Source organism: Gossypium hirsutum, chromosome D08, assembly GCF_007990345.1.
Source record: "Gossypium hirsutum isolate 1008001.06 chromosome D08, Gossypium_hirsutum_v2.1, whole genome shotgun sequence".
Lineage (NCBI taxonomy): Eukaryota > Viridiplantae > Streptophyta > Magnoliopsida > Malvales > Malvaceae > Gossypium > Gossypium hirsutum.
Window position 1 is genome coordinate 60,253,334 of NC_053444.1, and position 72,089 is coordinate 60,325,422.

Sequence of the window (72,089 nt, forward strand, 5' to 3'; positions counted from 1 at the left end):
ACTAAAAATCAAGCATTAGCGGCGCTTTTATAAAAACGACGCTAAAGGTCGAGCATTAGCGGCGCTTTTGAAAAAGCGCCGCTAATGCCTGACCTTTAGCGGCGTTTTTGAAAAAATTATCTCAAGTAATGTTTCAATTATATTTTTTTATTATAAGTTGAAAAAATTGATATTTCGTTGTATTTATTATATATTGGTCAAATTTACATTTAAATGATAACAAATAATATTGTTTAATACAAAATGTTTTTATTAAAGAGAAGTCCTAACTCCTAACTATTTATTATTATTTTTCAATCACAGTTTATTTAAACTACTTTACTAGAAAAGTATATTAAATTATGAGTAAAATAAAATATCATAAAACTTAAATTGTTGTGTTGTAAAGAATAAAAAATAGAATAAATTTTTATAAGAATAATAAATTTTGATAGTTCGATTAAATAAATCAAAGAAAGTAATATAAAACACCAAAAATCGTGATAAATAATATTATATATTGATAATTTTATTACCAAAAATAATTTTATATTTAGTTAATCAAACATGAACACAACAATGACCTAATAGTACCTACTCAAGAGTAAGAGCTGAAAATGAATGAAAAGGGACAAATGAGGTTGTTACTTAGTCTAATACCCACTAGAAATTAATACTAGCTAGGTTTTTTAGGCTGAGAAAGGGTTATAGGAAAATATTATAAATATTGAATTTCGAATAAAATTTATTAAATATTGAATTTTAGAAAATAATTAAGTGAAGTTGGGATTCAATTTAGCTAGTAGATTCGGTGGGGTTAGTTGGACGATTTGCTCCCGAAAAGAAAAAACTGCTTGTTTTTTCTTGATAACAAAAAGTGTTAGCTGGGTCTCGAGTCTAGAGCCGAATGTTGCTTCAGGAGGTATAGTTGTAGTGGTGGACAGGTAGGTTTAATTTATCTGAATAGCCCAATTGCAAAAGAAAGCAAATATCTTATATTTGCAATCATTAATCGAATTACGTTGGGTACTTCGTTAGGGTGGGTGAGTGGTGAGTGGCGAATGTAAAATGGAGAAATTAAAATAGTATTATTTAAAATAATTTAAAAAATTTTTGGGTACATAATTGATTGATTTTTAATTAATATATTAAATAATTTCAAATATAATTGTAAAAGATACGATAGTAATAATTTTAAAAGATTTAATTTAATTATCATTATAGTTTAGGGTTTAATATATATGGTTTAGAGTATATATATGGTTAATTTAGGATTTAGGGTCAGTTTAAAAGTTACAATTTTAAGGTTTATAGATTATAAAATTAGGGATTAGGGATTAGGAATTCTGATTTAAGGGTTGTGATTTAAGGTTTATGTGTTAGGGGTTAGGGGTTAGAGGTTAAGATCAGTTAGGGATTTAGTGTTTATGGATTCGGTGTCAGGTTATGATTTAGATTAATTAGTGTGTTTTAATTTATACATTAAATAATATTTAAGGGTTAGGGATTTAGGGTTGTGTTAGGGTTTAGGGATTAGGGATTCGGGGTTAGGTTAGGGTTTAGGATTTAGATTAATTAGTGTTTTTTAATTTATATATTAAATAAGGTTTAGGGGTTAGGGGTTATGAGTTTGGGGTTTGGGGTTAAGAATTAGTGATTTAGGGTTTAGAGATTCAGGGTCAGGTTAGGGTTTAAAGTTTAGATTAATTAGTATTTTTTAATTTATATAGTAAATAAGTTCTTATATAATTGTAAAAGAGATAATAATAAATTGTAAAGATTATTAATTTAAAGATAATAATAATGATAAAAGTTGCCACATGATTTGCTATCTTGCTTCTATGGGATTTCAAGAAAAATATGTTGTTGAATGTACTTGCTCTTTTAGGTTCGTACTTTATTATTATGGTTATGCTTTTTATTCTAACTCTTTATGATTTAAGTACCAGTGTCAGGAACCCATGGATGTGGGAAAACTTGGAAAAAAAATTGAACATACTCATCTCAGAGATGCCTTCATACCCATATCTGACATGTCTTTATACTGGCACCTAACACTCATACCTAAGTCCGAGTAACATGGTTCTTTTCTTTTTCAAGTTCTAAATTGTTTAACAATAGGTTCTTTGTTTTCTTAAGCAGGGATGATGAAGATGATTCTGTTGCCAAGATGAAGGCAGCTGAGGAAGCCTTGGAAGCAAAACAAAAAGTAACAAATAGCTTGTCTGCTACCTGTTCTTTTTTTTTTTTTATCATGTTTTATAATTTTGTGACAAATTGTTCTTGGTACTCTAAAGATATTTATGGAAAATTATCCTATGATTCTATTGTATTTATACTGCGTGGCTGCACCATGTATTTCTTAACTAGTTTGATAAATTTTATGTGTGGTGTTTAATTTTTCGTTATTGTCTGTGTTTTAATTTTTCATATGTATTATTTATTTTAGTTTTGATACTAAATTTTTATTTTTACTTTAATATTTATGAAAACTTGAGTTCTAACTTTTGTATTTTAATTGTGTTATTAATTTATTATTTTAAATTCTAAAATTAAATTCATTAATTTTTATATTTAGTTTTAACGTTAAAATTTTCATAGAAAATTTAATTTAAATAATATTTTTTATTTATCCCTAAAAAGTATTCAAATTAAAAAATAAAACATAATATAATATTTATCATAAAAATAAATATTATTTGATTAAAATAATTTTTTTAAAGGTTATATTTTTAGCGGTGTTTTTGCGAGAAGCGCCGCTAAAGGTTTGTTCTTTAGCAGCGTTTGTGGAAAAAACGCCGCTAAAGGTTGTGGTCTATAGCGGCGTTTGCTGAAAAAGCGCCGCTAAAGGTCATGACCTTTAGTGGAGTTTGTAGGAAAAGCGCCGCTAAAGGTCTTGATCTTTAGCGGCGTTTGTGGCAAAAGCGCCGCTAAAGGTCTTGGTCTTACCGGCGTTTTTTCTGGCGCTTCTCAAAGCGCCGCTAAAGCCTGTTTTGGTGTAGTGAATGTACATAAATTTTTTACACACAAATACTACAAAAAAATTTAAATTAATAAAAAAATTACCTTGTTTTCTCTTCTCTTCTCCTTTTCTTTTTTTTTTCCTTCTTTTTCTTTCTTTTTTCTTCTTCTCCTTTCCTTTTCTTTCCTTCTTTTCCTTTCTTTCCTCTCCTTTCCTTTTCTTTCTTTTTCTTTCTTTCTTTCTTCTTCTTTCCCTCTCCTTCTCTTCCCTTCACCCACCAATCGAATGGGGACCATTAAATGGGCAGTGCCGCCCATGGGAATGGCACCATCGGTGCCGCCCATGGGAATGGCACCATCGGTGCCGCCCATGGGAATGGCACCTTTGGTGCCACCTATCAGTGGCCTGTCACATCACGCAGGCTTTTTTTTGTTTTTTTATTTTTTTGTAATATTTTCGTAAATAAAAAATATAATATTTTGGTTATTTTTTATTATTATTTTTGTAATATTTAGGTAAAAAAACCCGAAAAAATAATAAGTCCTCGTCTCTTGTACTTTTATTCATTATCTTCTTTCTCAAATTTTCTGATTGAATTTGTAGATTAGGCCAGGAGAAATCAGCAGACATGACATTTGCTCCTCCTTTTTTGGAGCTTTCAGTCATCACTTCAATAGCCTCATTTTGATAGTCATAAACCGTGAGTAGATTTTGATTAGATTGAAAGGGATTACACTTTGACAGAAGCTTGAAAGCAGAAGATTGATTGGCAGTGAGAACCATGGAGTAATTAGCTTCTGAGATATTCATGAAAGCCGTGATCCATTTCCCAATATCAGGTTGAAATTCTGACTTTTCCCCCTCACCATATAGTAGCTGAGAATCATTCAGGTTTACTGACTTGTAGAAGATATCAAAAAATAGGGGTTCTAAAGAAATAGTAGAACCTGGTGATTGAGTTTGAAGCTAAGAATAAGAGAAAAGACTACGACCAATGTAGTCAAGGCACACATGGTTGGAGAGGGAAATATGATAGTATTCTTAAGCTCAAATTAGGTCAGCTTGTTCGGTTTGGGAATAGTGAGGGTACACTTGGTTGAAACGAGCAAATTATTCCTCAACCCAAGGAAGCGATTCATGATAAGTGAAATGGAAATCGAGGTAGAGAGAATTAGCAGTGCAAACCTCGAAATTCACACCGTGATACTGCCGTAGTGCTCAGAATAATTGAAGTTAGAGCATAATTAGAGTCGGGAAGGTCGACAAAAGGGTTGGGACAACAACCAAAAGAACATGTTTTCGAGACATCTCTTAAGTATGTTGGTGTCGATTTTGTTACAAAGAGGGGAAGAGAAGAAGAGAGAAGAGAAACAAGATTTTTCTGAATAATGGAGAAGGCTTAAATTTCAGCTTAAATTTTCTTAGAACATCTAAGGCATACTTTTGTGAAATGAAGATACCAATTAATTTCCATCCCAAGAAAATAACTCATCAAGCCAAGATCCAACATATCAAATTCTTTTTGCATACTCAATTTGAATTCTGAGAAAGCTTCATCATTGCTTCTCATTACCAACAAATCATCAACATAAAGAGAAACATTAAGCAAGTCAACATTTGTTGGTGTTAGAAATAAAGAACAAACAAGTTCAGCTTATGGCTTGAGCAACAAGGCTCGATACTTGCAGAAGAAACAATCAAATTTGAAACAAAAGAAAGAAGCAAAATAAAGAAAATGGAGAGTATGTGGAAGAAAACAAACTGATTTTATTCAACTTTGAACAATGGCATAATGCCAATACATAAACCAAGCAAATTGCTTATCAAAATCAGCATATGGTCATCTAATTGCTACCTACTACCACTAATACATTGAAACTTGTAAAAACAAGCTTGCACACTTAAACAAAGCTGAGTTAACAGCTCATTCATTAATATATTACATTAATCACTAACCTAACATAGTTTAAAATGAACTAAAATATATTACATCAACTTGTTGTCTGCTTCTTTGCTACATGCTGACCAACCTTCAACACTCCTCCTTGGTTGGCATGTTGCAAACTCCTAATTTATTCCTTAAGTGCTCAAACTTTGTTACACTAAGGGCCTTGGTAAAAATGTCAGCAAGTTGATCCTTTGAATTGCAATGAACTAGTTTCACTTCCTGAGCTTGCTCCATTTCTCTAACAACATGGACTTTAATACTGAAATGTTTTGTTCTTCCATGGAACACCGGATTCTTTGCAATTGCAACAGCAGATTGATTGTCACAAAAGATCTTTTTTCCTTCCCTTTGATGCACATTCAAGTCAGCCATAATTTTTCTTAGCCAAATGGCTTGGTTGACAGCACTTGCTGATGTAACATATTCAGCTTCAACAGTAGATTGAGCCACCAGTGTTTGCTTCTTCGAGCTCTAACTAAACATGGCTGAACCAAGATTGAAAGCATACCCTGATGTGCTTTTCATGTCATCAATCGAACCAGCCCAGTCACTGTTAGTATAGCCAACTAACTTCAGGTTTTTAGCTTTGCTGTACATCAACCCATAGCTCAATGTACCTTTGACATACCTGGGCACTCTTTTTCCAGCTTGAAGGTGCTTCTCATTGCTGCAATGCAAGAACCTTGAGAGCAAACTTACAGCAAACATAATGTCAGGTCTACTGGTTGTTAAATACAGCAAACAACCAACTAAACTTCTATAGGTTGTTTCACAAACCCTTTCAAAATCACCATGGCTTGATAGCTTTTCTCCAACAGCTACTGGAGTATTTGTTGCTTTACTGTTTTGCATTGAGAACTTGGTTAGAATTTTAGAAGCAAAGGCTTTCTGACTTAGGAATATCCCATGGTGTGTTTGTGTCACTTCCATGCCAAGAAAATAACTCATCCTTCTTAGATCAGACATCTCAAACATCTGCTGCATTTTGATTTTGAAATCTGTCAGTATTATTAGGTCTCTTCTTGTCATAAGCAAGTCATCCATATACAGGGATACAATAAGCTGAGTTTGTGCCCCTTCCTTCTTGACATACAAAGTTGGTTCGCTCTTGCTTCTTTCAAATCCTAAACTGACCAGGTAGCTATCGATCCTGCTATACAAAGCCTTTGGAGCCTGTTTCAAACCATACAAGGCTTTCTTCAGTTTGTAGACCATATGTTCTTTACCAGCTACTTCAAAGCCCTGTGGTTGTTCAATATAGATTTCTTCCTCAAGAAATCCATTGAGGAAGGCTGACTTCACATCGAGTTGGTGAATATTCCACTACATTTGTGTTGCTAAGGCAATCAGCAGTCTGATAGTGTCTAGCCTGGCCACTGGTGCAAAGGTCTCCAGGTAATCCAAACCATACTTCTGGCTAAACCCCTTAACAACCAACCTTGCTTTTAGCTTATTCAAGCTCCCATCAGCATTGTGCTTGGCTCGATAAACCCATTTCACCCCAATTATCTTCCTTTTGGCTGGTCTTTCAACCAGTTCTCATGTCTGATTATTCTCAATAATGCTGATTTCATTAGCCATTGCTTGCTTCCACCCTTGTTGAGCTTCAACCTCTTCAAAGCAGTTTGGTTTTGCTATGGCTACTTGAGCTCTTTCATAAATTTCAACCAAGGGTCTAGTGCCCCTGATTGGTTCATCATCAATGTCCATTTCAGGACCATTTTGATCTGACTCAATTTGGTCTGTTACAAAGTCTTCAAAAACTATCTGTGGCTCATTCTTTTCCCAATTCCAGTATGATTTCTCATCAAACACCACATCTCTGCTTACTGATACTTTGCTTGTTGAAGGATCCAAGATCCTATAACCCTTTTTAACTGTGCTATAGCCTACCAAAATACCAAGTCGAGCTCTTTTAGCCAGCTTGTCCCTCTTAACAGCAGGCACATGTGCATTGCAGATGCAACCAAAGACCTTTAGGTGAGCTAGTGATGGCTTGAAACCAAACCAGGCCTCAAATGGTATTTTCTGAGCCAAAGCCTTGGTTGGAAGCCTGTTTTGAATGTAAGTAGCAGTGTTGATTGCCTCAGCCCACAAGGTCATGGAAAAATTCTTCTCAATCATCAAGCACCTAGCCATATCCATCAAGCTCATGTTCTTTCTCTCACTCACACCATTCTATTGAGGAGTATAGATGTTTGTGAGCTTATGTTTAATGCATTTTTCATCACAAAAGACTTGGACGTGAACTGAGGTGTACTCAGTCCCATTATCTGACCTTAGGGTCTTTAATTTGCAATTGTTTCAGTCTCAGTAGCAGCCTTAAACTTCCAAAACATAGAGGCAACCTCTAATTTTTGCTTCAAAAAGTAAATCCAGTAAAATCTTGAGAAATCGTCAATAAACAAAATGAAGTACCTACTTTCATTAAGTGATTCTGTCTTCATAGGGCTACACACATCAGTGTGCACGAGTTGCAGCTTTTCTGAGGCTCTTCAGGCCTGATTTGAAGGAAATGAGAGCCTAGCTTTCTTTCCTAGCTGGCATACCTCACAAACCTCCTGTTTTTGAACTGAGCCAATGAATTTTTTAGCCAAATCATCTCTAGATAGTTGATCCATTGATCTGTAGTTGACATGACCAAGTCTTTGATGCCAAAGCTTAGATTCATCTAATGTGGCTGTATAGGCAGTGTCTAAGCCATTTGTCTAATTAACAACAAAGCTCTTACCAGCCATAGTGACTGCCATGAACTTGGATCCACTTGGATCACTGATTTGGCACTCCTTGCCTTTGAACACTACAGAATACCCTTTCTCTAGCAGCTTAGCTATGCTAAGCAGGTTTCTATCAATTTCAGGTACCAACAACACATTCGAGATGAGCTTGTTACCTATAGGAGTGCATATCAACACATCTCATTTACCTTCTGCCTTTATAAAATGACCATTACCAATCTTAACTTTGGTTCTACAGCTTTTTTCTAAGGACTTAAAAATGGCAGCATCTGGTGTCATATGGTTTGTGCAGCCACTATTCAAGAGCCAGCCATTCGTAAGCTTCTCTTGAGGAGTTAAGCATGACACAGCAAAAACTTGCTCATCATGGTCACTATCTTCTTTTGCTACTCGAGCCTCAGCCTTTGGCTATTGGGGTTGGTTCTGTCTTGGTTTGCCTTTGTTTTTGCAGACCTTTTCAGCATGCCCCACCTTTTGGCAATATTGGCATTGCACATCTGGTCTAAACCAACAATCTACTTCTAGATAACCAGGTCTTTTGCAATGTCTACAGGGTTGGTCCCTTCTTTTTCCAGAATCAAACTTTAGCTTGTCTTTCCAAGCCTTCTTGCCTTTGTAGGTAGTATTAGTCGAGGCAGAATTGGTTTTTGCTTGAAAGGTACCTTCTTGATGCTCCTCCAGTTTGCTAGCTCTTCTCTGCTCTTGTGCATAGAGAGCATTGATCAACTCTGTCAGTAAGATGCTGGTCAGGTCCCTTGAATCTTCAAGAGATGAAATTTTTGCCTCATACCTCTCTGGTAAGGTTGAAATGACCTTCTCCACTATCCTTGCTTCATTGAACTGCTTACCAAGGAGCCTTATGCTGTTTACCATAGCCATAATCCTGTCTGAGTACTGTTTGACAGTTTCTTCTTCCTTCATTTTCAGATTCTTGAAGTCCCTTTTCAAGTTTAACAACTGTTGTTGCCTTGTCCTCTCTGTCCTTTGAAACTCCTCTTTTAATTTGTCCCAGGCTTACTTTGGTGTTTCACAGGTCATGATCCTTGTAAAGATCACATCTGACACTGAGTTCTGGATGCAAGACATGGCCTTGTGCCTCTTGGTCCTTTCATCAGCATGCTGTCTGATTTGAGCCACTGTTGGATTGGCTTGAAGTGGCTCTAGTTAATGACTAAATGAACATAGTAGCCCCTTATTTATACTAGTGGCTTTGAACAAATTTGCAAAATTAAAGGCCACTAGCCATAGAAAATCAAAGAAACAAAATGTGCCCATGATATCAAAATCCCTACATAATCTCCCACTAAGTCAAAATAAAATTTTAGCAAATTACATCTTGGAAAAATTCTGTTTTGGCCCGCCTTCTTTGCTTCTTTATTCAATCTAGCCCAATTGTTTCCTTTTTCTTCTATTTAGCCCCAAACTGCACCCCTGTATAAAATTCAATATAAACATGGAAAAATCAGTGGTTCATTCTCATAAATGGACCAATTAAATTACATAAAATATGTATTTTTAGCATTTAATCAATCCATTTAGGTACCTTTGCAGCTTCATCAAAACTTGTTGGTTAAACAAAGACAAAATTACACCTCTTATACACATTTACTATGGATTTAGTTTTGATAACCTCAGCATCAATTGTATCAGCTGCACCAAATTCATTACTAGTCACACTATGTTTAGCATCATCAGTTGTATCAGCCTTTTTAGGCATTAACAAATATCATTAATAAAAAATTTCAATACATAACACGATTATAGGCATCAGATTTTAACAGTGCCTCAATACAAACAAGGGTTCCCTACAAATACACAAAAGATTCTTACTACAAAGGGTGATAGAATAATCGTGTTGAAAGTAGCTCCCCAATCAAGCTAACCTATCCGTACAGCGATTACCCTTCTTAAATATGTGCTTGAGTGAGATCGTGATGAACTTAAGCAATAGAGACTTGCAATCATTAACAATAGTGGAAAGAGTAATATTGATAGTATTATCATTATCTATGAGTTTAATAGCAATCTCAGAATCGCTTTCAATTTCAATGCTTCCTATATTAAGCTGCCATGCAAGAGATAATCCATTCCTAACTCATGACCAACTGGATATGTCTATGAAAACCACAAACTCATTCTCCCTTATGAATCTTTGAAATAGTCCCCGCTCCACCTTTGCCCAGATTGTCGATGAAGAAACCATCAGCAACCCTCAAACTTCTCTCCCATACATCCTTAGTCTCAAAAAAATCATTGCCAAAAATCTTCTTGTTCCTTCTATTCCAAAAGCACCAACAAATTATCCCAAAGCATATATCCCCATTTTCACCGCTCCCTCGCAAAGTAAGAAGGGTTTGATTCCAATAAGAGATGCTTATTGAAATCTTGATGTACTTACATAATTAACAAATTTTGTTCACTAAATACTTTAAAGGAAATAAAATACAAATTGTTAGTTTAAATATTTTCAGCAATATTTATTATTAATATAAGTTAGTTTATTATTAGAAAAATGTGTCACCTAATCTATTTATTTTTTAAATAATATTTATTTCAACTAAAAATAAATTAATACAAGTATCTCAAAATTAATATATAATTAAATAGAAAATAAATTTTAAATATTTAATATGTTGAATTAAAAATTAATTTGTTAACTCTTGAAATAAATTTACAAACTCTTCGACAGGCCATGGAAAAGACTCGACCTCAAGTGAATGCATGCGACTAAATTCCCTTTGACATTAAATATAATACTGGGTGTTTTAAAGAAATGATGATGATACAAACAGTACCCTTCAATCTATCAAAGTGCGCCCCCAAAGTTTACAAGTATTAAAATTACATATTAATTTGATTTATTGTATTAAGTAATACGTAAATTTTAATTTATGTAGCGATGAGACGGAATTGAACTCCTAATTTGCCTTGTTCCTTCGTGCGCTTACAATTCTCAACTCGTCTAGGCCCCAATACCATAAATGCGAAGGCCGCTCTTTGCCCCAAGTCTCCGGTAATAAGCTTCCATCACCATTTTGAGTTCATTCGTAAAGAGTTCAATGTTTTTTAATTAAGATGTGGAGTTTGAATGTAAAGAAAATATTGTTGAAACAATTTTGTTTTTCCCATTCTAATTTAACTCTATTAAGCCAGTTTTAAAATTTAAAGTTTTGCTAATATGTATTTAGAATATTTTTAAGAAAATATTTGATATATTATTAGTGGAGTTTTTAGACTCTGCAAGTAGGGTTAAAGGATTGATATAGTAAAATATTAAAAAATAGATATTTTAAAAAAAATGGACATGTCAATTTTTTAAAGTTTATCGTGAAATGAAAAAAACACTCTGCCTTAAAATTTTGGCATGTGTCTTTTTATAAAATATATTTTTTAATATTTTACCATACATCTATAAGATATTTGTCGATCCCCTAACCCTAGTTGTGAAGTCTAAAAACTCCACTAGTATGTACCAAATAATTTTTCTAATTTATATATTATTTTATTTATATCTATAATATATAATTATTCTAACTAAATTTGATATTACGGGTTAATTGTGCATTAGCTCAATAAAAAATTTACAATTTTTTTTTTAATTTTGAAAAAGATAAAAGGCGAAGTGTGTAAATGTTATGTAGCATAAAATTTTAAATATATTTTATTAATATCATCTATATATCTATCTATTATTAAAAGTGAACGATGTAAATATCTATTATATTGTAGATTGAGTCTTAGTTTGACTGGTATCGATATTATTGTTATTGCAGGAGGACGTAGATTCGAGTGTGCTAAATCGCATTATCCTCCCATTTAAGGGTTGAGAGGGTTATGAATAATTCTAAGCATTGTATCAAAAAGAGCAACTATGATAAAAACCTATAATGGAATGAATATTCAGAAAAATATCCAATACTTTTAAAAATAGAGTTCCCATAATATTAATCTACTTCAAAGTTAATAAATTTAAATATAAAATTTTAATTAATTTATTTAAATGTCAACAATATTTTTTTTCTCTATTTAAGTAGGTTAATAATTAAAAATAGTTAGTTAAGTGTGAACTTCAAATCATATTATGGTAAAGTATTAAAGCAATTTAGAAAAAGTAATCTCTTAGGTGACATATCTAAAATAAAAGTGGACACTCTCAATGATTAACACATCGCTATTTTTAATACTAAAAATTAGGTGAGATCAAGGCAATTATAAATTTATAAATGAATTTGTAATAAATGATAGGTAACACAATCTAAACTCATATTAAATTGGTATCGGATAAAAGTTTTAACAACTGCTTTAATTTAATAGTGGATCCAAAAATATGACTTAGGGGATAAATTTATATTAGAATTGTCGACTACATATTTTTACTATTAGTTTTCATGTATAATTATTCAACAATTAAAGTATATATATATTTATGATTTGAAATATGAATAAAATTAAAGTTTAACATATTAACATTCATAATAGCATTGTCCTTCCAATTTCTAATAAGTAATAAATCCAGAAATTAATATAATCTTAAACTATCTGAAAAAAAAAACCAAAACTAAAATATAATTTTTAAACTTTAAAAGGGGTTGGTGGTTTTTTTTTAGATTTAGGGTAGAATTTAAACTTTTAGGAAATTTAATATAATAAAATTAATTTTAAATAAATTTCTAAAAAGTTAGGAAAGAATGCCCCCACCTATCCCTCATATCCCGCCGATGCTCTCCATACAAGTGAAAAATATTAACATGCAATTTGTATATAAATATTATAATCTTCATAATACCTAATTGAAATTATATATTTTTATTAAAAATTAGCATACAATTGTATAAAAACAACATTAATTTAATTTAATAATCATATATTTTTAAATTTATTATACTCAAATAATTAATAAAATTTTGTTGCGAAATATTATAATATTCACATTTTAAATAATTTGGAAAATGCATAAAAAATTAAAATATAGAATAATTGTTATATTATGTTTTATTTTATTATATTTATTCATTTTTTCAAATAAATTTAATATGATATAATATAATTACGATTATTTTTATTTATATTTTATATTTAAAAAATGTTAAATAAAGTATGTTATGGTTTAACAACAATGACTTAACTTTAACGCTAAATCAGTTTAGAAAAAAATCTAAATGGAAAAATTAAGATAGTGAATGATTTAAAATTTTATTTTCTTTTATTATTTTATTATTTATTATAATCCTACAGTTACATTTGACTCATATTTTTATTTTTTTCATTATTAATTTATATTTTTTGAATTTTGAATTTAACCTTAAAATTTTCTTTAAATTATTTTTTATTAATATTTGTATGTAAATTATTAAATTAATTTGTTATATTAAAATATAAGCCCCGCACATTATATTGAAACGAACTTAAAATAGGCTAAATTACCTAGTTGGTCACCCAACTTTTAGAGTATTTTTATTTTGATTACTTAAAATAAAATACTTGTAATTTTTTCATTTAACTTTTAAGGCGCTTTCATTTCAGTAACTCAATTGTTAAATCTCTAACGGCAATTAAATTATACACACCTCATCATGTTTACACTTTCATTTTATCACCTAGTTTTTTTTTCAGTATTGAAGTTTTAAATTTCAAAACATTAAAATTAATTAACTAATTTATTAAAATAATTTATCTATTGATAATATCAATCAATTTGTTACTATATTATTGAAATTAAGTAATTTAATCTCCTTCTAAATTTTAAAATTTTATTTTATATTTCGAAATTATTCTTAATGAAATCAACTCAAATAACTCATATTTAATAATTATCTATGAAAAATACTTCATATTTAATAATTAAATTAATTATTTTTTTCTTCGTTTGGGTAAAAAAGTGATGAAAAAAAAATTCTAAGTCTTGTTTGGCATGGAAAATAAAATTAATTAATTGCAAGGAATTTTCTTTTCTCTTAGTTTAGCACGGAAAATTTAAGATCATATAATCAAAAGAAATTTGGGTTTCATAGAAAAATATTAAAGATGAGTTATTTGAATTGATTTTGATTTGGAAAACATAAAATAAAATTTAAAAAGGAGATTAAATTAATCAATTTATTTAATTTCAATATTATAGTAACAAATTGGTTGACATTATCAAGGGATAAATTTTTTGAACAATTTATTTAATTGATTTTGATGTTATAAAAATTGAAATTTCAATATTGGAAAAAGAAAAAGAAACTGAGTGACCAAAATGAAAGTGACTTAAAAGTTGAGTAAACAAAATGAAAGTGTAAACTTGATCTGGCATGTACAGTCTAATATCGTTCAAAATTTAACAGATAAGTGACTAAAATGAGAGTGTTGTAAAAATTGAATGACAAAATTCCAGGTATTTTGGATGACCTTTTAAACTATAAAACCATCCTCTTCTCCTATAGCTTCTTTTTTTCCCTTCAAATTCGATTCTCGTCCACATTGTTTTATAAGCATTTTACTCATTTTTTTCTTTGAAAATTAAAAATATTACCATAAACTGGTACGTTAAACAGTATCCTTGAGACACTCGTCAACAAAATCCTAAAACTTCACAGTTCTCAAGGGATGGTGTCTCCCAAGTCATACGGAATGAAGGGGCATAGTGTTGTCTTTGTCGTTTTTGGTTACAAGCGTAGTGTTGTTTAATGACTCATCACAGTAAAATCCAAGCAGTATATATAGAGAAAGGATTGCCATGTGATTCTGAAATTAAGGATAAAAATGTTAAAATAATATTAAATTATTGAAAAGGGATACAAATGATATAATGTTTTAATTTCATATAATTATGTTAATGTATATTGGTAGTCATAAATATTATTAACCCCTTCATATGTTTCAGAGGATTCATTCATTTATAGTCATAGCATTACAGAAAAGATTTTCCCTATCTCATATGCAACTATATCAGATAATCAAGCCCTTTTCACTTGTAACTATTATTCGTCCGAGCTACCTTCACAGTATATAGCATCAATGGGGACCAAAGCAGATCAGTACTTCCATGGAGCCAAGCCTGTCATATCCTTTATTTGCAACTAAATATGAATGTGCTGGACCGTAAGCATTTAACCTATTATTTATGGTTGCTTGGTACTAGTACATCATGTTACACATGCAACAATTTGGGAACTATATATAAATCTATGTATTATGGTTTTTCGTACGCCTTACAATTAAGATGCACAAATTGAGTCAGCTGTTTTTCGTACGCCTTATACTGCAAATTTTTACTCCTGCAGACATTAATGGATACTAGATAGCCATTGAAAACGAAAATATGTCATCATACCTCTTTGAAATGAGCTACAAACATAGGGCTTTGGGAGATAATTAATTAAGTAGAATCAGTTAAAGGGCAACTCTCCTTTGGCGGGTTCTCGTTGAACTAGATCCAGATTTATCATCCACGACCATTAACCTGCCAAAGGAGAGAAGCCCTACAAGGCTACAACTAGTTCACTTAGCTGATAATTTTCATTTTCTTGTGGCACAAAAGAAAAAGGGTGTAAACTGCAGTTGTGATTTAAGCAAAAGGGTGCAGCCGGAGATTTATAGGGTCTTGTACCAGTGGGAGAAGTTGTTTAAGGCATGGCATATGCGGAGGATATCCTTTGGTGCCTGCTTTCTACGCATTTCCGTGCAAAGCAAAGGCTCCTTTTTTCTTAAAAAGACTTCCAAATATTTGACAGATTCTATACTTAGCTTGATTGATTTAGACCTATGATTGTTTCTAATATTTCTCTTTTCATTGTGTCCATATCCATCTCTAGAAGGTGAAGGGAGGAAGGAAAAGAAATAAAAGGAAGAAAGAGTCAAGGCGAGATGCTTAGCTTTTCAGATTAGTATGTAGCAGCCAAATATGGACCTAGGGGTATATCCTTTATAATATTCTTTTTTGTTTTAAACCTGCTTAAAGATATGTTTTTCCCCTGGCTTTTGATTGTAATCTTTTCATCCAATGAGAAAATTTCCCAGCAGATTGTCAAATTATTTGCGATTTCCCTTTGTTTTCCACTTCCACAGGCTTGATGTTGTGAAAAATCTCCCCTCCTCTCCTCTATTTTACAAGTTAAAAGATAGCAGAAACGTTTATATATGTATGCATCTATAACAGGTTGGTAGTGACTAAATATTCTTTGCCATCTGGGATCCCTAATTTATTTATTTATTTAATGTTTTGACATTAAAATCGCAGGTAAAACCACAGAAGTAGTCAAAGCATGACAAAGGGATCAACAAAACAGTTCAGATATTTAGAATAGTAGTCATAAGCAATGTTGCAGCTGCTTTGGACCTGGGAATTTTTCCTAATCACTGAGCTTAATTTTCTAACTAATTAAGCTGAACTTTCAAACGAGTACAAGGTTTGAATCTCAACTATTACAATCCTTTCCCTTATTATCTTTTGCGCTAAAAACTAAACTGATGTAAAGCTATAGTATTAGCAGCAGTAGTAGTGTAAACAGAATTGCAGAACAAGTATATATATACTATAAGATTTCCAATGTCAAGCATTCATAACTGCAGCTTTTCACATATGATTTAAACTTCAAATTTGCTAGTCATTTCTTAACCAAAACAAGGAAAATTAAACCAACTTCAGTGACTTGGATTCTTAATTGGCTAGTCTCTCACTCAATATCTTCACACCCATGTACCTGCATGCATCACATCAAAATAGAAAATGTCAATTAAACAAATAGTTATCAACTTCAATGAATATGCTAAATTAGTTACCTTCCAAGCATCATTACAGTGGCCTGAGGATTAGTCCCAGGTGAGTCGTTGAACGTGGATCCATCGATAACCCTTAAAGCATCCACACCAAGAACCTTATAGTCAAGATCAACAACTTTACCAACTTGGCAACCTCCATGATAGTGCCATATAGTCATCACAGTGTCCTTGCAAAACACTTCCAATGGCATTGAAGGATTGTAATGTTTAGGCAACAAATTCAATGGGGCATTTGCAGTCATATTGAGAAGAATAGGCCAAGACAAAAACTCATATCTGAATCTAAAGAAAGCCTTTGATTCGATGATTTTCTCAATGGTTTGAATTCCTTGGACACATCTTTGCAGGTCTTGTGGATCCTTGAAATAATTGAAGGTAACTGATGGGTTATCGTTTGGATTTCGGGTCCGAAGCTCCAAATGGCCTGTCGAAATCGGACCCATAACTTTTTCTAGGATAAACCCACCTCGAAAAGTTGTCTCGTCAAGATTGTTCATGTATTCAACAGCTGGAGAGGAAGAAGCACCACCTGCGAAGTTTTCACCACTGGCGGCTTCAATATAGCTTCCAAAATGAGTGATACCAACAACTTGGATAAGCGAAACCTCAACTGGAAGAGGAGATGGGATGAAGACGGCGTTCATGGGGTTATCGGACATGCCTTGGCCAACCAGGGGCTGGTCAAGCACCACCGTGATGTCGTGGGACTTGAGATGTTGTGCAGGCCCCACTCCACTCAACATCAACAGCTGCGGGCTTCCCAATGCTCCCGCTGATATAATGATCTCATTTTTTGATCCTTGTTTAAGATATGCTTTGTGCTTGGCCCCTGTTGCATCTCTGAAAACCACTCCATGAGCCTTCGGCCTTCGTTTCCCTGCCATTGAAACCAAACACTTGGTCATTTTTAAGTTCAGACATATTTGCTCTAGTTATTAGTACATGATGTACCTTTAATTGCAAACAAGATTTTGTGCACAGAAGCATGCAAAAAGACGGTGAGCCCACTGGGGTTAGCATACTCCAATAAATCAGCTGCCGTGTGTCTATTCCCTTGTTGATCGAAGATTGTTCCACCCACTTTGGTCCCATAAATATGGTCATAAGTAAACCCATTGGATGGCATCACCCCAGCTTCCAGCAGACCGTTCCTTACAGCTGACTGCCATTGCCCCAGTGATGGCTCAAATGCCACTGATTTTTCCATCCATTGATACGATTCATTCACTAATCGTCCATCCCAACCCGCTTGCCTGATAATTAAACAATAAATATATAACCTTTTATTGTCAATGATGATGTAGGAAAAAACTTTATGGTGCAAGTGGACTACTTGATATATTCATCGCTGGCGCGTGTGTAAAATCCTGCATTGATACAACTTCCGCCACCCAACACCCGTGCACGTGCATTAATTACGCCATCTTCGGAGATGAACCGCTGTGATGGGGATGACCGGGAAAGGTCAGAGAGGGCAGCACCAAAGCTTGCCATTTTAGTTATGTTGGGGTTACCATAAGGGGAGCCACCACGTTCAAGGAGCAAGACGGTGGCGTTTTGAGATAATGTGGCAGCTAATGGACATCCGGCGGTGCCACCACCGACAATGATGTAGTCGTAATATGATAATGTTGAAGCTGATGTTGCATCGTACATGAACGAGTAGTTCGGAGCTATACGGATAGAGACGACATTCATTACAGTTTATTGTGCATGAAAATGATGGTATGGTAGTAAAATAATTCAAATAAAAATATAAGCATTAAAAACAAAAATTTTTTTATCATCTGATTTCTTGGATTTATTTGAAATATATGTTTCATGGATTCATTCCCTAGAAGATCTTCTGTTCGGAAATCGTGATAAGCCTCTTTATCGAAGGTTCACGCATGCATTATAGATAGGGGTGTTCATTCGGTTAACCGACCCAAAATTATTATAATCGAATTAACCGACTTTCCAAAAATTTTAACCGTTAACCGAACCGATTTTTTTAAAAAAAAATTAACCGAACTGAATTTTTTTCGGTTAATAAGGTCGGTTAACCGAATTAACCGAAAATTATGTATTTTTTATTTTTGGTTAAAAATTACCCGAATTACCCGAATTAACCGAATTACCGAAAAATACCCGAATTACCCGAATTTTTTTATTTTTTTTATTTTTAAAATTTAAAAAATTTATAAATTATTAAAGTAAATTGGGTTTTAGACTTTAGTAAATTGGGTTGTCTTTTAGTTTTAGTTTTATTGGATTGGGTAATTGGGTAAACTTTAGTTTTAGTTTTATTGGGTTGGGTAATTGAGTTGGGTAATTGAGTTTGGGCTGGGTTGGATAATTTTATTTATTAATTTTTTCAGTTAACCGACCGGTTTCGAACCGAATTAACCGTTAACCGAAAAATCATAAAAAAATTAACCGATCCCCGACCGAAAAAATTCGGTTAACCGACCGATTAACCGAATTCGGTCAATTAACCGAATTTTTTCGATTTTACCCGAATTATGCACACCCCTAATTATAGATCCATAGAAGTGTAATAAATCCTCCTACAAAGCGGATACTTTAGTCGCACAACCATATGGGCGGCATTAATTTCCCAATAAATGAAAGGGGTCCATGACAAATACCTCTAGGCATAATCGCTATGGCACTCACATTTTATAAATAAATAAAAATTATTTGTCCTTTTTTTTATTTTTTATTTTTTATTTTTTATCAAAGCACTCCATAATAAATAAAAAAATTAATATTTATTAACTTTATTGATGTGGTATACCTACGTATATGCAATTTAAACAATTAATTAAGTTTTTAAATTTTTTGAAAAAGTATAAAAATATTTTAAAAATTAAAAATTAAAAATTATCGAAATTATTTTTTTATAATTTTTAATTTTAAAAAAAATAATTAATTGCTAATGTGACATACCATGTCAATAAAGTTAACATTTTCTATTCATTTTGGAGTGATTTGACAAAAAATACAAGTTTAATGACTAAAAGAGATGAATAATTAAATGGAAAGCTAAAATGACTTTTTTGTAAACTTGAAGGGCCAAAAAAATAATTTTACCTAATAAATACTTAGGGAAAAAAGGACTAATTGTTGAAGTTTACACTCTAAAAGTCTAATTTTGTTACTAGCCTTTGTACTTTAATTTAGTCAAATTTAATTTTCTTACTTTTTCATATTTTTAAACTTTTGATCAAATAGTAACAATTAATTAATTAGACCAAATAGATAAGTATCTTAGGGTTTTTTTTTTTCTTATTTTGAAATTTCAACCTTAACTCAAGCTATAGTTGTTGAATTCATTAATTAAAATGATGTGATTTTTTGTGAACATTATGCAAAAACAATAAAATGAATTGTTCTGAGGCATATTAAGATTCAATCTTTGATTGACATTGCACATATGAAAATATGTTTATCACATGCATAAGAGTTTAAAAATAATATAAAATTTAACTGTTATTGTTTGGGGTCACAATTAAAATTTTAAAATTCAAGAAGTATAAGAATAAAATATTCAAATTAATATACGTGAACTACATTCACAACTTAGGACGGATGAAATTATAAATGTAAAAGAAAATGTTGACTTGTACCTTAATCAAGCTGATATATGAAAATACATAGAAAATTGATGAAAATAAGTACTGCATACAAATATATATGATATATTTAAGAAACAAAGTTATCTGATGAAATTTCTAAATATATATATATATATCTGCTTCCTTTGTATTAACTGTACTGGTTGATACTTAAGTTGGCGTATGTTTATGCATTAAAAATGCATTACATTGTATGATATTAGTCCTAAAAGTAAGAATTCATCCTATATCATGTTGATTATGATTATGGATATAATGAATGTTAAATGAATTGCGATAGACATCCATGAGAGGAAAATATAAATCTTTATTCTTTAGAGCATTCATTAACAAAAGATTTTAATTTTTTCTTCAAACAGTATTTCGATTCTTCTTAACTTGTGTTTATGGATCGACCAAACTAAAAAAAAAAAAACACCCTTCTAATATGGTTATTACAATATATATGTCTATTATCTATATAAAGCAAAAGAAATATATGAAAATTTGAAGCAACACCTGTTTCAGTGGCAGCAAAGCCATGAAAGAAGAGAAATCCAGCTAAGGCACCTGCAAAAAGCCTCCACCACCACCCAAGATTCATTGTCCCTATACCACAAACTGCAATAGGCAAGGCAACACTTTATCATATATGAACTGATGAGGGTAGCGCTCCATGTATACCAACAAAACCCAAACCTGGTTTTGTCATCTGTTTATATATATACCTGAGAAAAAGAGAAGGCTAGGAAATGAAACTCAAGTGTAGGTAGGGATTCTCCTTCAAATGTAAATAAATACTGTGGCCTTGCCTACCTGCATTTTTTACTAATATATAATGCTGATTGACATTGCAAACAAACCGACAAGTGGAGGCAGAGGGGGCAGTTGAGCCTGGTTTAATGCACCTAATATTAGCTTACACCTTCATATCTCCATGTTCCAGAGGTTTTAGCCCCACAAAAAGTAGTTAAGTTTAGAAAACTAATTCCACACTTTTTCCTTGTTTACTTGTATTAGCGCTATTACTTGCTTTCTTCTTCTGCTCTTTTTAAATTACCATTTTTTTATGTTTTTAAATTATAAGTCTCCTGGGAGAGATGAGGTGCAATATGGTAAAATAATATCTTAAGTTGTATATTTAATTAATGTGATGCCACATAATGGTCCAAATTTCGGGTAATTTACCATTAAAAGCCTAATTTTTTTTAAAATTTATCGAAATGGGCCCGATATTTTATTATTTACCGGAATGACCCTTTTTCCCCCAAATCGCATTCACGTCAACACGAAGTCAGGGGACGTGTCAGCAAATCGTGTCCACGTCAGCGCGCTTTACTGATGTGGACACAAATCGCGTCCATGTAAGCGCGATTTGTTGCCACATCAGCAAAGCGCGCTGACGTGGACGCGATTTGTTGCCACGTAGAGCGCCACTAGGGAAGCGATTTCCCAGCGCATGAACAGTGCAACGGTCATTTTTTTTACCGTTGCCCCCCAACGGTCAAAAAAAAATCTATAAATACCCCTCACCCTTTATTTTTTTTTCACAAACTAATCCTCTCTCAAATTTCCTCTCAATTTGCTCTCAGATTCCTTCCAAATTTCTCTCAAATCCATATTTAATCTCAATTTTCTCTCAATTTCCTCTTAAATTTCTTTTAAATCCCTATTTTTAAATAATTTTAAAAAAAAATTATTTTTTTAAATTTTTTTAAATCGTAAAAATTTGTCTTTATTATTAAATCAATGGCCGGAGAATTGACTCGTCTTGATAATCAGCACATATCCGTCGAACAAATGAAAATGATAAGTGTTAAATTTAATTTTTAAATATTATTTAAGATTTTTTTATTTATGCATTTTTAGATAATTATTAATTTATTATTTGTTATAAAAGTCTGTAGATCGGATATTGGAATGCTATATCCGGAATATGCATGCTCCTCCATCACCGTTGGTAGAGAACTACTTGCGGGAAGCGAGTTTTTGGCACGTGGCGACGGTAGGCCGGGGATGCAAGTTGGACTCGAAACTTATCAGTGCGTTGATCGAGAGGTGGAGACCCGAGACACACACTTTCTATCTTCCATGCGGAGAGTGCACTATCACTTTGGAAGATGTCAGTTTGCAATTGGGATTGCCGGTGGACGGGTACCCAGTCATCGGGTCTGTTCAATCTGGCGATTGTGGAGCGGTGTGCTACGAGCTTTTAGGCGCTATTCAGGAGAAAATTAACGGAGGTCGGATTGAGATGGGCTAGTTACGAGGCACATTCCCAGATCTGAATGATTATTCAACCGAAGTAGAAAGAACCCGATATGCTCGGGCATACATTCTTCAAACAATTGGAGGTTATCTGATGCCGGACTTGTCACAGAGCCGCGTACATCTAAGATGGCTGCTGAAACTCGTTGATTTTAGAGCAGCTAGTGAATTGAGTTGGGGGTCTGCCGTCTTGGCAACATTATATCGGGAGATGTGCGGGGCGACGCTACCGAGTAAAGCAAAAATCAGAGGTTGCCTGTCACTACTGCAGTCATGGGCACGATTTCGCTTTCCATTTCTATGTCCTCGAGTGGACCACCCATATACATTCCCACTCATAACGAAGTAAATTTTATATTAGATTTTACAATTATTATGTAGATTTTTAAAAATAATAGTATGTTAAAAATTTATTGAATTAGGTGGAACCATCCGGCAAGTCATGCTCGATTACCTACCTCTCTTGAAGATATACGGCTTCTATTAGACCAATAGTCGGAAGCACATGTAAGTATTAAATAAAATTGATATTTCCATCATTCGCTAGTCGATTGGTATTTAGTATTTAGTATTTAGTATTATATATATAACTAATATTTCTATATTGTTCATATAGTTTCAATGGACACCATACGAGGATCCAGCAATTCGGGCAGTAATTTCGGATGAGTTCTTACAAAATCCAAACGCTTGGCACGCGAAAGTTGCGTTGATCAGCTACGCGACCGTGGAGATGCACTAGTCAGACAAAGTGTTTACGGCAATTTGGATGTAGACAACCGATTCTCGTGGAACCTGAGGTGTTTGATGATGAACACAAAATCGACCTATGGCAATTGAATATGGATTGGCCGAGATATTGGTCCGAGTACATCCAAATGTGGGAAGATCGGTGTGATTATATACCTACTCGGGAACCGATCATCATTCCGGAGTTAGCGTGCGTGTCAAAATACATGCCATGGTTTATGATCCATGGCAAGCCGTATTTACTGTTGGCAGAGGAGAGGCAGCGGAAATTACGTGTCCAGAGGGAAAGACGCGGGTCTTTAAATCCAAGACGAAAGGACGATGATGCTGGCCCATCAACGGGGCCCAGACATTCACTCGGCCCATCATTAGTGGCCATTCAATCACCAGGCCCAACGAGATCACCGACACAGTCACCCGACCCAACAGTTCAACCGACGATACCCACGGTGCAGCCTTTTCAGATGATGCCAAGTGCGTTTCCTAGCCCTTTTATGTATCTTAACCCTTCTATGTTTCCTTTTTCGAGTCCTATGGCAGGTTGGAGCCAATGGCCCAGTTCAGCTCCATTTCCTATTATGCCGAGTAAACCGTCGATGTATAGGCCAGCGGGGCACGAGGGATCGCAAAAGGGGTCGTTGGGGAGCTCTTCTTTTTACCAATCCCCACCACCATATGGGTTTCAAACACCGTCGCCGTTGGTCATGCAAACACCTCCACATTCACTATTCTATTAAGGTGGCTCATCGTCCCAACTCCGACAACTAGATGCCCTACCGGAGGAACCAAAATCCCCGCCGGAAGAACCACAACCGCCGCCGGAAGCTGGACAAAGGAGGATCCAGCGTGTAAACATCGACGGGTGCCATGTGGCACTGAATCCGGCAGACACGGAGATTGATTTGTATTCTAATATATTTGTACAAACATTTTGAATATTTTGATATTATTTGATGTAATAAAATATAAATATTTTTGAGTTATTACTTAAAAACCCTAAACTAATTTATTAAAAATTTATAAATTTATAAATTATAATTAAATGCATAATTTAATTGACAAATCTTAAACCCTAAACCCTAATCCATTGTTTGTTTACTTTTTTCTCCAAAACCTTAAAAATCCTAAAAACCTTAAACCCTAACCCTAAAACCAAAAACCTAACGTGGGATGAACGGGGAAAACACGTCCCCAGGGGCGCGCTACGTGGCAGCAAATCGCGTCCACGTCAGAGTGCTTTGCTGACGTGGCAACAAATCGTGCTTACGTGGACGCGATTTGTTGCCACGTTAGCAAAGCGCTCTGACGTGGACGCGATTTGCTGACACGTCCTCTGACTTCGTGCTGACGTGGACGCGATTTTAGGAAAAGTGGCCCATTCCGATAAATAATAAAATACCGGACCCATTTCGATAAATTTTAAAAAAAAATGGCTTTTTTTGATATTTTGCCCCCAAATTTCATTTATGTTAATAACACACTTCAGTATATTAAATGTTAGTTTGGCAATGCTTTTGAAAAATGCTTTTAAAAAATGCTGTGAAAAAATATTTTTGAAAAGCTTGGTTTAAAATTTGAGTGTTTAGCATTACTGTTAAAAAGTGCTTTTGAGAAATAAAATGTCTATTTTAGACATATTATTATCAAGTAACAAATATACATTTAAATAATATTTAAATTAGTTAATATTATTATATTTTAGTAAGAATATAAAAAATTATTATAACTTGTTAACATTTTAATATATGAAATATAAATTTTAAATATTTTTAAGTAATAAATATAAATTTAATTAGAATATATAAACTATATTTTAAATATTTAAATATAACCATTAAATATTTGTAATTAATATTTTTTAAAAAAAATATTTTTTATTTTTGATTAATGATTTTAACACATTTGTAATTAAACACAAGAAAAAAAAATTCTATATTATTGGAAGGGTAAAAAAATAATTAAACACCAAAAACGTTTTTGAAAGAAAAAAAACTAAAATTTTTAGCTTTTCTTTTTTAAAATTCTTTGGAAAAACACTTCTGAAAAGTTAAAAATTTCAACCAAAATCAGATTGGTCTGCACAATTTTTTAGCTTTTCTCCAAAAGTGCTTTTGGAGTCAGAAGTTTTTTTTAAGCTATGAAGAACTGGCCCTAAGTAATAAATAACTAGGCTTTTGCATGTTTACATGAAGATTATGTAAATCTTTAAGAAAATAATGTAAGATTCAAGCGTCTAAACTAAAGAAAATAATGAGATTAGCTGAAACAGGTTACTTAATAACACTATCACGTGTAGTTATGGAAAATACAAAACGAAATGGGGTCGAACTTTACAAGCTTTTCGTTGCTGCTTCCACTGGATCTTTTCTGTCTCATGTTAAAAAGAAAGGCAAACAAGTTCCAGTAGAAGGAGCAAAAAGAAGCTGAGGAAAGCGGCGACCCTATTCTATTAGGCTGGGAAATACACTCTTAAAAATTTTTAAAAAAGAAAAAGAAAAAAAAAAGTCAACAAAAGGATATGAAATACTGTTCAAACTACTCCTCTTGTGCTCAGTAGTCTGTAGAAATGTACAGTTTTAGGAAGGTATGGATCTTGCTATATTTACATGCACAAGTGAGGAGTTTGGTTTACAAACTACCATGTTGTAACCATTTTGACTTGTAGGATTGTGCCCTACAAGGAGCAATGATCTCGAGTGCACCGACAACACATTTCCGATATGAGAAATCTACAGTTGTCTCATCTGTTCTAACCAAAAAGAAACAACGACTGTCTGCATGATCGGGATGATGCCCTACCTGCAAAAGATATGCAAATGAAGCATTAAAACAACTTTTGTTTTCTTTTTTCATTGTCTCATTTTTTGCTTTCTTTTTCCTATTTTTCCAGTATCACGTACCTTTATTTCCTTAGCTCCAGATCCGATCTTCTCAACTCTATGAGGGTGAAAGTACAACGCCATCATCAAGGTATCCCAGTCAGCTTCACTTACACGGTGATCAATAGGATATCTGCAGTCGGCACAACCATGAGTTCAGAGAATATTAGGAATTTGGGACAGATATAAAAAGCTATTAGAATATAAGAGCACCAAAGCCCATGTACAATACCAACAATGGAGGAAAAACTTGAGCACTATAAACATAGAACATAACCAACAACTGGAGGAAAGCTTACTTGCGCAAAATATTCTTTACATTACGCTCAAGCCTCTGAACGTCATTCAAGGTTAGACGTCCTCTCAAGAGTGACCTTGTTTTCGTTTCAATCTTCTTCCACTCATCAAAGACAGAGTCACGAAGAGCTCCCTTGAACGGAGAACTATGTTTCTCAGATGTAGGGTTAAAAACTTTAGGTACTTCAAACTCTATATCCTGCTTCTTGGAATTAATAGAATCTCCTAGCAGCTTATACACATCAACCGGTTCTGCAAGCTCTTCATCCTGAAAAATAGTAATGGGATGGATGGATGGATGGATGGATATAATGACAGTTACTAGCCAAAAATCTCTTCTTCTTTTTTTTTTTAAGAAGGAAACTAAAGGAAGAACCAGTAGACTACTAAGGAATTTGGATCTAAACCTCGAGAGTATAAAATAACAATGATTAAAAATGTAAAACTTGATTAATTTGAAGCACTATTAAACTTATATACAGCTCCATCTCAAATACAGCTAAGAAAGTAGCGTAGCTCATTTTTATACCTTGACCAGATTGAGAACAAGTGAATCTGTACTACAAGCATCAAAATGTACCTCATGCACAGGATAGTCCTGCCCTTGAGATACGAAATTGAGCTCTTTGACTCAGAAATTTCCAAGTCAGTGATATGACAATAGGATCCTTCACAAGTGTTACTCTCTTAGTTGAGAAACATTTACCATCAAGATGCATTCTCTTCTATACATATTTCGCTCGAGTTTCTTTATTGCTGACTTGGTCCCTCTCAAAAACCAATTACATTCTGAAGAGAACCTATTTCCACTATCCTATTCAGCATCAGTTGGTAACAAGCCCAAATCCGTAACTCCATATCACTTCCGGAATGCATTATTCATAAAATAACTTTAATGGTATCTTACGTCTCACCCATTGTTTGCCTCTCTCTTCTTTTGAACCAAAAAATAGGGGGAGACGCTTAAATATTCAACACCCAACAATTTCCAACCAGTTAAATGCAACTATAGTGAAAATCTAATCCACAATGCTACATATTTAAAACAACAGCAAGATCTGCATAAAATACCTTCATAGAATAGACTATATCAAACTGTCCACCAGTCCCAATACGAGGAACCCTTCCCCAAGCCAATAGGTCAATGGTCCCTTGAAGATTATCCGCAACTCCAGTCTTTGCAGCTTTGACAAAGCAAGCACTAGGGTTCTACCACAAATTGTATAAAGCTAAGTTGACTATAAAAATGACAGCTACTTAAACATTTTATATTAAGAGCATCAAAGGGGAAACAATGACAAGAACTAACTGAAAAGCATGCTTGCATGAAAGGAGAAGAGACAAATGCATGTTCTCTTTGTTGTTTCAAGCCTTTTGAATTTAAACCAACAAACTCCCCGGTAGCTGACAGACAATTGGCAGCAAGGTGCAGATGTTCATTTAGTATAGACTTGCCAGTATCTGATATTGCACTCTTCATATTCTGCATAGAGAAACGCATGAGCAAGTTAATATATGCAGTTACCCTTAAGCTTTTGTGCAAGTAGAAAACAGGGAATAAAGTATAACAAGGATAACAAACATTGAGAAAGAATCTCCATCCAGCATCTATTCCGAATGCCAAGCAAAACTGATTAATGTTATCTGGATGACTCCGTGTCCAATCGATTATATCCATTAGTTGGAGGCAATCATTCATAAGCACACTCCAGAGTTTCGTTATACCAAAATCGCCAGATACAGAAACCCTCAAGTAAAGTTCACCAGGAGCAGGTTTATGAGAATTTGGGACTCTGAAATCCTCATTCCATAGAATTTCCACCTTCTTGATCTCCGGGAATCCTAAAGAAAATTTCAAAAATTTGAAGGCAGAAACAGATGAATATCACCAACTTGTAATCAACTTGTAATGCATATCTACAAAGATGCATGTCACATCTTTTAGGCCATTTGATATTTCTGGTGGTTTAAATATTGCCTTTTACATTTGACCAGACCCTACTAAAGATTCTGCTTTTCCTACCAGAAATTTGGTCATACAATGATACAAGTTCAAATATCAGAACTTCCTCCAATAAACAGACGTAATCAAAATAGGGAATTAACAGTTATAGGTAAAAGATAAGAAATGCACACTGAGGGAAGGCATAACCTTCAATATTTTCAAAAACAGAGTGATAGAAATAGTCTACCAGCAATTCACATGGCAAATTTAGATTCCAACAATATATTCTCAATCTTGGCGGTAGTTGTTCAAAGACCAATAATAAAGGTCTAAGCCATTTCACCAAATCAGCCATCAAATGGGATTCCTAACACTAGTCAATTTGCTCCTTTAAAAAAAAAATACTAGTCAATTTGGATGCAAGTACATACCTTTTACCACTGCTTCCAGAAGGGAAGGTATCACCATGTCTTGAATCACATCCAGTTCTATACGAGAAGTTTTACATTCAACAATTGTGACAGTGATACAAAACGTATCATCTTCATTTTCCATGTCAATAATAGAACAGGCCCTGTCATTCAATCAAACAAATAAGAAGCAAAATAAAGCTCTAGGAAGTAAACAATAATGCTAGCAGATTCAATTACAGCGACCATTTTCCACCCTTCAGAATTCAAATGCATTGGAACAACTACCATCTGGAAGCATATTATTGAAAATTTGAAGCCCTCAAATGAAATAATTAAATTGAATTTATGCTGATTATAGTTTTTCATGCATCTAACCATACAACTTTGAGACAGGCTGAGATTAGATTGACAAGGACCACAAAAATCAAGGCATAAACTTGGGTGCAAGCCATGAAAACAAAAGATTGAAGCTCTATTTCTGCATCAGAAAGTGATAATACATGTACAAAGATATAGGTCCTGATCTTAATATTGACAGAAAAAGCACAAATTTGGGGTCTTCAAGATTTGTTTCAACAGGGACTAGAGGGAAAAGAGCAATACATATTACGAGTGCCTCCTTTTTGCAACATCTACACATGCTAAAAAGGGGCAAACTTACTTGCTTGTAACTTGCATGTCGGGCAAATTGATTTTCCATAGTCTTTTGGCATTCGTGCAGTGCATGTGAAGAGCATCAATAATAGAATGCACTGTTAGCCTCCTCCTTTTCACAATATCCTGGAAAGTAAATAATTTTGATGTGAAACTTTGAAGTGGAAATCTTATCAACATAGATACACCACTTGCGTATCACAGTACCTTAAACACATGAAAATGGCAAACCCAAGGACTGAAACGGTTTTCACTAGACATCTGTGGAGAGAAGCTAGTGCCATATAACACATTAATAAATCTCAAATAAAAAAGCATCAAAGTAATGGGAAAAATAAATCACAAAACGAGAAAGGACAAGACAATGAGAAAGGAACTTAAACTCACATTATTGAGACAGTAGACACAATATCTTTAAAGATCAGCCTCTCCAAATGATTCTTGACTTCTAAGGCTCCATACTCCTGACCGTGCCTTCTCCTTACAAGTTTACCAGATAAAAATAGTGACATAGTCTGGTCAGCATTGCTTCTTTTAGAACCACACTCAAGGACCCTCTGAGCAATTTAATCAGAATAATATGTTAGCATCCTACCATCTGCAATAATATGTAAAGTAATTTTGGTGGACTGAATCATGGTGGTGCATGAACATAAAAAGAAATCATATGCCACTTAATCTATTAGAAGGTACATTACGAAGCAGCATGTATTGTAGTTGACCATGAACACGTAAAGATCATTTGTTTTTGTTCTCAACAGTGTCAAGGTCCTTATCAACTCTATTAGGTAGGTTTCAGCACAGTAATTTTTTATCCTTCAAATTTCCTTTAGATGAAAAGGTCACCCATTTCCTCATCAGGTTGGAGGGAAAGAAATTCTTTGACAAGTTTTTTAATTCTTCAAAACACCATCGGGGATGGGAGGGGTAGAGGGAGGAGGAGGTGGAGGTGGAGGTGAGGAGATAGAGAGAGCACCTTCAAGTTCAGCAATGGAGAAGATTCAAGTAGACTAATTGGCTGATCCAATGCACTATATGCAGCCTCAGAAATGGCACAGGCAGATAATGAACCAACAGGTTGTCCACCTATTCCATCAGGAAGACTATTGCCCTGACTTACTAATTTGTCAGGGCAACTAGTTGGACTAAATGTACCCTTATCGATATTATAACAGAACTGAACAACCTGATCTCCATATGCATTCCTCACAGTTCCATCATATGCTGTGCATAGATCACGCATGAAGAACATCAACCTTCGTGACAGCGTCCCAGGAAGGTCAGCATTGTCACTGAAAGATGTGTCTCGAGTAGTCACTGAATGAACAAAACATTCTAATGGATTCAGACCCTTCACAAACGAACTTTCGACCACAGCATAGGGGATATATTTCTTAGCAGACTCATCAGTATCATCAACCTTTTGGGTTAAGATGTGAGACTTTTGATTATTCCATGCAGCACATGAGAGCTGATGAGGAAATCTGAATGATAAAGGGACAAGTGAATGTTGCAATCCAAGACACATACTATGCTGTACTAACTTCAGCAAGTTACCCTTGCTCCCTGCTTTGAACATGGTGAATAATGAATTGTCTTTATTTGCATACTTGTAGAGTAAATTCTGAATATCACGGAAAACTTGCTTAAATGAATCAACAGAAGCTTGGCTAAGTGCAGCAGATCTTTGTTTCTCATAGCAAATCTGCTCAACATCCAAAACCATGAACCTATTAGTTTCTTCATCGTTTCCAGCAAGGAAATCTTGACAAGAATCAACCATTAACTGCTTGAAGTTACATGTCTGCTCTGCTTCTTGCAGACCATAGAAGATTTCATCCATCATGTTCTTTTGTGAATCTGTGTCAGGAGATAGATATAGGTCCAAGAGTGAAACACTCAAACCCCTCATTGACAACCACTCACAAAGAACTTCCTGAGCAGCATGCAAAAAGTCAAGGACCTTTCCTTGGAAATGCTTAATAAGACTTTGAAAAAGGTTGCCGTCAGCATCTCGTAGCCAAGAAGACCCTTCAGAAGAACATATGAGATCCCCATTGTGGATTACAACATCACTTGGTGCAAAAACATAATCAAATTCGGGAGGAAAGAGCATGCTAAATAACTGCTTTCCAGTCCAAACAGGATTACTTAGCAAAGGAGCTTTGACAATGGCTGGCAATGGTGAATGATTAGGACAGAACATTTCCAGCTGTTGCATCTGGAACAGGTTCAATAGTACCCCGTCCTCCTTGACCAAATAAGCAGCCGTTAAACTATCATGACTGAGTGAAAGCAGATTTCGACCACTTTGGCCATTAATTAGCTGCCTATCCAAAGAAACAAGCTCACTGAGCTCAACCCTTGTGTTAATGGACTGAGGAACATAACCATGAAGGCAATCACCATCAAAATCTCCACGAAAAGGGGAACATATTAGAGGGTTTATCGAAACAACTGAATTGACAGGTAGAACTTTAACAGATAGCGCAATGAGAGAGTGCTGATGTATAGAAGGAGGTCTATTTATAAGTACTGTATCCCCATCATTTAGGGGCCTATAGATAGTGTCCCCTACTTGGACCTTTTCATTATGACGAATTCTAACTAATTTACCTTCTCTCCTAATGCGAATCTCACCCTTCTCAAGAATACGCAGATTACAACAAGTTTTCAATCTCTCCTCATTCCACCTGTTCAGTTGCTCAGCGATTTGCAATTTCTCGGCAACATGACATGGGATACCAATTTCAGACAGTTTAAGATTTGGGTTTCCAGTAAGAACCATGCGGAAGCAATGGTCGTTTCTCTTCCCAAGAATAACATCTTTCATATATCTTAAACCTGACATGTTGGAAGCAGAATCTTTATTCTTTTTCAGAGCAGCAATGAGTGCAGAATCTTCAGTTGATGGCTTCTCCACATGCAGCTGCACGTTGAATGCAATCAAAGAAAGAGAGCATAAGGTTCCATGAAAGTTGGACCAAATTTTAATTAAAAAGGAAGAAAGGTATAACTTGCCTTAGAAATTTTTAGGCATTCCAATACATGAGAGCTCAATTCATTTGCTAGCCCTCTGAAGTCAACCAGTTTCTTGTAAACCCTGGTTCTTTCATCCTACAACAAAACCATATTAACCAGAAAATTCAGTAAAACTGAAAAGAAAACAAATGTAATGCATATAATAAGATAAACCATCCATATCAACCACAACCTTGGAAGCATGTAAATGAGGATGTTCAAAGTAAAGACTCTTACAAAGATCAATCGCTGCGCATTAGAAGATGTATGCATGATTTCTGTCACTCGGTGACTATTGGGTGTCACAGGAAAAAAATTGAGGAAAATAGAGTCTGCTTCTGAAATAAACTTTTTAATGAACTCTGGATCAACGTCCTTCAACAAATGTCGAACCTGAAAACCAATAAGCATTATGCACTCATCAAAGTAGTGAAGGAAGGTCTGATATATATATAAGGGGAAGGGGTAGGCCACTCCAATGCTTGATTCCGCTCTACACTTTAAAAGAATATTTGAGACTTGAATAATAGTTTCCAAAACCAAAATACTCTTCCAGTAATATAGCAACTAGGATATATTATATATTAACACATGAAACAAATTAGGAGATATTTTCCTTCATTTTTCCTTCTTCATATGCAAGTAACAACAATTTTCCTTGCCAAGAAAGCTGAATTAGAGCCATATCTATTATAATATCATAATGGTTCTATAGAAAGCAAAATCCCATATAAACCCATGATAGTTTTCAAATCACTAACAGTTTTAAGTTTTGGTTAAAACGATATTATTGTATGACAAGATTCCAAAACCAATTCGCATTTGCCAACCGGAATGTTTGCATTTTATGGAAACAACCAACTCACTCTCTTCCACCTTCCAAAAACTACCACCAGACATTGTTAAGAATCAAATAATTGAGTTTTTTTTTTCCTTCATAGTTAAAAATTCAATGTTGGTAAATATCAATGCAGACAAAATAAAGTAGGAAATGAATAAAAAATTCACTGCAAAACATATATCAACAAAAAGTTTTTAATTAGTATGTACCAGATTTAGTGGATTGCATTCCCATAAATAAATCATATGAGATGACATTAGAGACAACAAAGAAATATAATTTTTTCATGTGAATTGGAAAAGAACATGATACCTGGGCATGTGATAGGACTCTTCTACCTGGTTTCACAAAACCTTCTTCTTGTTGTTGATCTTTTGGAATAAAGTCCCAGTAATCTGCAGGTAATGCTTGCCTTCCTCTCTTCCGGACCTTCATTAAAGAATTTTCACTTACCTCTACCATGATTGCACTTTTTCTGAAAAGCTCTTTCGAGGTTATCTTGAATCGCATGGGTGGATACCACTCTATTGAATTCCCCTGTTTCCAGAAATCATTAGTACAAAAAAGGGAAAAAAAAGGATTAAGAAAACAAGAAGCCAGACAAACTTACAACACAATATTTACACCCCTTGGTTTCAAGTAATCTGGCTATAGAATTAGCACCCTGGTACATGCAAGAAAAAAAAACATCAAAATTGCCTACACCAGGACATAGTTTGCTCAAAAAAGAAAGTAAACATACTACCAGAAAATCGGATCCTAGAGGGTACTCTCACTTCTAAAATCAGCATAGTTAAAAACAGTTAAAAGTCATAACTTGCAGAAAATTAAATTGTGCCAAAAGGGATACAGGCTTTGTTTTGAACTTTAAATTCTTCAAATATTATTTTAATTTCTATTTTATCCTTTTTCCTTTCTTTAGGATCACAAGAAGGAATAACAATAATATGTTATAATGGAAGAAAAAGGAAAAATTATAACAGTATGATGATCCTCAGTTGATGAAGGTGAGAGGTACCCGACCTTCATCCATAGATCTTTCCGGATCGATTTACATCCTGGGCAAATCTTATTTAATATATGTACAACTTCTGAAAGAAAAAATGGATGGAGTATTGTGTATGGAAATTTAATAACCCCAAAATGGCCTACAAAGATGAATGGAAAGAAATCAGTATGTTACTGATAGCTACATAAAGAAACAAAAAAGTTAACAGATGCAAAATATCATTTAAGTTTTTCTAATTCGATATCCACCTTCACATTGTTTCATATCTCTGGCATCACAAGTGGTGCAATGATTAGAAAAATTCGGAAACCCCAACCTAGGATCAGACACCTCACTGGGTGCAGTAATTTCCAAGATAGACATGTTCTCCTGTGTCACAGTATCAGAAAAGAAAAATAAGTGCTCAAATTGCTACAAGGAATTGAAATATGGACATAATTAAAAGACTACATGATTGTTCGTTTCCATGTCCAAAACAATCTGAAGCATAAAGTTAAGAAGAAAAGCATACAATAACCGTGAAGCAATAATTGTCCTTGAAAACAGAAAAAGCATGAATCAGTGACTAAACTATAAAGAAAGAAGGCCAGTGGCAGGAAAAAATAGATAACATGAATGGCTTCATGGAAAGGAACATCACAAACTAAAATAGAACCAAGCCAAATTTAAGGATCTATATGGAGATAGGGGGAGATGCCCCAATGACAATATAAACATATATCACACAGATTGGACTGTGTTTTAGATTACCAGAAGGTGGGTGTGGATTGAGTGATCCAAATCACTCAACTCATTCCAGTATTATCAATTCCAGCATGGAAATAAACAAAGAGATAAAACAGTACTGAAATATACTTACATTATCAGCGTCGTTCGAGACATGAAATTTTATGCCAGTCAGAAAGGCAGTTGAATTTTCTTGCTCTTCAGATGAGTCACTTTCCATGGAGGCCATTGACTTTTGACTTCTGATGACCAACAAGCAATCAATATAGCATGCCGGCAAGAATTCAAATAAAGTTTAATATAAAATTACAAAGACAGAGATAAGATGATTAAACATTGGATCACAAGAATTACAATTAAAACTATATTTAGTTCAAAAAGCAATTTCCAAGGAATAATAACATACACCAAAGATGTCTCAACACATGAAAGCCTACGAGCACAACATCCACAGTAATATAAATAACTAATAAATCATTTATGGAAGTCCAAGAGGTATTCCAGAGAGAGAAACTGCTCGTCAAAATTTGTTAAATGCATCTTAATCTAAAGCCCGTGCAATATCTCAGGCCAGCTGCCCATGAGAACCGGATGGATGAAAAAAGTTGCTCCATAATAAAGAATCGTACGGAGGTCCAACAGCAGTATTCTGAAATAAACCTTAAACATGTTTTTGTACATAGCTTCCTAGAGTAAAGAATGAGAGCAGTAAAGACGACAAACATTTAGTTTTCATTACCACCTTCTCAGTCAAAGAATTCAATTGATTGACTCAAACGTTTAAAGATTAGTTCTCTTATTTTGCTAGCCCAAAGCAACATAATCAAAATCAACAATGGCGCAAGAAAATTTAAGTACATAGAACTTTAAATTCAGTCCCAAAATATAGGAATCATGTTTAGAAGCAAAAAAACAATAGCTATAAATAGTCTGGAGGTCAGCAACAACAAACAAGCTATCACCACATTCAAATAAACCAAGTTGACATGTCCAGCCAGAAGGTATGCATTCGGCCATAAACCCTCCATATACCTCTAGGAATATAAGAGCTATGTTTCATTCATCTTTACTTAACCCATAAGGAGAACAAACATGCGGAGTTAATGAACTGCTATTTTCGAAATAAGCCTCGATTTAGAATTCAAGCTGCCATTTATAGCAGTTATAACCTGCCCGCAATTAATAAGTCTACATCATCATTGATAAAAATTCCAAGACATGTACCCACTATATCAATTGATCATAGGAAAAATGCACGAGTCATGGCCATCATCACTTGAAGAAAAAAAAAGGAGCACAGTGGATAATAGCAAACCATTAAAACTAAAATATATGGATAATCCCAAGTTCATAATTAGGTCAATCAACATTAACTGCCGACAGAATAGAACAGTATCATTGACAGGAAGTAAAACATAAACCTTAAGAAACGAATACACAAGAGGCAATATATAAACCACCACTGTTCTCATTGCGGAATCAGTCACAAAACAAAAACAGAATCCCTGCTTTAGCTCAAACGTTTATGCAACTACTACTGATATAAAACGATCAAGTTCATCAGTATACATGATAGCTCCAAGCACATTGTTTAATGCATCATGTTTTAAAACTAAATCAATAGTACTATACCGCAAACAACAAAAGAAAATAGCATTAACCGAGACCACCATGCAGAACAAGAAAACCTCCTTAGTAACTACAAAAAGACCCAAAAACCATAATCAAGTGTCAAAACAAACAAGATCATCACAATCAGCCAAAAACCCAAAAATCCATAGTGTAAAAAGACGCAGAAAAGAAATGGAAGAAAACATTGATCGCCAATCAAAACAAATAAACATGCAGCATTGATCAACACCCATAACCCGAAAAAAATATACATGAAAAGATAAAAACTTTACTCACTGTTGATAAAAAGGCAATGTACTTTTTCCACTGAAACGACACACTCCCGGCCTCTCAATGAGTAAATGAAAACAGAGAGAGAGAGAGAGAGTGAAAGAGAGGATGGATTATGAGAGACGGACCATCATTATGACTCTGTACAGTGAAACCATGTTGAAGAGTGTAGAGGGCAAAATTATAAATAAAAGAAAGAACTAGGGTCAAATCAACAACCTCGAAATTGATTTTTTGTAAAATCCCGAAAATTGAAAATTAAGAAAGAAAAAAAAACCGAGCGAGAAATAGAGAGATAAAGACGCCGCCGGTTTGTACCGAAGACAAATATAATTCCACCCAGTTCAAGAAATTAGAAGACCAATGCCGATGACTTAAAATATATTACTTTTTTTTTTTCTCTTGCTGTCGGATCAAATTATCCCTATTCTCCACCTTATTTACGATTCTGGCATCACCTTTCTCTTTTTTTAATTATCTTTATTGTGAACTTGTTAGGTTACCGTGTTTTTCTAGGTTTTCACTTCCCAGTTAAATTACTGATAAGGGCAGATGGAAATTTTCATCTACATGTATAAAAAGTGGGTTATTCTTGTAATTTCGTGAAATTATTTGGGTTTCTTTTTCTAGCGTCACTTTTTTATTAATTACACTATATTATGATTCACCTACTCCATTCTGAAATCTAAAATATGTGATCAATTTAAAAAAATGGGATTAGTGTGTCGTTGTTAGGTAGGAAACACATAATTATTTCTAAAATTTCCTATTATTTAAGTTTATGTTGGAAGGGAAATTGCAAATATGGTTGAAGAAATTGGAAGAGGAACTGAAAGAAAAACAAAGGTAATGATGACATAAATTAAAGATTCTTTTTTTTTTGTTACTGGACAACAATGCCCACTATTGTGTAACTTTAACGTATGTAATAAAGTTGCTTTCCCTGTCATCTCATATCTGTCAGTAACTTGACTCAGAGGCTTTGCCTTTTCAATTCGATGTCCACAATCCACCCCTAATTTTGTACTCATTTCTCTCTACATTCAATTCTAATTGCCACTTACTTCAATTTAAGCTGAATTAAAATATTATATTTGCTTTAGAGTATGACTTTTTTTTCTTTGCTTTTTATTAGTATTCAAATTTTCGTTAGATGCATCTTAGGCTCCCGTTTAGACATCACTTCTAAGAATTTCATCCCTCTTTTCCAGGTGAACATTTGGCTGCTTCAAACATTTCTGCTACTGTTTTTTCTAATGCCTTAAATAAAGATGGGTTAGAGAGCAACTTAGCTGCTTATAGGTGGACATTAAAATCGGCTACAATATTTTATTTAGTTAGATAGTTGCCATTGTCTAGGTTAACCTTTGATTGAATTTTGTAACTAAAAAAAATTAAGGTTTTGGAATGGCGTTAACTTCCGGCAACGAAGAGGATGACGGTGCTTGTTCGTCTGATGGTCGTAATACCAAAAAAGTACGATTTAAGGAAAAAGAAGTGGATTCGTAGATCCAATGTCGGTTCCAACGTTGCCTTGGAAGGACTTGCTTCTAGGGAAAACCAACAATTCGTCAGTGGGTACTGGTGGAGGTTGTGGGAAAGATTTTGAATTCATGGAAGGAGACTTCACAAGGATCACTGTGAACGAAATGCCTGCAACTAATTTTTTCAATCAGGTTTAGCATTACCTGTTAAAGGCCATGGAGACCACGGTAGTGGTTAAACTATTGGGGCAAAGCATAGGATGTGTTGCCTTCCAAAATAAAGTGCCAAGTTTATGGCAACCCTCTATGTTTTTTCAACTTATAGATGTGGAAAATGGTTTTTTTTTTGTGAAATTTCAAACTAAGGATGACTATAAGAAAGTGTCACGGGGCTAGAGTTTTCGTCTCTCGAACCGTGCGGCCTTAGGCGATTCGTTCGTCCAAACTCGCCTAAGTCAGCCTTAACTCAAGTGAGGATTCTTTAATAACTCCTCCAAGGCACCAATTGAAGAGCGGAAGCGATTTATGCCAAAAAAAGTTAAACCAAAGAACAACAGAAAGCCACAGAAAAGAATGCACACAATGTGTTTGAGTAAATGCTCTCAGAACTCTTTTACTCTTAAGAATTCAGAATACAATGGAATGAGTACAAATGAGGGGAGGCTCTTTACTTATAGTTTAGCTCTCCCAAAACCAATGGTTAAGATACATTTACATCGACGAATGAGATTAACAGTATCCCTTTATTTTAGGGATTTACAAGATAAGCCATATCAAATCTAATCTAATCTTTACAAGATATGATTCCCTCTATCTTCTAAGATTAGTTGCCATATCAGCCTAAGTTGCCATGTCATCATTATCGGGCCAACCAGGCTTCAAACTGATAGGCTTCTCCAATAGGTCTTTGAATCGGGCCAGCTCTCGTGGGCTAAATGTCCCCCATCTAATCGATAGACCTCCATGGGGCGCATCTTGTGCAATGGTCACGGGCTTTGCACTCTGGCCCGTGACAAAAGTGCTTACTCTAGGGCCTTGGACTATTTTTGGTCAGCATCTCACAGTGCAACTGAGATCATTAGACTTCAATCCCCTCCAACCTTTTTCGACGGTGGCCATGGCTTGGATTCGGTTGTCAGGCCTTCTCGGATACTTGTACAAAATGGAGACTTGAGGAGATAGGCAGAATGATAAGGAATGTGGTGAAACTAGATTTTAACACTGATAATATGTTGAATGGACGATTGCTTGAATGGCAATGTTCATCAACCTAGACATGCCATTAATTTCTCAGATCTTGGTTAATGGCAAACTAAAAAAAGTTGAATACAAATCCTTACCGACCATTTGTTTCTCCTGTGAGCAGTACCACTATGTTAAGGACTTATGTCCTTATTCTGTCAGCGTTAAAGGGATGTGTAACACCCCAAAGTAGAGCCTAAGAGTTTTAGGGGTATTTTAGGAATTTTATCCTTAGAGTGTTTGGAATTTTGTTACATAACTTATCGACAATGTTTTTGGCTATGGTTTTTAGAAAATTAAATCAATTCTTGAAAATGAATTTTAAATACCTTTAATTTTTAAAATAGGATTGATTTGTAAAAGAGTCAAAATTATGAGTTTTTAAGAGGAAATTAAATCAAATTTTAAAAATCAACCTAAAATCATCCCCCACCTATAAATTTCATGTTAATCTCTCCCCCAATATTGTGTGTTGTCGTCCCTTATTTGAAGAAGCCTCTCCCAATCGATTTTGAATTCCAAATTCTATTTCCTTTCAATTTCTATCATCTCTTAAGTTATAAATCTCCATAGAAGTTAAGAAAAACACCCAAAAATATCATAGTTTTCTCCATTGTCAAGCTTTCGAGTGTTTCGGGTTTTCGATCAAACGCTTGGTTTTTCTTCAACTAAGGTAATGACTCATCTTCCCATTTGTTTTAAATGTTTTAGCCTTTAAAACCAAGTTTTTAGCCATTAAATCGCATGTTTCGAATAAAAGCCAAGAATTGCATCGTTAATGCTGGATTTCGAGATATTGCATAAAAACGTGGTTTCAAAGTGTTTTTCAACTTATTTTAACATGATTAAAAGGTTTCTAAACTTATTTTGACGTTTCATTAAAGAATTCTTTAGTTTTAATAAATTTTCAGAAAATAGCCATAAAACATGTTAAAAAAGTCGATACTATGAACTAAGTATTTTTGTGTAGTTTAAAGGTTAGGAATTAGTCATAGGTGAATTATAAGATGAATAGAATTAGTTTTAGGTGAAAAAGTTAAGTTTGGATCGAGATATTTGGATTTCAAGTTAGTTATGTTAAAGGTTTCGGCTACATGAGAACATAGCTTAGGCTTATGTTTTTAATTGCTTGTGGTGAGTCCTTAGCTAATTTTTAATGTATTGTTGTGTGAATTATTGTGTTAAAGCTTCGAATTCATTAGGACCTTCTACGAGTAAAGATAAATGCAAGGAAAAGCTAGTTTGAATTTTTAGCTTTTTAGCGAAAACGTATTGGTGAGTGTTTGGAATAATTGCTTGTGGATATGATTCAATGAATTATTAGGGAATTTAGTAGTAGCCTAAACCCCTACTCTAAATTCTGAGCGTAAGCTTTCTCATACCTATGTTATATTGTGAACTATGTGCTTATGTGTTTGTGAATATGTGAATTAAGATGAGATGCTATAACACGTGATATGTGGTTATGATAATAACTGTGAAAGTGCAAAGTATGCACATGATATGTATATGTTAATTATTGGTGACAGTGTTTTTCTAAATATGTAAATATGCAGTGATAGTGCACAGATGATCGGTAAGTGATATGTGTTTGATTTCAGATATTTTGGCCTTGTGATCTTGAAACCGTTGGATATAGTTGGCATGCCTTAGGATTGTGAGTACTCACCTATATGTATAGTGATTTTGGGCGTTGAGGCCTTGAGACATGTTGGAGGGATAAAGGATTGTGAGCTAAGCTCCATTCAATGGGACATGTGAGGGAAAATAAGGACAGTGTTAGCTTTATGCTTCACTTTTGGGACATGTTTGACTCTATGAATCTATGTGATGTGTTAGAGATCCATGCATCTGATGAGTAATGATAAAGCTCACTTTTATGTTTCATAGCTCAAGTGTCAAATTATCTTAAACTTAAGTGTCAAATTATCTTAAAGTGTATATATATGTGTGTAATGTGATGTATGCCTAAATGGGTACGTGGTTGCTAGCCAAATCATCTTAAATTATTAATATGTGAGTATTGTGATATGTGTTTATATGACATGTGACCATTATGCAATTTATCTATAAACATGCTTTTGAGTATTGTGATATATGTTTGAATATTATGTGATTATATGTGTAATGTGATATATGCTTAAAAGTGAATATGATTGCCATGTAAATGAACTAGTAAATTATGCACGAGTAAGTATAATATGACACTAGAATTGGAACTGTTGAGGTTGTGCTATATGGTTGTTTCGTTAATACTTGATGAATTGTTTGCATGGTAGTTGTTCTAGGCATTCACTAAGCTTGTTAAACTCACCCACTCATTTTTAAACTATTGCAGATTAGTTGTGTGCCGATGTGAGCAGTGTGGTTTTTAAGAAGTGATCCAAGTAAGTCTATTTCTTATTTCATAGGTGTTCTATATTTATTTACATTTTGGGGAATAAGGCAATGTGGTAGACTTTTTTATAGCCATGTTAACTTCTAGATATTTTGCTGGTTTTTGGTTCGGTTTATAAGGATTACTTGTTATTGTTATGCTTGGGTTCATGAACATGATGATGGATTGACGTTACTTGCTCGAACACAATTTTCTGATATTAAATTGTGAATTAGGTCGTTGAATGATTATTTGTTGAAGTAATTAATGTATGATGTTTGGGAACTAAATTTTAATGAATTAATTGCATATGTATGCTACATTTTTGAGGTCTGGAGTAGAGGTATCGATAATCAGGTTTTAAAATTGATACTTCTATGTTTTAAAACATACAGGAAGTCAGAATAGAAATTTGGTATCGATACCTTTGCTCGAGTATCGATACTTGAGGTAAATTTATCAATACTTCACAACAGGTACTAATAATTTTCGAGACTTTGGTTTTTAAACGAGAAACAGAATGCAAGTTTGGTATCATTTTTCTAGGTGGTATCAATACCACTTAAAGAAAATATCAATACATTAGTGTCAGTATTAATATCTATGGACCTAGTTTGAGAATTTTGTTAAATGGGCCTAATGCATGTTTTAATATTTTATAAGGCTAATTAATGTAAGTTTAGGACGTGATAATGATAACTAACTAGTATGATTGACTTAAGACCTATGAGAATAGTAAATTGATGGATGTTTTGTTAGAATGAACTTTTACTTGTTGGTTATAACATGAGACAGTGGTGTGATATCTTGAGCTTCTCTTAAAATTAGGGTGTTACAGGATGTCAGAGAGGAGGAGGTTATGGTGGGGGCAAATCCTACATACGAAAAATCGATAGAGGAGTCGGCTGAGTTCGAACCTTAGATGATCGTTGAAAGGCGATATCATCGTAATCTCGGGGAATTTTGAAAGTAGGTGGCTAAAAATCTAGGTAAATGAGTGTCTGGATCGATATTTAAGGCTTTGATTTCAGTAGATGAGGAGAATAGGGAAGGTGAAGCTAATAAGGCTGATTTTTCAGGGGTTAAATTCCAAAAAAGGGATTTTTTTAAGGCTATTAAAAAGGGATGCTGGAAAAGTGAATGAAGAAGTTGATGTTGGGCCGGTTATTGGAAAAGGACGTGTGGACAAGGTGGGCCAAGGTAATGGAGTTGGGTTTAGAGGTGTTTAGAAAATATGGATATAGCATTGGGTGGATTTGGGTCGAGTATAGTATATGTTGATTTAGGTGTTCTTGGTAGTCAAGTCATTGCTTCTCTTGGGCCAATTATAATTAGTTTTAGGCCAATTTCCAACAGCTATAAAGTGAGCCGTTCTGCCCCATGTTCGAATAATAAATTTCAATCAATACTCGAAGGAAATTTAGAAACAAAAGAGAACGTTTTTTCACAAGATTTAGGAGCTACTGTCGAAAATATTAATGATGGGTCTAATTTTTCTGTTGGTTTTCAATCAAATACTACTTCAAACTTTAACCCAACTTTCGAAGGTCCAATTAAGATGGTGGTACCTTTGAATTCTAATATACTAGATCATGGTAAGCATTTGGTTGTTATTTTTAAAGATAATATTGTTCTGGATGGTAACTGTCCTTTGGAGGACGACTATCCGGTTAATTTCGTAATTGGTTCATCAATTTCTAAATGGTGTGGTTCAGTTGGAAAAGATGTTTTAGTTCGGAAAGGTATATTCAAATTACGAAACACCAAAGAACTCATCATATCTAACAAATGAGATTATTGCTAAATTGAGGTTCCATCATTCTCATCGGGTAGAAGATATTCATTTTTCTAGGGTACCTAGGTTAGGTGGAAGGAATCTGTTCGAGTTTATGTAGTTTGCAATTATCCTCAATTTATTTTGATTCAGATATTAGATAACTCTTTCCGAATACCTATATTGGTTTCTTTTGTCAATGGGAGTCTAGATAAGCGAAAACGAAGGTACTTTTGGAGGGTCTAAATTTAATTCTACCTTTTGCAGTTCTTGGTTGGTGATTGGGGATTTTAACATCATTCTTTCTTCTAGTGGAAAAAGGGCAAGACTGGGAACTGGGGAAAGGTGTCTACCTTTCGGTAGTTTTTTTGAGTTAGCTCAGCTACAAGACTTAGGGTTTAAAAGACTTGCATTTACTTGGCAGAGAGGTGGGATTTATGAGAGGCTTGATAGATCTATCAGTAATGATGCATGGATTTCTAGTTTCCTGAAATGTTCAGTGACTCATTTTTTGAGGCTCAAACTAGACCATCGACGATTTTTTTTTCTCTAAGTCCTAGTATCAGTTGAAACAAAGGAAGGTCGTTTAGGCTCCTTGTCGGTTAAGTTGAACATTCAAGTTTCTCCAAATTTGTATATGATTATTGGAGTTTTAATGGTAATATGAGTGATTCTATCCAGCAGTTCTCGAATAACATTAAGTATTGAAACAAGAATATTTATAGGCATATTGACACTAGTAAAAAGCAATTAATGCATAAATTAGCTGGTGTCTAAAAGGTGTTGGATCATTCGGAATCTGATTATTTACTTTATGCTAAAATAGAGATGGAGGAATTAGATAGCATCCTTCATTATGAGGAACTTTTATGGAAATAAAAGGCTAGGCGCAATTGGCTTTATATGGGAGAACAGAACAGTAAGTTTTTCTACAAGCCCACTCTTTAGCGAAGGAAACACAATACTACGTTGTAGAATGGTAAAGGTGAATGAATATTTGATGATGATGCTTTTTAAATTAAGGTGATTAAATCCTTTCAAAGGTTATATGTTGAGCAATCGCAACCTTTGAAGGGGTTACCACTTAATTCATTTCCACAACTTGCTTATAGGGAGGTTCAGTTTTTGGGTAAGGCAATCATAGATGATGAAATCAAGATTACTCTTTTTCATATGTCACCTCTGAAGGCATTGAGTAGTGATGAATTTCATGCACTTTTCTTCCAAAACTAATGGAATTAAGTTGGCAGTTTTGTTTGTGGTTGGGTCAAAAAGATTTTCGATGGGAGGTTATTGATCCAACTTTGAGTAACATTCTGATAGTCTTTCTACCCAAAGTTCATGTCCCTGATAACTTTTCTCAGTTTAAGCCTATAAGTTTGTATTATTTCCTTTATAAGCTGGTAATGAAGGTCATTGTCAACCGCTTTAAAGTTATTTTTCCAAATATCATCGCAGAGGAGCAGGTTGGGTTCATTACGAGATGGAACATTATAGATAATATTCTAATTGCGCAAGAAGTTATCCAATTTATGATGAGTAAGCATAACTCAAGATTGATTTATAGAAAGCTTATAATTGTGTACATTGGAGTTTATTGATGCTTCACTCCAAGCTACAAGTATTCTCGATATTCTTAAAAATGTTATTATGTCGGTTATCACCAATTCTACTATGTAGATATTGTGGAATGGTGTCCCAACCTAGAAGTTCCAATTGGGTAAGGGGATTCATTAGGGGTACCCGTTATCTCTGTATCTCTTTCTTCTCTGTATGGAGTGGCTTGGTCACAGTATTCACTCAACAATTCAGTCTGGACGGTGGCGCCCTGTTAGCTTGAATTGTTAGGTCCAACTCTTTTTCATCTTTTCTTTGCAGATGATCTCATTATTTTTGGGCAAGCAAATGAGCATCAAGCCAGGTTGCTTAAAGGGATTTTGGATGGTTTTTGTGATTTTTTTGGACATCGGGTGAATGCGCAGAAATCTAACATTTTCTTCTCTAAGTGAGTTGGTGAAGATATGGCAAAACACCTTAGTGAGATTTTAGGATTTTGTAGAGTGCAAAACCTTGGTTCGTTTTTGGGAGTTCCCGTCCTCTATGATAAGGTGACTAATAACACTTTGAGGTTTGTAGTTGACCGAGTTCGTAGTAAATTACAAAGTTAGGAGGCAAGGCATATGCCTTTAGCTGGTAGGGCCACCTAGCTAAGTTTGTACTACTAATGATTCCTAGTTATTTCATGCAGTCGATGATGATCCTTAAAGGCCTTTGTGAGAAAATCGAGAATTTGGTATGATAATTCATATGGAGATTGTCAAGTGTGGAAAGGAAGATGAAGTTGGTTAGTTGGAAGTATGTTTGTCAGTGATGATCTTGTGGAGGTAACGGCATTAGGCGTTTGAAAGATCAAAATATATCTTTTTTTATGAATCTTGGATTTAATATTGTGTCTAATTCTAATGCATTATGGGTTCGAGTCCTTCGATTGAAGTATAAGGTTCCAAATGGTTTGTTAGAAACCATATCACGGGGTCGGTGCTCTTTCCTTTGGAGGAGTCTCTCTAAAGTCTGGCCACTTGTTAGAGAAAATCTTTTATGGTTAGTTGGGAATGGTAATATGATCAATTGTTAGCAAGATCCCTAGATCTCGAATTTTGTTCCATTTGTTAATCATATCCCATTTCATTCTAATATGGAAAGGGAGTGTGTGCTTAGTGAAATGGTTACAGAGGAAGGTTCTTGGAATCTCAATCTATTTCGATTATGGGTTTCAAAGGATGTGATAGGCGCATAATGGAGATTCTTCCCCCCATCCGGCAACGGGATCAGATAGGATCATTTGGGTTGGGTCATCAACTGGGTCCTTTTCTATCAAAAGTGGCTATTAAAAAATTTGAGAGGGGTCATGGAATCCAAAGGACAAGATTTGGTAATTCCCATGGAAGTTTCAAGGTCCTCAGAGGGTTAGGTACTTTATTTGGCTTGTATTTCAACAACACTTACTAATATAGAGCGTGTAAAGCAAGGGATTGGGCAAGATGGTTCATGTGGTCTCTGTGGACATGCCTTTGAAAATGTTTTACATGTCATTCGTAATTGTCCTGCAGCAAAGGATATATGGACTCGAGTAATCCAGCAGGCAAGTTGAATGTGTTTTTCTCTAGAGGATTGCATGAGTGGTTAGCATCTAACTTACAAAATGAACTTAGGATGCAATTTGAAGGGGTTGATTGGCAATGTTTATTTGAAATTGTTGCTTGGTGTTTTTGGAAGAATCCTAATCTATTCGTTTTTTATGGGATAACATGGGGTGTTAAGGAATTGATTAAAGTTTTTTTACAGTTGTAAACAATATACCTTATCCCATAAGGTAAATGTTTCTGAGCTGCAAGTTTCAAATTCAGTTTTGCCCTTGTTCGGGAAATAGATTCAATTGAATACTAATGGCGCAATAAAAGAGGATTCCAGATTAGCCACGATTATGGGTGTCATACGAGATAGGAATGAGAGATGGATTCTTGGCTATAATCAAGTTTTAGAGAGCTATTCTGCTTTAGACGCTGAATTATGGAATATTCTGGATAGTTTAACGATTGCACTTGATCGAGGTTTTGTCAGTATGCTTATTTTCTCAGACAGGTTGGAAGCGTACAAGCTATATAGGGTGGTTTTTCAAAGGTATCGAATTTTGCTTTAGTTAGAAGAATCCAATATTTATTGACTAAAGCTGTGTAATGCTCAATTCATCACATATCTAAAGAAGACAACAAAGCAAATAGTCTTGTTAAAATGACCGTTGATAAAAAAGGTGGCTTGCAACTATTTGGAACGCCTTCAAAGAGGTTTAGGTATAATTTAAGTAAATTAATGTATTACTTTTTATTAAAAAAATTCAATTCCAACTTAAAAATAAAGTTTACTTATTTTTTTATTTTATCTCATTTGAAGGAGTGATTAAAGCAACACTTCAAAATTTAAAATTCTAATATTAATATATCTCTCGTCTCACGTTATAATTGCGAAAAAGAAATGGAAAAACAATCTTTCAGTTTTGAGCTTAACTATAGTCTAATGGTATGCACTTTTCTCTACACTTAACTCATGCATTGGGACTAGGATATAATAATTGAATCTTTCTTAAAGTGTAGTTAAACTTTTAATTACGGTGATTACTATCATATTGTTATTAATCGATTCTTTCGTATTATTTATGTCATAATTATTATTTTAATGTATTTTGATTCTTTTAATGTGCTTTATCTTATTCGATCAATCTCATTTATATCAATTTGGTATAGGATGTTGATATTTTAAATTAACTTTTTTATTTTTATTTTTATTTTAATAATTTTTTTATAATTACATTTATTATTAAAAAACATTTATTAAATAAACTTATCAAACTTAATTAAAATTTTAAATTTTAATATATTTATATGTATGTAATTAAGATATAATTGCATATGTATTATATTATATTAAAAATAAAAAATAAAAAATAAATATATATAAATGAAAATTATTTTAAAACTTAATAAACTCGAAACTGAGGCAAATTACTAAAAAAGCCTTTTTTTTCAAAATTTACCGAAATGGGCCATTTATGTAATTATTTACCGGAATGGTCCGTTTTTCGCGAAATCACGTCCACGTCAGCGCGATGTCAGGGTACGCGCCAGGAAATCGCGTCCACGTAAGCGCGATTTGCTGATGTGGACACAAATCGCGCCCCCTAGGACGCGATTTGCTGACGTGGCATGAACAGTTTATGTTTTTTAGCTTGGAAAACTTTGAAAGGCCATAACTTTTCGCTCGGTTGTCCGATTGAGACGAATTTTTTTTATTTCGAATAACTTTTCAAGATCTACGCGCTGACAAATGCCGAAGGCAGTTTGCCGCAGTTTTCGTTGAAAAAGATCCTTTTTTGCCCCTAAATTTTGATTTTTTCGGTTTAAAATTGAATTTTGAAACATTCAAATCATTATTTTCCTTATTTATTTGAAGTAAACACCGGATTTTTTTTACAGAATTGTTGTATTATTTTTTTGATTTGACACGTGTATGGAATAGGTCTGATAAATCGTTAGAACGTAAGTAATATAATTAAGATAATAACAGTATTTTTATAATATGTCAATTAATTTGTTTAGCTTAATTGGTTAAGATGCTTGCTCTTTTCCCTTAGAACCTTGATTCAAATCTTAACAAGTACAATTTTTTTTGAATCAATTAACTCTTCAATATTACATCAATAGCAACAAGTACAAAAAAGATTCAAAATCGAAATTTAGGGGCAAAAAAGGATCTTTTTCGACGAAAACTACGGAAAACTGCCTTCGGCATTTGTCAACGCGTAGATCTCGAAAAGTTATTCGAAATCAAAGAAATTCATCTCAATCGGACAACCGAGCGAAAAGTTATGGCCTTTCAAAGTTTTCCAAGCTAAAAAACATAAACTGTTCATGTCACGTCAGCAAATCGCGTCCTAGGGGCACGATTTGTGTCCACGTCAGCAAATCGCGCTTACGTGGACGCGATTTCCTGGCGCGTACCTGACATTGCGCTAACGTGGACGCGATTTCACAGAAAACGGACCATTCCGGTAAATAATTACATAAAGGCCCATTTCGGTAAATTTTGAAAAAAAAAGGGCTTTTTTTGGTACTTTGCCCCTCGAAACTGCACCTAAAAAATATATTGGTATTAGTACGTATCAACCAATTCCATGAAAAAAGCCTATATGCCCACCATTATGAAAACATTTTTTTTGGGTGAAAAGAATAAACAAAGTTTACATTAACTCAAGACAATAGAAATTCCCCTAGGTGGACTCTCAAAGATTACCAAGCCTTCTTCTCTATCATAGGCCATCTTAGCTATACAATGAACATCCTTATTATTCTATTTGGGAATATAATGTAAGAACCAATTGCCAACCTCCTTCAACTTTTGATGTATTCGCCTGATCAGTGTAGAATCTGAGGATGACATGAAATAGTCATGAATAACCTTTGTTGCTTCCAAACTATCAGTCTGATTCAAAATATTTTCAAAGTTCCTACTCAACATAATGTTCAAACCGTCTAGAATTCCCTATAGTTTAACATAAAAAAATGGAGCACTCCCCCATGTATCTCGTCATACATGGATTTCCCTTAAACCGAGAAACTAGGGACAATTTAAGGGTTAAATTGAAAGATACTGTAAGTTAGCGAAATCTTTTAGAAAATTAGAAAAATTTAGAAATGAAATAGGGCATGGTTGAAATCCAATTCTAGTTCAATTGGATTATAATTAACTAGTCCCTTAATGAGGGACAAAATGATTGAAAACATGTGGATTTTACACGATTGAAGACCATGCGAGAGGGGCTATAAATAGTTCGAGAGGGACTTCTTAGAGGAGATTTTTTCTTCTTTAATATGTTTCACTATCATCTCCTTCTCAGGAAGCAATGGTCATGGAAAGATCTGTATGTAGTGATGTTCGTGAGGAATTAATTAGAAAAGTAAAAATTCTGAGGAGCTAGTAAATTTCTAAGTCCTTTGGTGTACATAAGATTTAGAAACTAGAGTTAAGAGTTTTCAAAACCATTTTAAGGTTTTGCGTGTTTTTGGAAAACTGAGTTTTAAACTAAAGAACTTTGAGCTTAACTTATGATTTGGTTGTAATGCTTAGTTACTAGAAGAGCGAAAGTTCTAGCGTCTAAAAAAGCTAAACAGATGAAGTAAAGAAGAGTCAGGTGAGTTTGTATGCCCCATTTATGGGATAATGTATGAATAAAATGAATTTTGTGATGATACTTGTATAAGTTGGTGTTTTCCATGTTACTATACTTATTTGATTACATGCTTGTGCTTGTATGTGTAATGATTTGTGAAACACGGCGAAAAATAATCGTCAAGTTAAATGAAGTCAGGTCTTGGGAAAGGGGAGGTTCAATTAGATACCACCTTACGATGTTGTTGTGTGCAAGCCGTGATGGCGAAGCTTTGGGCCTTGCGGAGGGGACATTGCGATGTTCAAGCATTAAGTTTAGAAAGTGTAAAATGGAGGAATGGATGGAGTGAAACAGAAAAGTAAATAGAAAGAACATGGCGAGGCCATGGGTTCGATCGAAGGCTATATGCCAGAAATTAGTAAGACCATAGTTTGAAAGACGTTATGGCATCATGTAAAAGTACGCCAGAAAGGTTAGTTAGGACTAAGACCATGGCTGAAAGACACTATGGTATCCTTTAATAGTCTACTAGGACAATAAACACAGGGTTATCCTATGTAAGACCCCAGTTGAAAGACACTACGGCATCATAAATAGTTCGAAAAGATGTTAAACACGGGATGGTCCGTTGGGACACTAAACACGGGGTAGTCTGCTAGGACAGTATGTAACGCCCTCAACTTGACCCGATTTCACCGGATTTAGATCTTGGGTGTTACTTCGCATAACTTAGCAAAATTTTAAAACAAACAACTCAAACCCATAACATTAAACATTTTTCATAACATTGTACCAAAAATGTCACTGTTAAAGGAATAAAGAGAAGTATTTAAATTTAAAATAAAATATCACATTAAACTGGTCACAACTTAACACAACACAAGGTTTATAAAAATAGACTCTTTAAGGTGTAATCCTATTAAACGTCAAATTTCCAAATTTGTCCACTGTATGCATAGTATTCTAATTCGTCGCTTCTCTAGCGCATTCCTAGCGTTGTCCCTCCTAGCAAACTCACTTAAATAACAACACTTGAAACATGAACATATCACTAGTAAGTTTAAAAGAGCTTAGTGAGTTTTCAACATAACATACCTTTTAACCTTTCTTGATAAATTGTTCACATTGAATAGTTGGATTTCCCTATATGTCATTGGCGGATACCTTCAGATTGTCAGTCATATATATACATACTTATGCTCTGCTTGCCATTCTGAACATTTCATCATTCATCTAAATACTTGGCTGACTTTAGATTTTAGCAGACAATACTATCTGTTTCTTTTCTATTCAGACAACTTTCAACAGTTATTCTAGAACAGTTAATCATAGGCACTATTCTTGGCAGGTACCACTTACTGTTTATACTTTTGGGTGAATTTTCATACTAGCCTTGCTAAATCAGATCATAAATCAGACCATATCCTAATCCAACCCAATACATATTCATACTAGCGAGGAACACTCCAAATAATTTAGAATGATTCCACATATCTTTGCCACAAGGTACAAGACAACTAAGATAACAAACAACTCAGATTCCATCAAATCTAAGAACAAGACATGATACCATTCAGATAAAATGAATACTAGATCTCATAATTCCATCTTAATGATACGAATAACTCAAATTAACAAACTCTCATATCAATACGCCCATATACTAAACTGACAGATAACCACGGCGGATACCCTCTTTGAAAGTACTGATTCATAATTATTTTCAATGAACTTCCTTTAAGATTTATTTAATTTTATCACATAAATTTTCACACAAAATAACTTTAAACAGATCCTATACTTAACATAGACTTATTGGAGTACGCCACAAGGGCTAGATAGAACATGCCACAACGGAAACATACGAAATACGCTACAAATGCTATTAGACTGCCACAAAGTCCATACATAATACCACAAAGGCAACTTACAGAATATGCCACAAAGGTTAACAGAATGCACCAAAAGGCATATCAAAATGTCATAAAGGCTAAATCAGATTTCACCACATAGGCTAACAAAATGCCACCTAAGCACTCTAAGAATTGTTGTGTTTACGATATTGGTTTCCTTAAACTCACATCATGTGAGGTTTGTCCATCATCGCCCTGGGACACACAGAGAACCTAGTCGATAAATGCGACTTATCCACTCTTTCCAGAATGCGTCATGGCCATAGACTTCCTTCAGAATTATCATATTATAATTCGTGTTTATTGTCTCGATGAACTTCATTAAATACCATCGCGGTGTCAAAACTCAAATCACATACCCCATCAACACTCAATTACACCCTATTTCCCCAACCTTATTACTCACACCTCATATGTCTAACGTAAGCACCCATTTAAAAATAGACTAAACTCATTTTCTTTACCAAATCATACTCAATACACATTTCGCACACTTCAACATGACCACATATCATAACATAAATCTCAGGCACGCATACATAGTTGCTTCACAGAATCATATACACCCATACGTACAGTTCATTACATACTAGACTCACTAAGATATCATATCATTATAACGAAACTATTTTCAACAGCCATTCAAGTATTCATACACCGATTTCTGGAACATCAATCACAAGGAATCTATTTAGAAAGACTTATAAGAGTCGATATTAGATACTCAACTTGCTAAAAGTCAAAATCCTCAATTCTGATCATCTTTCACAAACCATCAATATCAACTGCTTAAAATAACATAGATTCACCCCAAAAGGAGAGAAAACTTTTTCTAGTTTTGTGTTTCGATTCAATTGGTTTGAGTCTACACTCAAAGTAACTCGTGAGTACGAGAATAGCGGAGAAGATTGTTTGGTTGAAAGCTGGGAAAAACGAACATCCGCTAAGCCAAAAACATAGGTACGAATTCGATTAAGGTTTATTGTTATAAATATCACAAATCGGGTCAATTTTTAAAATTATAATTTTTTGTTGTGTAAGAAAACCATTTTCAAACCGGATTTTTTTCCAACAATCAGTATCAAAGCGCCAGATTGTGCTATGTTTATGGTGTAAACCAAGATAAAATCTCCTTCTTTATCTTGTTTGATTAATATTTGGTAAGATGTGACATTCTTGTAATCATTTGCATGTTTAGGGGAATGTATGTGAATGAATATAGTATTATATATTTGTTATATAATTATTATTTTTTTCCAAAGTTGTGGTTCTTATGAAATAAATTGTAAAATATCATCTCCATGTATGATTATTTTTTATTTATAGAATTCTTGTTAGCTGGAAACAGACATAGGAAATTAATGTAATTTTTTCCAAAAATGAGTCTATGACAAGGAGAAGATGGAGTGATGGCGGTCGAAGACACAAGGAATGCCTTGTGGCGACAAACTATGTAATTTTTTTTTTGTTTTTCATTTATTTTCTAGAAATAGAACCATGAAAACTTTGGTTGGAAATTTTATTTTATTACCCATCTCTTTATATATCTGTTTAATAGTTTTTATGATATAATTGTGATATATATGCATGAGATGATCCACAGTTGTTCTATTAAAGATAAGAAGTGTGGTAACGAGAAAATACATGTGTTGTATTGTTTTATTCATTTATTTAGGTTATTTGATTACTATGAGAAGTGTGGTAATGAGAAAATGCATGTCTAGAATTGGGTCTAGAAAGGAAACACTTGGTTTTTAAGTCGTTAAATAGGACTCACCTCCCTTTCCTAGGAACCTACCTGATGCACGGTTCACATTCACTTCTTTGGTTTTTCCCTTAAAGGAAAAGTTGTTTAATCAACACTTGTGAATAATTGAATGTGAATATTATAAAATTCCTATAGCATGTCATGCATATATGAGATAAACATATCATATAGTTTAGGAAAGAATGTCACATGTACTTGTTATGGATATATTGACCATACATTATCCAAACCGAAAATTATAAAAAAACCTTGCATGTTTTTTTTAAATATTGAGTGGGAGAAGGTCCCTAAACAAACCCTATAGCCTCCATCAATGGTCTATTGTGATGGCATAAGAAGTACACTACCCTATAACCTTGCATGTTCTCTTATGATCAAATGATAATTGGACTGACCCTTGTAGTACGCGTTATCATGTGATAGGTTAAGAAATTCTATCTTCAAAAGAAGAGAACTAGTCAAAGCATGCTACTCGATAAGATTGCCCCACGATGACTCATTTTTGGTGCATGATGCAATATGTTTTCAGTTGATGGTTATACACTCAAGATCTTTTAGTTAAGTAACTCCCCACGAAGCTTTACTTAAGTTAGAATGATGGTCAAACGTTACAAGATTATTAGTATGTGTGAATGCCTAAGGAATTAGGTTCATGTACTAATCAAATGAAATCCATGTTCTTATTAGTTGATTATGATCACCTCACAATGACTTGATTCAATAGGTGTGGGAATTATTGTTGCAACGGCTTAAAAATGTTTTCAAGGTTTAATGAAAGATGCATGCTTCATTTGAATTCATATTATAATATTGCAAAACATTTTCAAACATTTGCTTAATACAAAGATATTAATATATGTATATTTTTACTTTCAATTAAAAATGACATTAACTCTCTTATTGAACATACTCACTGAAAATAAACTGAACGAAAACAACTATAATGAATGGAAAAGAAACCTGATAATTGTCCTGGGCTGTGAGAAACTTAAAACAATTCTTGATGCTAAGTGCCATTCGGTAACTCAAGTTGAGGCTAGAAAATGTTGGAAGAGTTTGATGAGATAGCTTGTTGCTATATACTTACAAGCGTGACCAGCATTTTGTATAAGCAACTGGAGAGTTGTAAGACTGCAAAAGCAATTCTAGATAAGCTAAAAGACATGTTCGGAGGCCAAACTATCTTGGCTTGATAGGTTGCTATAATTAGCTTAGTGAATGCCCAAAAAAAGCCTAACACTTCAGTCAAATACCATATGATCACTCTTATGGGTTACTTTACTAAGGCCACGGATAATAAGGCCAATTTGGACTAAAGTACCCAAATAAATATGGTGTTCAAAAGCTTGTCCAAGGATTTTGCTGGTTTTTAAGACGTATATAACATTGGCAACAAAAACCTAGCCCTTAAACAACTCATGGAAGAGTTACAACCTTATGAGTTGATGTTGAATGACGATGAGCCGGTCTAAAGAGCATAAGCGAATATAGTCTTCGCTTCTTCCTCAAAAGTAAAGGAAAACCATACTAAAAAAGGCAAGATTAAGGATTCTGGGCCTCCACAAGTGGAAATGAAGATGACCAAAAACCCAAAAGACTTATCTAAGTCAACATGTCTCTTTTGTAGTAAGAAAGAACACGTCAAGGTAAATTGTAAAGAGTGGAAAAAAATACCTAGCTACAAAAGGCAAATGTATGAAACTCTTGATGATAGAAACTTGTTTAGTGGAAGACTCAATAGACTCTTGATTATTGTCTTTAAATGATTTTTGCACACAAAGCAAAATAGAAGCAAATGTTGCTCATTAGTTGTCTATTATGTAAACTGATATTAGGCGGTATTATGTGGTTGGATTGTAGTATAGAAAGAGAACTTGTATTAGCAAACGAACCTAAACATGTCCTTAGTCTAATTAGAAATGAGCAAACTGATTGAAACTCTAATATATTGTCTATCAAGTCCAATTGATGAGTTACCTTGTCTTGGACAAAAGAGTGGATGGCTCCCAGAAGATAGAGACATAGATGTGACTCATTGGACTAATAGTACATTAGATGCGACCCAAACAAAATAGATTCTAGATCTATTTATGGATTTATTCACTTGTGACATTTATAGTGTGACAAACCTAAATCCTGAGTTGATGGGGGATTGTGTATGCGAGACTTGTACACTTTGATGTAAGTAAAAGTCTGGGTTCAAATAGATAAGGAACTGAAAGTTAGTGTGTTTGGTATACAAATTTTGTAGTATGTAGAATTATTTACAACAATTGAATTCATAGCCCAAAATATGGGTAAATGATATCCTCTCATTGACATTATATGGTTGATGAAAAGTAAACGTGATCACGGCTCATCTGTCTTTATGAGGGATGACTTAATCACTATTTTATAATGGCATGATAGTGGGAAAAAGAAATCTTCTTTGAGGATGAATGGAAGAAAGAAAATGAGTAAAAGAAAGGATAGAGTCCGCAAAATTGGCGAGACATTTAAAAGAACTGCCAATGCAGAATGAAGGTTAATAGAATGGCCGGAAGGAAATCGCTCAACAATATATCCACTAGGGGATAGGATCGAGAATTGGAAAAAGTTTACTACAACGGCTTAAGATAAATGTTCCCAATGAACAGGGTGTTTGTTGTGTTATTAATATTAATATTTTTATTTATCTGAATCCTTGACAATGTGGGGTATGTTTTATGTATTGAAGAAACTCATTAAGTTCATTTGAACTTACAAGGTTGAAATGTGATTGCAAGACTCGTGGGATAAAGAATTAAGGAGGGACTAAGCTAGGTCATGTAGAGTCGAGGATTCATTTGAGTAGACTCATGCACATAGGAATTGGGCACCTTTAGAAATTTCACCAAGAGGGCGAATACATTATAATTACGTAGTTCCCATAGAGTGGAGTAGTGATAATGAACTTTATTTAGAAATTTTTGTCTCTGATGTAAGTTTAATTCATAAACAAGTATTACAATTTGACTTTAAAATAGTGAGATCCTAGTATGAACAATCACCTGATTCTGTTATGACGTCCGCATCGGGATCTGGTGATTGGGTCGGGTGAGGGTGTTACACATTTATTATACCCAAAGATCCACTTACCTTCTCGATCACGCAAGATACCACCTGAAATAGCTATACCAGATTCTACCTTAATAGAACCATCAGAATTTAACTGAACCTAATTATTCGACCAAAGGATTGCTTCTAACTTGTTGCCACTATGTGGAACCTTTTTTGTGATAAGAACCATATTGCTTTGTCCAACTATACGGTATTTTGATGATCTTGTAAACGTTCCATTATATCTCTTGAAAGATAAAGAGGTTTTTTTTTCTAGATATGCCACGCAATTAGGTTGAAAAGACTACTCCACTCCACTTCACTCACTACCATTCTATGATGGTTCTATAATAGACTTTAAGCCATTCCTTTAAAATTCTAGAAAAAAAACCAACTCCTCTTATCTGTCGGAACTACCTAATTCCAAACCACCTTTGCCCCAGGTCAATCTTTAATGGCATGAATAATGTCTTTTGAGTCATGCCCAAAAATTACACACAAATTATCTATCCCGATCCCACGCTTTATACGTTCCATGTTTGTGAGAAGCCTTTGTTTCAAAACAAGCCAAATGAAGAACCTAACTCTTTTTTGCCCTTTGTACTTTCACGGGATACTCCAAGAAACTTCATTTGGGTCCCATGACCGCTAATTTACTTTTCGGTAAGCACTTTTAAAATAGAAAAGGATCTTGTTGAGGTACCCATCCATACAATTTTATTAAGTCCTGCTAGGGATTGCGGAGGAAGTATACTAATAATACGATTAATAGCTACCAACGTTTCCCAGGTTCTTAAGAGTGAACTCCAAATCAAGGTTATCATGGGAAGGGATCTGATTGACCAAAGTTCCAAGACCCGGAGTCCATTTATCACTCCAACATTTAATCTTATTTCCATCTCCTACAGACTAAAAAATATTTTCGCATAGTAAATGCTAGAGTTTAGAGCGAGCCCTCCAAATAAAAGAATACCTACCACTATCAATAGAATTTGGAACATCTTTTTTTAACCCATATTTAGTCCTTAGAACTTATACCCATAGAGTAGAAGAATTAGTTGCCAAATTAAAATCCAATTTGAGCAAAAAAGAGGTATTATGAGCCCTTATTTGCCTTAACCCAAGACCACCACAAGATCGGGGTTGAAAAAATTGATTTCCAACTCACCAACGCTAAATTCTCTCCCTTAGCCGAGTTCCTCCAAATAAATTTCCTTACCATGCATTTAATTTCTGTACAAATCCCTTGCGGAATCATCCTAGATTGCATAAAGTAGTTAGGGATCGAAAGCAAGATTGACTGAGCAAGTGTAACTCTTCCTGTCCCCGATAATTGTTTAACGTTTCAACGTTGCAACTTGGCTTGGACCTTATCAACCATAAACTTTAAAGAACTGTTTGTTACCCTCTCCTGGAAAAGTGGCACACCATGGTATGTTCAAAGATTTGTCACTCTTTGAAATCTAAGGACGTTGCTAATAGAATCTCTTAGCTCCTCAACCTCACTTGAAAAGAAAACATTTGTCTTCCTCGCATTGATTTTATGCCTAGAAGAAGTACAAAACTGCTCCAAGATGTTTTTTATTCTCCTGGCCTATTCAACATCCGTCTGTCCAAAAATAACCAAGTCATCTACAAAAAGAAAAAAAAAAGATAAGGCTCGACCTGACCTAGATAATTTGATGGGGTATCAAATTAAATAATTAATTGTTGAACGGATACTATGACCAAGCCATTCCATACAAAGAACAAAAAATTATGGAGATAAGGGACACCCTTAATGGATGCCTCGTCTCAGACTAAATTTTTGTGTTGGGATCTCATTCTACAAAACCTGCATAAACGAACTCGTAATAGCAAACATAAAAACCTTACATAAAATTTTAGGAATACATGCTGCCTTCAACAAGACTTCAATAAACTCCCAACTAATTCTGTCTTAAGCCTTCTTGAGTTCAATTTTTATAGTTATCCATTTCTTGTTCTTTTGTTTACTCTTCATATAATTGATCACTTCTTGGGTAATAATAACATTATTAGTAATGTTTCTTCCGACAATGATCCTCGCCTACTCTGGAGCAATAATTTTTGGAAAAATAACTCTCAATCGATTCGTTATAACCTTCATAACCAATTTATAGAGGATAGTGCGCAAGCTAATTAGACGAAAATAGACAAGACCCTTTAGATTAGAAGTCTTGGGTATAATGACCAACAGAGTGCTATTTAACTTTGGATCAATATTATGGCGTGAAAAACCCTTCTGAACCCACTCACATACCGCTTCACTAACCACATCTCACTGACTCTGAAAAAAAGGCATGACAACCACCACTACTTGGTGCCTTCAACAGGGCCATATCAAAAAAGTAGAATTAATTTCGTCCACCTTGACCTCCTTATTAAGGAAAAGAACATCCTTATGGTCAAGTCTTGGAAACATATTGGCCTGTAAGTCCATAATTTTATCAAGTTGCTCTCCATATAATCTCTGAAAGAATCTTATTGACTCCTATTGTTAATCAGCTTTAAAAATCCATTCTCTTTTCCCCATTTTTAAGGGCAGAGATACGATTAGATTTCCTTCACTGTAGTGTGCGCCTATGGAATAACCTAATATTACAACCTCCCAAAGACAACTAATCATATCTAGATTTCAGTTCCCATAGTAATTCTTCACAGTAGAGAACCTCTTCTAACTCTTCTCGCACCTTTATTTCCCTTTGAGCCAAATTATCAACACCTAAAATCTCTAGAGCCCTTTCGATACCAGACAGTTCCCATACTAAGTGTTTTTTTCATGCACTAATATGACCATAAAGAGACTTGTTCAAATATTTAACATTACCAGTGAAATGATCCAGGGACTCGGTCATACTCCCATTAATTTTCCAGTTATCTTTTGTAAACTCAGCGAAACTCGAATGTTTAACCCAACCTACCAAAAATCTAAAGGGACGTAGTCTAGCAAAGGCAACATTCTAGTTAATAATAAGGAAGAAAGGCCTATGATCTGATTCCAGCCTTAGAATATGAATTATTGTACTATTAGGATAAAACCTGATAACACTCTAGAATAACGTATTTTTATGTATTAATTATGTATTTATTCTGAGTATGATCCTACTAATTTGAGCTATTTATGATATTTTATCTCATAGGGACTAAATTTGAGGCAAAAGCAAAATTAAGGGCCAAAAGCGTGAATTTAGAGATAAAATGGGCCAATGTGCAACACAAGGAAAAGTTGGTGCCAAAAGTGCAAGCATGGAGGAAACAAGGGTTGAAATGCAAAAAGAAGAGGTTTTATTCTATCAGACTCTATTTTAATTATATTAGGATAATTAATATTAAGATAATTATTAAGGATTATTTAATTTTAGGATTTTATTTTATTTATCTTTATTTATCTTCAATTAAATGTATTTATCTTTTGGGAATTTAAGTAGGATTAGACTATCTCTCATGGCACTATAAGTAGGGGGTGAAGCTACTCAAAAGAGATCCATCTTTTTTTGTAAACACTCTCTCTCCAAAAGTTTAGGCTTTTGTTCTTCTCATATTTCCTTTCAATAAAATCTTCATTTTTATTATATTTATTTTCTTTTCCACCACAACCATGAGCCACTAAACCCATCTAGCCGAAGGTTGTCGATATTCCCCAAAAAGGGTTCTTGAGGCTTAGAGTCCGTACTTAGCCTTCTCACTGAGTATTCATCGTTTCTCCGCACTACGGGGCTGACGCTTCCATTCATGTCCCTTAAGAAGTAAGCTTTTCAACGTATGCAAAGGTGGCCGCTTTGTATGTTTTGGGATGGTTGCACAGTCGGTTCGTTAGCTTACTGTGTCAGAGGTTGGCGAGCCCAAGAGACAAAATGCCGTGGGATTCGCCATTGAGAAGCGTTGATCTAGCATAAGACGATCCCACAGAAGCGATTGTTGGCTAGAGTCAGGTTCCACTAAATCGTAAGTCTAAATCCTTAGAGTTGGTGGTCGTAGGCTTCCTCTTCCACTATAACTGGCTTATTCGGTTTGGGAAGGATTATCTAAAAGTCAAGGATTGAACCCAAGGTAGAACGAGACAACTGGAGGCTGGAATCTCCCATAAGAATTTCCTTTTTCTCAAGTTTATTTTTAATTTCTAAAATTTTCGATTCAATATTCTTAATTATGTTTTTATTTTATTTTTCATTTCTATATCCAAACCTTTAATTCTGTTATTTTTATTTTTTCAGGCACGCAGGTTTGCTTGGGCAAGATTCTGCCGGGATTTCACGGAACAAGATATTGTGCAAATCTAGTCCCTAAGGATTCGACCTTACTTCCCTTTTACTATTCTTTTTCATTATTTATTAGGGATAGGATATTTTTGGTGCTTTCAACAACCGCATCAGAACCTTACACACGCATCATTACCAATAGCCCTATCAAGGCGTTCAAAGACCCCTCGTTTATGCCAAGTAAAAGAAGGGCTCTTGAAACCCAAGTTTTGAAGCTCAATACACTCCATAAAATTCCCAAATAACGGGCATCATCTTCCACTCGTCTGACTCCCTTTTTTATCACTAGAAAAAAGCAAGGCATTAAAATCCCCAATAGCAAGCCAATGGATTATTCCAGATAGGATAGAATATTTTAACCTTTCCTAAAGATTCTTCTAGTTCTGCTTGTCTGGGCTACCATAAACGAAAGCAGCATAAATAGGAGAAGTATACAACTTATCTAATACCCGAATAAGGATAAACTAGGGATGATTATGGATCACCTCCATATGGATCGACTCTTTCCAACCGACCCAAATACCACAAAAAAACCATCAGCCTCGACCTAGTGAGAATACTGAAAACCCATCTTAACAATAACTCTACCAGCTTTAACACCACTAATTCTTGTTTCAAGCACACTCACAATGTCCAGCTTGAATTCTGCGTTATACATCCCTCATAATGTATAGATGTTATGGGAAACCCGGCAGTCTAATCCAAGCCAATACTAAACTCAAAAAAGCTTGGACTGGATTAAAATCCATCGTTCATGGTTGAACAACCAAATATTGACTAAATATGATCTACGACCCCTGGGTTAAAACTCTATCAAAATCCTTACTGCACTGGAACTTTACCAAAAATTAATCATTTTCAATGTCCATAAAATGAAATGGTTTAGATGGTTTCCATAATATACTAATCTTGTTGTATAAGACAACATATCCAATATTTCATCCCAACTATTTGATTACCAAAGTCAACTCCATTTTCTTAACCAAAATTTGTTTGATACAACTCAAAAAATTAATCGACGGTATCTCATCGATAATAAATTTCATAATGTCTCCCTTTAGAAAATCCAGATCTTCTTTATCTTCTGAAACCACCACGCTAGACTCCTCTCCTGAGCGTCCAGGACCTATCTCCAATACCTTGTCCCTCCACGACACATTCAAATTCGAAACCTGATCCATTGTCATATTTGAGACTTTATTGGTGTGACGATCTTCAGAAAGAAGACCCACAACATCGCCCATGATCCTTTTAACAACCTTATTTTTAAGTGTTAATATTTAATACACAAAAGGTATGTAATTATATGTGCCATCAATGAACCAGATGACGCCACATCATTAGAAATAAAGTTAAGTAAGGATTAAGATTCACTTAATTACTTTTTTTCATCAATTAATATTCAAAACAATGATCATCACCAATAAATTATGCCGGACTCATTTATTAAATATGAAAATCAACTTGTGAATGGTGATTAAACATACATTGAATATTAATGGATAAAAAAATAGAGTAAAGCAAAACCCAGTTAAGTAAATAGTTCTATTATAATCTAATTCACTAATAATGCATATAATTATATATGACTGGTGCACCAAATATAAATCTTGTTGTTAATATTAATTTAAATATTATATTTATCATCAAAACTTATAAACACTTATTTTTTTGTTACCATTTATCTCGACAATAGTATTCCAAGGCACTTGCATTTGCCATTCTTAAGCAACATTTGTTGACAACAGTATTACTTGGGAACAACCTCCATATTTGGAAAGATGTGGAAGTAATCTAAACTTGATCATGAGTCGAGTCATGTTGATATAAAATTTTAGATTCATTTTCTAAGATGGGTCTAACCCCGCCTAAAAATGGGCTTAAAATTCTACCTAAGTTCGATCCATATTGAAAATTTTAAACTTGAGCCTGATCTAATTCGCTCTTATTAATTTTTTTTAGAATTTGAGCCTGATCTAATCCGCTCGTATTAATTTTTTTTAGACTTTTTATATAAAAACAAATTTAAAAATATATAATACATCAAATACACTAAAAATATTAAAATAAACATTTCCCAACAAATTAAAAATACATTAAAAAAGTTTTTATACTTAAATAACACTAAAATAGTTGCAAGTTAACAAACAAATGTCTCTAAAATAGTAGCAAAATTAACAATAAAACAAGAGTTATACAATGTCTAAAGCAATATAATAACGAAATGGTAGCAAAATAATAGCGAAACAACAATAAAACAACTTATTTAGGTCGGGTCATTTAGAGGACAAACTTTATTTTTTTGTCCGAGCCCATTTTCAAGCTCATATTTTTTGCTCGACCCTTCTCACTTTTTGGGTAGACATTCAAGCTTAGGCAGGTAGCTTGACCCATGATCAAGTCTAAAAATCTTGAGAATAATTTCCATATTAAGAAGGTTACGGGGCAAAATCTAAAAAGATTGAGAGAACTATTGAATTTACCCTACTTTTAAGGATATCTTAAAGAGTATAACTTAGAGACTTTGATACATATATTGTTAAGAAGTTCTCTTATTGATTTTTTTATTACAAATGCAATTTACTAATCGTTTCATTAATTAAACGACACATTTGCACTTAAGAACCTTCTTACCAAAATGATTTATGTGGGTGTAATTTCCATATAACCATCATTATACCCACTATTCCGATAACTTATATCCATTATCCATGTTAAAGTAAGGTCTCATGCTTCCATTATCTACTATTTTAGCACATTCATTCCCAATATCTTATTGTAACCCTTTAATAAATTATTTTCCAAGACATGTAAATAAAGGCTTAAGCGTTTTATTTGGAGATTTCTGAGTAAAATTAAGTGTTCCACAGATTTTCATTGCATTTTTTTTACAATCATAATAATCACCCTAGCTGTTACCTTTCTCCGCCCTTTCTTGCTTCTATTACCATTACTTATCAACTTCAAAGTCTACTCTAAATTTTCTCCTTTTTCATCACTTCACAACATTTTATTTTGATAGTTTGTAATGCTTACACACTTCAAAAAAAAATCACTTCAAAACCTAAACAAAAATACATATCAATAGGTATGAAAATGACAACCTTAATATCAAATCAGACATCATATTTAGCATCAAAACCTAAAGCATCAAAACCTAAAATAAGTTTACCATCTATGGAGATATCCAACGTTTTTTTTTCTATGTCACAGGGGATATCCAATTTGAATATCAGGAAACTCATGATTGAACAAATGAAAAACCACCACAGTCACTACACTAAAACAGGCTTTTAGCGGCGCTTTTTTAGGCCTTTAGCGGCGCTTTTCAGCGCCGCAAATACTTAGCGCCGCAAAAAACGCCGCTAATGACTACGTCGCTAACTTTAGCGGCGCTTACCACACAAACGCCGCTAAAGGTCATGGTCTTTAGCAGCGCTTACAAAACAAACGCCGCTGAAGGTCATGGACTTTAGCGCTTACCAAACAAATGCCGCTAAAGACAACGACCTTTAGCGGCGCTTCCCTTACAAACGCCGCTAAATACCCTGACCTTTAGCGGCAATTCTCCATAAAATACTGCTAAAGACCTTGATCTTTAGCGGCGCTTTTACCACAAACGCCGCTAAAGACCCTAATCTTTAGTGGCGCTTTTACCACAAACGCCGCTAAAGACCATTACCTTTAGTGGCGTTTTTTTTTAAAATGCCACTAATTTTGGCAGATTTGTAAAAGAATTTTTTTTATATTTTCATCCCTCCTGTAAAAAGAAATCAGAAGAAACCAAATCTAAACAAACCGAAAGCAATAAATCTATAATATATAATAAATATCAATAAATAAAATAAAATTCGTATTCTTCTTATAAAAATGTTAAAAGTTAAAATGATAATTAAAAGTCAAAATTGAAGTATGTTTACACGATAGTCTAAGACGGCGGCTGTTTCAACTGTTGAAACATCTTCATCATACTCTAAAGCTACTGCTGGAGTTCATCGTAATTTTTACGATGCTCTGCTTCCCTCGCTGCAGCCTCTGCTTCTCTTGCTGCCGTATCTGCTTTAAGCTGCTGCTGGAGTTCTTCATACTTTCATTGAACCTCAGCTTCTCTCGTTGCTGCATCTGCTTTAAGTTGTAGCTGGAGTTCTTCATATCTTTTTTGAACCTCAGCTTCTCTCGATGTTGCCTCCGCTTTAAGTTTTGTAATTTGCTCATTTGTTGTCGCTTGCATCTGAGCCATCTGGTCTCTTAACCTCTGAATTTCAGCTTGAGCCATATGGTCGCTTGCATTTGAGCCATTTGTTGTCGCTTGCCGAGTTTGGATAAACATAAAGCGTACTAACATCACTCCATAGGTTTAATCCAACCCAACCCATGAACTTCTTTGTTTGGAGATTAGAGTTTAGTTAGTTCATATATAGATACCTATGCATATTATCGCTAATTTAGATATAGATATGCATGCATATGAAATAAGTATGAATTTTAAAAATAAAAGCTCAAAATATTTAAATTTTATTCTAAATAAAATTTCTCTCTCTTTATATATATGTGCTAAAATTGAATAAAGTTATTTTTGTCATTTGCAGCTGAGTTAATTCCAACTGAGTTGATATCCTGTTAACTCAGTCATAGGTTTTATATAAGTATAGAGTATATATGTATGCATATGATCACTAGTTCATAGTTGTCGTCGAATTGGATTGTTAATTGAACCAAGAATTGATGGCCTAGTCGATTCATCCGATACCAAAATCAATAAAAATCGGTTGAACCGCTAAAAACCAATAGAACCAATTAAAAACTAGTTGAAATGGGTTAATGCTAGTTTAAATATTTAATTTTGTTGCTATAATTTATAAAATGAATGTTTATATTTCTAATATTTTTATTTGTGTTTGTTAATTTTCTTTTTGAACTTTCAAGAATGTTTAAAAAAATATTTTTTCATGATAGAATTGGCAATCAACCAGTTGAATAGAAAATCAGTGGTTTGACCAATTTGATTGTCGATTATATTTGTTAATGTTGTGTAAGATTATTAATTTATGAATTAAATTGAAATTTTAATTTTAATTGTCTTAAATATTTGATATGATTTTATCCATAACTTGTTTTTAGGTTACTAAGTTTCATTTTTTAAAATTATGAATCCCATCTCTATATTTTATGAAAATTCAAAAATTAGTCTTTGTTACATGAATTTGTTAGAATTTGGTGACAATATTTTAGGATAACTAAGAAGTTATTCTAGTTGATGGCAAATACATGAATTTTAATGACTAGTTTTGTTAGTTTATTACATATAAATTGTTGAAATATTGTTTTATGTTAATTCATTACATATAAATTGTTGAACCATTAATTCTTAGATAAACAATTTAATGGTAAGGTTCATTAACATTATTAATTGGACTAATTTATCAGTTTCGATAAAATATGAGGATCAAAATTTGAAATTTTAAAGTAAAGAGGCACTTAGTAAAGTAGAAGGATGAAATTAAGAATTATATCTATTATTTATACCATAAATATACCAAAATCATGTATAAACAAATATCATATATATATATGTGTGTCTTATAGACATACTAAAATTATGTTAATAAATAAATTAATGTATTATATAGTATTAAAATAATAATTATTAGTAAAAAATTTACAGTGTAGCAACGTCGAGTAATATAAAGCAATAATGAATGTAAACAATATTCATAAAGTCAATGTAGAACAATTTATTTTTATTTAAAATTTTCTATCATTAAATTTAAAATTTTGTTAATATACATTTTTAATATTAATCAAATTTTTTCATAATAATAATTTAATATTAAATCACTTATTTATTTTATTTTAATTATTTTTATTGAAAATGTTGCACTCTTACGTTGTTTTGGATGAGAGAATTTTAAAATTAAAAATATTTTTTTTCAAAATGAATCATTTTAAAATTGTTAATGTTTATAGCTATTTCGTTTAGAAAAAAATATTTCTTTTGAAATTATTGAATAAAAAAATAATTTCTAATTTGTCTAATAATCTTGTAAATCCCATGACATGTTGTCATGTATAGAGAAATAGATTTATGCTTATATAGAAAAAAAAATGAAAAAAAAGAGGATATTCAAGGTGAAAAATTATAAATTTTATATTGAAATTGAGAAATATAATAAAGTGATTTTAGATAGTGAAGAAACAATGAAGGTTGAATTAGGTTTATTGGAAAAGAAAACATAATAAATATATCTTTATGTAAGAGAAAAAAATTCAAATTATTTTAAAACACTATAAGGAAAAACTTGAAAAAATGTAAAAATTCAATTCTAGAGAAAATTTTTGAACACAAAATCATATTCTTTTAAATAAATATATTATATTACTACTATTTATAGGCTTGTCCCAACCTATTCTGACTTGTTTTATGACCACATTTATACAAAAATATATAAGAGATTTAAGAATTTTAGATGTACAAAGCCAAATACTTACCAATCCTCTTTTTGTTTAGAGGAGTATCTATACTTGTTTGCCAAGGGTGTTTGGTGGCATGTGAGGATGGGTGACATGGTGGTTGTGTTTAAAGATTCGTGGATCTGTAATGACGCTAATTTTTACATTGATTTAGTGTCGCTTTCGGGCTTTGAGCATACGAAGGTTAGCGAGTTAGTGTATGCCAATGAACGCGTATGGAATGTTGATGTAGTCGATGGGCTTTTTGTCCCCTATTATGCTTACTGAGTATGCTAATCTATTTTAGTCGACAACAGGATTGTCAAATATTGCACTTTGATCCGAGTGGTAGGTATAAGCTCAGCTGTGGTTATAAACTTGTGATCAACTCCTTTACAAGCATTCTTGATGGTAGCATGGTAGGATATTGGTTGCGTTTGTAGGGCAGCTCGATACCATCGAATGTTAAAGAGTTCGTGTGGCGGTGTTTCTGTGGTTTTGTGTCTTGTAAAGCAACATTAATTACTAAGGGAACTAGTTTGCTCAGTGACTGCATTTGATGCCGTTAACTGGAGGACATGGGGCAAGTCTTTTTGGGCTATAGTTTTGCTTGTGAAGTTTGGCAATTGGCCAGTATTTTCTACTCCCATACTTTTGTTTCTGACTTTATTGTTTCCTGTTGAATTAGGCAACTATCAATGATGTTGGTCGTCGTCGGGCGCCGTGGGGCTTAAGCTACTATCATAACCTTTTATCTTGGGAAGAAGTTTAGGTAGTTGTTGTTCGGTGCTGTCGTTTGTTGATTCGTACTTGTTTGAGTGGCAAGCTGCATGTCAGAAGCTGGACATGGTGTAGTTGGTGAATCGTCTTCCCTGGTTGTTGCTTCTGTCTAGTCTTGGCCACTAGCTTATTTGTAATGTTGATGCTACTATTTTTTTACAGCGAAAAGGCCACTATAGCATCCCTAACCCGTATCCGTCCCCGAAATAGGGTTACGAAATATTACCGTACGAAAATGCAATTTAAAACATTCATTTCCAAACATTTCATAAAACATAGCATAATATAATCAAACACATGCATATCGTCCCTTTTTCAAGCCTTCGAGGCCTTAGAAACACTTTAGAAACGATTCCAGACTAAATCGAAAACATATGAAACCTTAATGAAAAATTTAGAAAAATTAAAACTGCAGGTCGTGTGACTCACACGACTGAGACACATGCCCGTGTCTCAGGCTGTGTAACAATCGAATTAGGGACACATGACTGTGTCCCAACCCATGTGCTAGGCAGTGTAACCTTCAAAATGCAACCTTTAAAACCTACAAGGGACACACGGCTGTGTGGACAAGAAAATGGCCAAAATAAGCCTTTTCTCTCACCCTTTAAAACATAAACCTACAAGCCACTTGCACAAATACACAATGCCATAAAACATACCCAAATCATGCAAAAAGTGACCAAATATTTATACCAAGTGTCTATACAACCAATATGCCAAAAGGCACCTCAATCACAATTCATCAAACCTGTCAAAACATGTGCATATTTATCCATTCATCAACCAATCACACCTAACCTATTTCCATACCAAACTTATTAGATTTGACTACATTTATATCACTACCTATAGTTCATAACTATCTTAAAGCATAATCCATCTAGGCCATATTATAAACATACCAAATATGATCATTCCAAACATGCATCAATTTAACCATAAAACAACCACCAACAAAGCATCAAAATACCATAAGTACCACAAATCCAAAGCAACGTTATATGTCATAAACATCAACTAAACATTAGACATACGTCCACTTATACATGCCATTATAACCATGACCGAAACATCAAAGTCTACCAATATAATCGCAAGATAGTGTGATAGATCTCCGACTAGCTTCTAACCCATTCGAACTTCCAATAATTTGTAAAGTAAGAGAAAGATAACCACATAAGCAATGAATGCTTAACAAGCTCGTATAAACTTTAATCATAATATTCCATTTTAAATATGAACTTTATAAGTCATAAATAAACCTATACCAATGCCTCAAGATTTATCAAACTATATAACTATCAACTCACAAATGAATAGGTTCATTAACATCCTGAATATTTTCCATTTATAACATAATAAGGTCTTATAAGCTGAATTACATAATCATCAACCTTTTCTTAAAACGATGAATCATTTCATTTACTTACTTACTTACCATTCTATTTGCTTAGCATAAGCTTAATTACGTTATCAATTCACGAATTAATGTATTTATTCCTAACATAAGTAAACTCACATATATCATAAGTAAATTCATTCCTTACAAGTAAGTCCTTTAACTCAACAATCCTTTTTATTTCATCATATTTCGTCTCATCTATGAACTTATCATTTCAATATCTATTCTCAAATGTTTCATTTGCATAACACACAAGACATAAGCATAAACATCAACCATAACCACAAGCTAATGCATTTAAACATAACTCTTTCACATTTAACTAATAATAATCTCGTGATTCATCATTCATCTCAAACTTTCCTATAAACATATCATTCTGGAATCACTTACTTTCATTAAACAAGGTTAATGCTAAATGAATAAATTAATCATACTTTTTATACATTTACGAAGTACTTATAGGCTTAGTATTGAAAATGATTCATCGTATGCCTCATGTACTATAATAACTCAATCCAAACTCATTCGTACATGTATATAACCATATATCTTTAACCGAATAATCATCAATATAATGATACTCGCATATGATCAAGTAATTCATTGAACATTTAACATTTACTAATATCTTGACTATACATTAGCCTTTAACACTAAAAGAATTTTGTAAATTCCATTCATAGTTAGCCTGAAGAACTAGTAACTTGACTCGAATACTTGGGTAACTACACCACACCAAAGGCATCATAGATGCATAACAGGGGCACTGAAGTGTAGACAGGGGCACAAATGTGAAAATAGGGGCACCGAAGTGCAAACAGGGGCACCGAAGTGCAAATCCCGTACAAGCGTGCATTCTAACTCTATTGGCATGCCAATCGTATCCTAGTGATTACTATGTTCAACCGAGCATTTCATGTAATCCATTTCCTTTAAACATATTTATCATTCAAAGGCACTTCATTGTTTCCGTACACATAATATAATATCAATACATATATTCATATTGTCAATGTACCATCACAAATATTGACATAATCCATTAATCACTTTTGTATTTCTCAATACACATGCTGTAACAATTCATAATCATTTTGAAACCGCATATATCATATTTCATAAATATTCAATAGTTTTCTAATAAATCCTTTCTCACTTTATATTCAGTTATAATCTTTCGGGTTCCAACTCATATTTTAAACATCAAATATAAGTATATACATTCATAAATCAGCAATAACATTATATATATAGGTATGTACAATTCTATACCTACGAACTTACCTAGCTAAATTTCAAAAAATAACTAAGTACATCGGATATTTAGTAATTTTCTCTTCTCCTCTATTTTTCACTCATTCTTGATCTAAATTAAGAATTTTATTTAATTAATTAATTTAGATAGTAAAAAAATTTATTTTATGCATTTAGTCATTTTTGATATTTTTACAAAATTACCCCTAACATTTTACCTTTATTCGATTTAGTCCCTAAGCCTAAAACATGCAAATTAACCATTTTTATTGCAAATTCATGCCAACCGAATATTGATAGCAATAATTTTAACCAATTTTTGCAACAACTTCACATCAAGTCCTTGCACTATCACTATTTCAACAATTTAGTCCCTAATCGGTAAATTCATCAAAATCATTTAACAAAATACTTTTAAATACTACCCAACACTTCAAATTCATCATTTAACATCTAAAATAACAAATATTCATCAATGGAAACATTTAAAATATTTAACAGTTTCAAAAACAAAGGCATGAGTTAGTTGGACCTAGTTGCAACAATCTAAAAAATATAAAAATTATTAGAAACGGGTGAAAAATCACATACCATGCTTGAAATTTCACCAAGGTCGAAAGCTTCATCCCTAAATCCATGGTGTTTTCGATTGTGTTCTTAGAAAACCAAAAAGATAATAGCATTTAGGCCATTTGTTTCTTTTAATTATTTTAATTATGAAATTACCATTTTGTCCATTTAAAAAAATCAACCAAATTTCTAGCTTTTAGTTACCCAAAACCGTCCAATAAATTCTTAAATGGTTTAATTACCAATCAAATCCTTTTACCTTTACTAAGCCATTTAATCACTCAAATTTAATA

General features: G+C 33.7%; 2 protein-coding genes and 2 long non-coding RNA genes across 7 annotated transcripts; 2 read left to right on the forward strand and 2 right to left on the reverse strand.

The window, feature by feature from the left end:
* The first annotated feature begins 14,321 nt into the window (after positions 1–14,321).
* On the forward strand, positions 14,322–18,173 carry LOC107930057 (uncharacterized). Its single transcript, XR_001692941.2, has 4 exons — positions 14,322–15,524; positions 15,677–15,767; positions 15,849–16,017; positions 16,738–18,173. It is a non-coding gene; the product is annotated as an uncharacterized lncRNA (long non-coding RNA).
* LOC107930056 (protein HOTHEAD) lies at positions 15,886–20,978 on the reverse strand. 2 transcript variants are annotated; one of them, XM_016861617.2, is made up of 6 exons: positions 20,806–20,978; positions 20,509–20,717; positions 17,724–18,063; positions 17,342–17,643; positions 16,391–17,267; positions 15,886–16,311 (listed from the first exon to the last, which is right to left on the reverse strand). In XM_016861617.2, the coding sequence occupies exons 2-6, from the start codon at positions 20,591–20,593 to the stop codon at positions 16,269–16,271; spliced, it is 1,647 nt and encodes a 548-aa protein (XP_016717106.2). In that variant the 5' UTR covers positions 20,594–20,717; positions 20,806–20,978; the 3' UTR covers positions 15,886–16,268. The 2 variants fall into 2 exon arrangements, with proteins under 2 accessions (XP_016717106.2, XP_016717105.2); XM_016861616.2 differs by having other exon boundaries at positions 20,509–20,610; positions 20,718–20,873.
* Positions 20,979–25,263: 4,285 nt separating this feature from the next.
* Positions 25,264–37,139, reverse strand: LOC107930048 (DNA-directed RNA polymerase IV subunit 1). 3 transcript variants are annotated; one of them, XM_016861608.2, is made up of 19 exons: positions 36,701–37,139; positions 34,926–35,031; positions 34,315–34,435; positions 34,081–34,205; positions 33,668–33,721; positions 33,370–33,594; positions 32,454–32,609; positions 32,217–32,312; positions 30,172–32,124; positions 29,583–29,752; positions 29,403–29,469; positions 29,203–29,321; positions 28,560–28,702; positions 27,766–28,025; positions 27,493–27,666; positions 27,255–27,392; positions 26,186–26,451; positions 25,908–26,019; positions 25,264–25,806 (listed from the first exon to the last, which is right to left on the reverse strand). In XM_016861608.2, exons 2-19 carry the CDS (start codon positions 35,019–35,021, stop codon positions 25,636–25,638), a joined length of 4,446 nt encoding a protein of 1,481 aa, XP_016717097.2. In that variant the 5' UTR covers positions 35,022–35,031; positions 36,701–37,139; the 3' UTR covers positions 25,264–25,635. The 3 variants fall into 3 exon arrangements, with proteins under 3 accessions (XP_016717097.2, XP_016717098.2, XP_016717099.2); XM_016861609.2 differs by having other exon boundaries at positions 34,926–35,034; XM_016861610.2 differs by lacking the exons at positions 34,081–34,205; positions 34,926–35,031; positions 36,701–37,139.
* Positions 37,140–37,452: 313 nt separating this feature from the next.
* On the forward strand, positions 37,453–38,525 carry LOC121219898 (uncharacterized). Its single transcript, XR_005916952.1, has 2 exons — positions 37,453–37,540; positions 37,906–38,525. It is a non-coding gene; the product is annotated as an uncharacterized lncRNA (long non-coding RNA).
* Positions 38,526–72,089: the final 33,564 nt, after the last annotated feature.

Coding starts and splice junctions, on each gene's coding strand:
- LOC107930048 (XM_016861608.2), bottom strand. CDS start 35,021: ATGGCCTCCATGGAAAGTGACTCATCTGAAGAGCAAGAAAATTCAACT. Junction 32,125..32,216: donor AATGCCTAAAAATTTCTAAG/GCAAGTTATACC, acceptor TTCAACGTGCAG/CTGCATGTGGAGAAGCCATC. Junction 28,703..29,202: donor GACATGCAAGTTACAAGCAA/GTAAGTTTGCCC, acceptor ATTGAATGACAG/GGCCTGTTCTATTATTGACA.
- LOC107930056 (XM_016861617.2), bottom strand. CDS start 20,593: ATGAATCTTGGGTGGTGGTGGAGGCTTTTTGCAGGTGCCTTAGCTGGA. Junction 17,644..17,723: donor GCCAGCGATGAATATATCAA/GTAGTCCACTTG, acceptor TTTAATTATCAG/GCAAGCGGGTTGGGATGGAC. Junction 16,312..16,390: donor ACTGTAATGATGCTTGGAAG/GTAACTAATTTA, acceptor TGATGCATGCAG/GTACATGGGTGTGAAGATAT.